At 34.0% G+C, this 72,089-nt stretch overlaps 1 protein-coding gene and 1 long non-coding RNA gene across 9 annotated transcripts; one reads left to right on the top strand and one right to left on the bottom strand.

The window, feature by feature from the left end:
* Nucleotides 1-27,337: 27,337 nt before the first annotated feature.
* Nucleotides 27,338-40,427, bottom strand: LOC117907697. 3 transcript variants are annotated; one of them, XR_004650035.1, is made up of 5 exons: nt 40,241-40,427; nt 38,741-38,812; nt 37,512-37,558; nt 28,072-28,185; nt 27,338-27,509 (listed from the first exon to the last, which is right to left on the bottom strand). It is a non-coding gene; the product is annotated as an uncharacterized LOC117907697 (long non-coding RNA). The 3 variants fall into 3 exon arrangements; XR_004650036.1 differs by lacking the exon at nt 37,512-37,558 and having other exon boundaries at nt 38,741-38,820; XR_004650034.1 differs by lacking the exon at nt 37,512-37,558.
* A 1,269-nt stretch (nt 40,428-41,696) lies between these two features.
* On the top strand, nt 41,697-43,012 carry LOC117907889 (V-type proton ATPase subunit G 1-like). 6 transcript variants are annotated; one of them, XM_034821568.1, is made up of 6 exons: nt 41,703-41,735; nt 41,802-41,930; nt 42,199-42,300; nt 42,387-42,487; nt 42,561-42,713; nt 42,919-43,012. In XM_034821568.1, exons 3-5 carry the CDS (start codon nt 42,213-42,215, stop codon nt 42,702-42,704), a joined length of 333 nt encoding a protein of 110 aa, XP_034677459.1. In that variant the 5' UTR covers nt 41,703-41,735; nt 41,802-41,930; nt 42,199-42,212; the 3' UTR covers nt 42,705-42,713; nt 42,919-43,012. The 6 variants fall into 6 exon arrangements, with proteins under 6 accessions (XP_034677454.1, XP_034677455.1, XP_034677459.1 ...); XM_034821567.1 differs by having other exon boundaries at nt 41,721-41,735; nt 41,922-41,930; XM_034821563.1 differs by having other exon boundaries at nt 41,697-41,735; nt 41,868-42,300.
* Nucleotides 43,013-72,089: the final 29,077 nt, after the last annotated feature.

Raw genomic sequence — 72,089 nt, 5'->3', positions numbered from 1 at the left:
CTTAGCAAACCACGTGGATGAATGCATCAAAGTTCGTAGTGAGATCAGAGGAGGAAAAAAGAAAAGGAAAAGAAAGGAAAAGAAAAGCCAACTCTCTCCTGATAGCTAAATTTTATCTTCCTAAATTCTGGAGAGAAAGGGACAGAGGGAGAGAGAGAGAGCAGGAAACGGAGGAAACCCCTTTCAACTCGGCGTATAAAGGGAGTGATCGAGAGGGGAGAGATCACCGATCAGTGTGTGTGTATGGATGTGCATTGGATCCTTCGCCGAGGATGGGTTTGAAAGGTTCCACCTTCACCGCCTGCTCTCACTCTGTCCGTCTGTCTCTTTCTTTCTCTAGACAAGGTGCAGAGAAAAACCAACCAAAGAAGACGAGAGAAGATCGCTCAAGCAACAGAAAAGATCACGGTGTTTTCATTTTCATGATTGTATATATGAGAGGAGAATTCATCTGGGGTCTTGTAACGTACCTTCTTTCTCTCTTCCAAGCTTCCTCATTGCTCTCTCTCTTTTTCTCTCCTTCCAGCATATGCTGATCAGAAGCTAAAAGAAAAGATCGAGGTGGCTGAATTGTTGATGAGAAAAATGTCACAGTTTCAAGATCAGCCCAGTACTGATCATCATCTTCAAGAACAAGAACAAGAACAAGAACAAGAAGCACAAGGCAATATCCATGATCCAGAGCTGATACAAGAAAAAGGAGGAGACAATCACGTCGACGACACAGTTACTTCTCAGGACCCGGGGAGGCCATCATTAGGAGAATTGAGTGCAGTGGAGGAAAACGAAGGCTTCAGATCCCCGACATCCATAAAACATAAAATCCCAGACATCACAGAATGCCCACCTGCACCAAGAAAGCCAACAGCAACACGAGCAATCCCAATGAAGCGGAGGATATCGAAGGTTCCCAGAAGACTCCAATTTGAAGAGTTTGAGGTGCTGATTCCTCCTAAAATTCTTGCTAGTTTGCTTTCAAGGCTCATGAAACCTTCCAGGGATGAAAGAAAGTGAATCTTCTTGATCATCTATACTATATCCAGAATGGTGAGGCTTCAAACCATGAAGCCGGTAATGGTGATGCTAGCTGGAGCCTGAAGCACTGCAGATTTGTTATAAGTTAATTTAGGTTTGGCCGCTGTTACATTCTTTGTTTCTTTTTTGGTTGAGATGTTTGTTTGTAGGGAAAATGGTCCAAGAGGCCTTGATGATGCTGTAAAGTTAAAGTTGCAAGCGATGAAAGAAGGATAATCAATCAAGTAGAGACCAAGAAAAAAGAGGCGGTTGTACAATTCCAACTTTGATGCACCTAGGTTCTTTTATATGAATCAAGGTGTTATGCCATATTCAAGAATGGAATTGATTCGATCCCAGATATTCAATAAACATCAATCTTCAAGTTTTATTCTCTCTTTTTTGTCTTTTACATTTTACATTTGGATTCCTTGATCAGTATATATGTTCTTCTCTTCTTAATTTCTAGCAGAAGATCTATGGTATTGTTATTATTCTTTGGAAGGTGGCTCTTGGCCTGGTGTGAAAGACAAAACCATCCATGTTAGAAAAGCAACTGGTTTTGTGGAATGAAGGGGCAGTATTAACTTTTCATCAGTGCCTTTAATTATTAGGGCAGAAGGCCTTCTTCATCTGTGAAGATGAGGGGCATTCCCAAATGTACTGTCCCCCATTTTTTCGTCCATAGAATTTCTCTTAGATTTGGATTAAATCTGAATCTTAGTTTTCCAAGAGAGGCAAACATGCCCCATGATGCATGAGCCCCTTTAAACGGCGAAATATATTAATAATAAATGAATATTTATGGCAACTGTTGGTTCTTTGTTGCCCATGAAAGGTCATACATATGTATGCCTCCCTCCTATGCCCAAGTCTCTAGGTTTTGCCTTAATGTATTGTTTTCCTTGCTAGTTCATTGGTGGTTGTTGTGGTTGTTAAAAATTTAAAACTCATTTTCCATGCATGGTGATGTTTCAGTCTACTCTTCCTTGGTACTCTCTGGGGTGCAGGTGTTACTAACCATGTTTTTGTTGAGACATGATTGCAGAGGTTGTATCAACGTGTGTTAAGGCTGATTTTGGTGAGTCTAAATGTCAACCTTGTATGAGAGTGGGTGAGATCACTATGGGATGTGATTGTTCTTTTGAGTTATAGATTTTGAATGTTCAAACGAATTTAATTTTTAAAATTAATTTATATTTTGAAAATATAACTTCTATAGAAATTAGAAATCATAGTTTTAAGATATGTAATGAAATTACAGTTTCAAAATATGGTTTCTAACCATTGTTTGTGATAGCATATTCTATTGGCTTGGATATTATATCTCGTTAAGAGAAGGTGATTGGGAATGTAGAAGAGAAGCTGTCTCAGAAAGTTCATGATATTCAGGAAGAAGTGAAAGATGCATACACCAAAACAAAAGAGAAGGTGTCTGAGAAAACCCATATGGTTCAAGAAGGGGTCAAAGATGCTGTTGAGAAAGCAAAACATGCTGCAAAACCCACTTGTGATCTGAGCAAGACAATTGTGGAAGATGTTGCAGGAAATATTTCAAAGATAGAAGCAGCCTCAAGAGAGCAAATGGGGCAGAGAGGCAGAGGAGAAAGACAAGGAGAAGAAAAGGATGGGGTGGACACTGTGAAAAGCACTTTGCATGGGTTCCAAAAAAAAGGGTTAACATGACTTCATTAATAGGATCTATGATGTTGTGAATTATATGCTGTCTACGGATGCTATAGGATCATTGATGTGTGGGATTCATATTTTAGGATTTGCCACAGCTTATGGGGTATGTGTGTGGGTTACATTTTTTTCATGTTTTGTTTTAGCTGGGGCTCTGCCAAATCAACAGTTTGCGATTGTGCAAAGCAAGATTTATCCTTTTTATTTCAAAACTATGGCTTCTTGTGTTGGGTTGGCCTTGTTGGGACATGCATTGAGTCAAGGAGAAAAGTGTTGTTAGGTAAACCTGACTTGTTTCAAGGGCATGCACTTTTGGCCACACTTCTTATCATTCTCATCAATTTACTGTATTTGGAGCCTCGAGCTACAAAGGTACCTGCTCTTATTCTCAATTCATCTTTTGCTTATTGTTTATGTTTCGTAGACATTTTGGGGGAGGGACCTTATTCCTAATTTTGCCTACTTTGGGAAATTCTTTGAGTGATGATGCATGAAAAATAACCTTATAATGGATTTCTCCATTTTCTTAATTTATATTTGTGAGACCACTAAAAGTAGTTTAGAATTAATTTTTTCTATGGGAAAGAAGAACTCAAGAACCATACCAAAATTTTATAGCGTTTAAAATGAAGACATTCATTTTTATATTGCATTTCTCCACTCATTTTCTTTTGGGAGAAACATGAGGCTATTCAAAACATGTTAGCAGCTAGTTTTAATCCTTGTTACAATGAAGGGAGAAGTATCAAATTGTAGTCTATAGCTCTAGCTTGATTCTAGGTTTATCATCCACTAAAATAAATAATCAATTTAGTGGTATAATTTGTCTTCATAGAGTGGCTATTTTAGTGAGTCTCTTTGTCCAACAACTTTCTTATATACGTTCTCTCCTGCACCCCCCCCCCTCTCTCTCTCTCTCTCTCTCTCTCTCTCTCTCTCTCTCTCTCTTTTCTAAATTTGCTCTCTCTCTCTCTCTCTCTCTTTTCTAAAATTTGCTCTCTCTCTCTCTCTCTCTCTCATTTCTAAAATTTGCAAATATTCAGCTCCTCATAGGAGGTTTGGCAAAGGCAAGTACAAAAATAATATATTTTTCATGATTAATTTGCAGGTGATGTTTGAAAGGATAAGGGTAGAAAATGAAGAAAGGAAAGGACAAGAGAGTTCTAGGGTTGAGCCTGGCAAGGAGGGTGAGCCCACCACAGGTGCATCTGACCCACAAGTTATGGGAAGACTAGACCAAGAGACGGTGAACAATCAAATCCTTGAACTGAATGAGATGCTGAAGAAGCTCAACGCATATTCATCCTTCTTAAATATTCTTACTCTCATGGTTCTCAAGTTGCACCTAGTGTACTTAGCCCATCGTCTTTACATGACATGTTGATTTTAATATAATCATGTGAAGGTCTGGTATGATATATTGTATTTTCTTTCTCTCTGTGATTAAGTTGTGAATTTTGAAGCTAGACATAATTTTAGTTTTGAAAGAGTTTTGTAATGGTAATGTCATGTTGTGTTTTCTTGGTTAATTTTGTTATATTAGAATGTTTGGGCTTTGTTTTTTTTCAATATTTTTAACCGATTTCCATTTCAGAAGATTTTCATTTTTAATATTATTAAATGTTCTCATTTTCATTGTCATATATATATATATATATATAGCTCATTTCAACACATCAATAATATTATTATTCAATTGATTAATTATTGTATTAATATTTCTTATTAATCTATTCGGTTAGTATGATGATTAATTAATTAGTGCTACAATGATTGTGAAGATATTGGATGGGACAAAAGATAGGATCGTGATTTTGGCATTGTTCTAGCGATCAAGGGTGCAAAAGTTGTGGAGATAATATTTTTATGGTAAAATCAACACATAAGAAAATTATTTTTCTTATATATTACATGGGAGATAACTAAAGAAAATCAAACCTAATCTTGTCATAGATTAAGATGGATTAAAGAGAGGAAGCAGGTGCAATTAAAACACAAAATTTCCAGATTTGCTCACTTCTTGACATGATTTGGGTTTTGTAGGGTTTAAGGGAACGTAATTCAATAGTAAAGTTTGTAAGTTGTGTGTGGCAAGGAAGACCCATAGTCAAAATTTCTTGACAACAAGAAGTAGAGGGGAGACCATTGTTGCCGAACATAAGATATCTGTAGTACGACAGTGAACAGCCTTCCGAAACCTTCTTGGCACAGTCATTCAAATAGTGGCTAGTTGGGGGTGATACCGGTAGAAATTCATGCTTCCAATCGTAAGAAGGTCCAATTGCGATCTCTGCAGGTCCCGCTGATACCATCAATGCCTTGAAAGCTAAGAAAAAGATACCATTATGGAGGAATTAATGTTGAAATTTTCCATATTGATCGAGGGAATTTCTCTAGTAGTGGTAAAGAAAAGAATAGAATTAGGCAGACTGTGAGATTAAATTCATACATATGTTTATGTGGTGGGAGAGGTGGCGAGTGGTGTTGGTGCATGGTTCAAATAGCGTTTGACCGTCTAGAGTTCAAGGGCTAGATGGAATGGTCAGTTGTATCTCTTTGTCTAGTCTATCCGAGATGGAGACACTTTTCTTTCTTGTACAAAAGGATGTCCAAACTGGTTTTTTGGGCAAGCTCTTTTGATGGTTAAGTCAGCAATTGACTTGAGCAAGTAAAGGATGAGAAGAAAAGCAGCACATCTTTCTTGAATTGTGTGTTGCTATTTATTTTTGCTCATATGTAACATCTTTTTTAGACTTCTTAATAACACCTTAATTGCGTTTGATTACACAGTATTATGACATTGACTACTGATGCATAATAGTTGTCTTGTCTTGATAAGCCACCAATAATGGAATATCTCCTCATAATGACTACATTTATTATGGAGAGTGTTTGGTGCACAATTTATGCTGAAGGTGAGTAAATGTTTGGAGGTTAGTCAAAAGCCATTCTTGTTGTTTCTGTTTCAAGATTGTCTGTCTCCATTCTGGTTTTAGGGATAGACGGATCATCCACTCGGCCTTAAGTCTTTCTAGCAAACGGCCGCAAGTGCATTTCCCCCATACAGTCGCAAGCTCGTTTCCCCCATACAGTTGCAAGTGCCCATGGATGATGGACAACCTTGTAAAGAGGGTCGCACAAGTAGATTTGGTTAAAAATTAAAAATTTTTGGTTTCGTTGTCATTGGGGTTTAAGGTTCATTTTTAATCATTTCCATTTTAGTACTAATTGATTATTAATTAAGTGAATTTTATGGGTTTAAATGTTTTATTTAATTTGTACACGAATTAAATTAAGTATTAAGTTCAATTATTTCAAATATGTTAATTGAAGAGTTATCACTTGTAGAAACAAACACCATGTATTAATCAAATGGAATCAATAAAAAAAACCAACTTTCTTTTACTATTGTTGCCTACAAGGCATCATGTGTGCCACTCTTTTAACTCATATGCATGTAATTATTATAATTCTTTGGTAACTATTTTTGAAAATGATTTTTTATTTTTTATGACAAAAAAAATAGAAAAATATGTTTTATAATTAAAAAATATAAAATAATTTTCTATTTTTAAAATAAAAATAATTTTTATACTTTTAGAAAACATGATATTTTTAGAAAATATATTTTAATTATTTTTGGTTATTTTGTTAATGTTATTTTAAACATAATTATACAAAGATGAATAATACTTAAAAATAAAACACTACAGACAAAAGTTATTTTTAAAACATATTTTAAAATATATATAACAAGTTATGAATATTTCTAAGTTTTTAAATAGATTTTTATTTTAAAAAACATCAAAAAATATTTAAGAAACACTGTTGTTAATTTTTTTTTAAAAAATTGCTTTTAAAAATACTTCTCAAACAAAATCTTTCTCTTTCGCACATTCATAGATTCCTCATGAAATGAATTGTTAACTTCACTTGTACATCATGCTTATACCTGATTGTAGTTCACTAAATATTACATTACAATCGTTGAGAAAAAAGGATAGATTAATTTGAAGCACTTGAGGGAATGATTGTAGGAGTGATGGCATAATGTAAGAGCAAGTTAAACTTGGAAACTAGAAGCATGTGGGCATTGTGGGATGACTAAGGAAATTATCGCAAAGGATGAATGTGAGGAAACAACATTCTTAGGCTAGAACAAGCTTATAAATGAATACAACCATGGCCTTTGTATCCACCCTTGAATTAGCTTATACCACTTCAGGTTGATCCTCATAAATGGATCAGTCTTTTTCTTATTTTCGATCTACAAGTTAGTGCCAAAGTGAGTTTTCATGGTACAATATGGTTCAAATGCTAAAGTAGATAAAAGAAAATGAATACCATTTCTCAAAGGATGAAAATGAAAACAAATGGTTAAATACAAGATGAGGGAAATAGTACAACCACTATTAGAAATAATTTCTCTCAATTCCAATAGAGCAGCAACTTCTCCTAATATTAATCATTCGGATGCATTGGAAAAGAATCATTTTCCTAATTGGTTCAAGGAGTTACCATATTTATTTCAATTAAGTGCACACTCATACTCATCACATCAAAATTTCTTACCCATGAAAATTAAGATCTTATTTAGCAATTATTTTTTAAAATAATTTGTTATTCTACAAAATAAAAAAAAAATAAGAAAACATATTTGACATTTAGAAAACACTAAACAATTCTTTTTCATTGAAAACAGAAAATAAAATGTTTTTAAAGAGCATATTTGTTTTCATTTGTTTTTTAAGGATTATTTTAAAACATAATTATACAAATATGAAGAATAACTAAAAATAAAGTACTGCATATAAAAATTGTTTTTAAAACATATTTAAAAGTATAGAAAACGAGTTAAAAATATTTCATATTCTAAATAAATTTTTATTTTATAAAATATTAGAAAATAATTTTTAAAAACTGTTCTCAAAAACACTTTTTAAAGATAGCTCATATGAAAAGATTTAATCCAACATGTTTTGCCAATTGTTTGAGTTTCAACACTTCCCAAACTTCAACAGATTTATATAGTTGAAGTTTCAATTACTATATACATACATACATATATATATATATATATATATATATATATATATGAAGTGGATGAATTATTATATTTGAATATGATTGTTTGAGCATGTTCATGTTTCTCACGCTTCTCGGAAAGACAACCAATTGAGCATTGTGGTAGCAATCCCTTGTAAGGTAGAGCATAGAGATATGCTCCAATTTGATGGGTGAAAGTGTGGTCATATTGGGATAATACTTACATATTTGTATTTTGTACATAATCTTGTTTATTTTGTTTATTTTATTGAATTTTTCAAACCTTAGAAAACTATATACAAATTTATTCTTTAAATATATTTTGCATAGAAAAGAAAATATAAAGAAAATGATCATATGACCTTTTTTTTGACAAATTTAGGTCATCAACTTCTAGAAAAATCAAAATTTTAATTAACTATTAGATGGACTAGTTGACTAGCACTTGATCAACCTCTAGGGTTAAATTTTTGACTCTGTGAAAAAACTCTAGGTGATTTTGGATCAATTTTCTTCTGTACTTTTATTCTCATCAGTTGCAAATATATATATACAGAGAAGAGATACATCAAGACTCCTAAACAAGGTAAAACTAAACAAGGAAGAAAATATGTACAAATTACAAACACAATATTTGCCTACCATGCCAATCAAGGCTTACCAAAAACTTGTCAATCAAGGCTGACCATAATCGCTAATACCCCCCCTCAAGTTGGTGCATGAGGATTCCGAACGCCCAACTTGGGAAGAAGAAAGTCAAACTGTCGTTTTCGCAAAGCTTTCGTAAAAATGTCTGCGAGTTGCATGGAAGTATGAACATACTTAGTGTGAATAGCACCATTTTGTATCTCATCACATATAAAGTGGCAATCAACTTCAATATGCTTTGTTCGTTTGTGAAAAACGAGATTAGCTGCTATGTGTAAAGCCGCCTAACTATCACAGTACAAATGCATAGGGTTAGAATGCATCACACCAAGGGTAGACAACAATCCTTTTAACCATTTCAATTCACAAGTTGTGGTTGCCATAGACCTATATTCCGTTTCAGCCGAAGAGCGAGACACTGTATGCTGCTTCTTGGTCTTCCAAGAGATTGGTGAATTACCCAAAAGAATAAAATAACCAGTAAAAGATCATCGTGTTAAAGGATAACTGGCCCAATCTAAGTCACAATAAGCATACAATTTCAGGTCGTAATCAGAATGCAAAAGGATACCTTGTCCCGGATTGCCTTTCAAATATCGAACAACTCTCAAAGCTGCTTCCCAATGTTCATCCTTCGGTTGCTGCATGAATTAAGCAAGCATATGCACACAATAAGACAGTTCTGGCCGAGTAATCGTCAGGTAGATGAGCCGACCCACCAGGAGTCTGTATTGTCTAGGATCACGTAAATCAGAATTTGCAGCAAGTGCTAATTTATGGTTTTGTTCAAGAGGAGTCCTAGCCGGCTTAGCTCCTAACAACCCAGCCTCAGAGATGATGTCCAGTGTATACTTGCGTTGACATAAGAAGATACCATCTGAGTTCCTCGCAACTTCAATCCCCAAAAAATATTTTAATTTTCCTAAATCCTTCATATGAAAACACCGACTCAAATAATCTTTGAACCGTTGCACAGTCTTTCCATCATTTCCAGATATAATTAGATCATCAACATAGACAAGAACATTGAGTTGAATGTGTTGAGCTTCATAAGTAAATAATGAGTAATCATAATACGACTGCTTAAATCCATAACTTGTCAGCACCGCTGCTAACTTGGCAAACCAGCACCTGGGTGCCTGTCACAAACCATATAATGACTTTCGAAGTCTACAGACTTTACCTGGTGTTGGAGATGCAAAACCAGGCGGCATCTGCATATATACCTTTTCATCTAACTCACCATGCAGGAAGGCATTATGTACATCTATTTGATGCAGTTCCCAACCCTTCGCAGTTGCAACGGCAAGAAACGTTTACACTGTGACCATCTTTGCTATCGGGACAAAAGTCTCATTGTAATCTATGCTTTTGACTTGTTTGTTTCCAAGCATCACTAAGCACACCTTGCATCTCTCGATGCTTCCATCAGAATTATATTTAATCTTGTAGACCCATTTGCTCCCGATTACTTTCTTCCCGGGAGGCAAGTCTTCTACTATTCATGTTTCATTGTCTTCAAGAGTCTGTATCTCCTTTCCCATTGCCTCTCTCCAACATTCATCTTTTATTGCCTCAGCATAAGTGCTTGGTTCACAACCTGTGGTAACAGCTGCTAGAAAGAACCGATGTTGTGCAAAAAATTTATCACAATTCACATAATGTACTAAAGGATAGGGTGTACCTGAGGATTTTGACTGGAACGATGAACTCGCTGAGGGGCTTACTCGAATGGTATGTGTTACATAGTCTTTCAACCGAACAGAAGATTGCTTAACCCTTTTTCCCTTGCCAAACTGTTCCTCAGACACCATAGGTCTTGACACGTCGGTGCCTCCCTTGTCTCCTACTTCAGTATTCCCATAAGTAGCCATCTCCATATTATGACCTATCTCAACATCAATCTTGTGCTCTACATCCGAGACAAAAGCCTGTTGCTCCTCCATGTCATTCTTCATATATGGGTCCTCATCATCTGTAGAGAAATCCACGACTCTATTCTCGGTCAAGGAAGAGTTAACAACATTATTGAAGTACGAAAATTCTACTTCAACAAAGATTACATCCCTTGAAACAAAATATTCGCCGCTTTCCAAGTCATATAACCGCCAACCTTTCTTTCCAAACGGATACCCAACAAAAATACATTTTCGGCTCCGACTAGCAAATTTGTCTTTATCCCAATTCTGGTCATGGGCATAGCACAAACACCCAAAAGTTCGAATGTGCTTATAGGAGGGGGCTTGTCTGTATAAGATCTCATATGGTATCTTACCATCTAATAAAACAGATGGTGTTCTGTTAATCAAATATCCAACTGTAAGAACACATTCACCCCAAAACTCAATAGGTAAATGTGCCTGAAATCACAGGGCTCTCACTACATTGAGAATATGACGATGCTTTCTTTCTACACGCCTATTCTGTTGTGGCGTCCCGACACACGAAGTTTGATGTAAAATTCCATGTTCAGCAAAATATTTTGTCAAACACATAAACTCAGTACCATTATCGCTTTAACAATTTTCACATTTTTTTCAAATTGTCGTCTCACCATTACGATGAAATTTTTAAGAACACAAGTAGCCTCATCTTTTCTATTCAACAAATATACCCACACTACACATGAACAGTCATCAACGATTGTCAAGAAATAAATACCTCCACAAGAAGCAGGAACCCTATAAGCGCCCCATAAATCACAATGAATCAGGTCAAAACATTATTTAGCTTTATTATCACTAGAAAAGAACACTTCTCTGGTTTGTTGAGCTCTAAAACAAATATCACAAAACTTATTCTTCACACCATCATTTTTGCTAACACTATCAACTTCATAAATTAAATCTACTACCCTAGAAGAGGGATGACCCATTCTTCTATGCCAGAGCTCATAAGACGCAATACTAGTTGTCTTGTAAGCACGAATAGGAGCCACTGCCTTGAGAAAATAAAGCCCCTCGCGTTGTTCACCCGCTTCAATCAACATCCTCGAATTGCAGTCCTGTATAACACAAATTTTATTAGTTAATTGAACAACAAGATTGGAGTCATCAAGAAGCTGCGACACAGAAATCAAATTGCATTTTAATTTAGGCACAAACAAAAAATGTCGTAGTTTCAATTTTTTTCCAAGAGTCACAATTCCTTCTTTCAAAGCTTTGGTCTCTGCTCCATTTGGCAACCCAATAGGACAAGGCATAATATCACGCAAGTCATTCAAACATTCATATGTGTCAATCATGTGATGCGAAGCTCCTATGTCAATAATCCAAGGCAAAATATTTTGCTTACCTGTCAACCGCTCATTAGCACCACCTTTGTGTGAGTTTAACATGGTAAGAAGTGTGGCCCATTGTTTGTCACTCAACCCACTAATTCCTGTTCTATCAGAATCAGTCACAACACTTCTCCCACCATTAGTTCCTGACGTTTGAACTACATTGGCTCTAACAGTTCCTCCACGTCCTCGTCCACCACTACGCCCACCTATGGTTGTGCGTGGCCTATCACCCCGCCATTTTGGATAACCAATTTATTGAAAGCAACTATTAGCTTCATGTCCCTCCTGCTTGCAATTTGAGCAAATCACGGTCTTGTCTTTTCCATCCCCCCTGGGTTTCGACCACCAGCCTGTACTGCAAAACTCATGGGGTTGCCTCTTTCTTCCTTTGTCCGAGTCATAGTCCGTTCTCGTTCTTGTTGTATGATCATAGCATAAACTCGATTTAGATTCGGCAAAGGTTCGGTGCTCAGGATATTGGAACGTACTGTCCCATATCCATCTTCATCTAATCCCATCAAGAATTGATGAACTCTTTCTTCTTCCTGCTTCTTCTCCAACTAAGTGGTAATGTTACATTTACACCCAGTACAAGTACATACTGGAATTGAGTCATAATTGTTCAGTTCGTCCCAAAGAGACTTGAGTCGACCATAATAGACAACTTTGTCTTGCCCTTTCTGCTTGCAATTCACAAGATCTGATTTCAATTGTTGTACACGTGGACCATTCCCAATAGAAAATCGCTGCTTGATTTCTTCCCAAAGTTCATTTACGTTTTCCATGTAAGATATGGTTGATCGAAGTGTGGGTTCAATGGTGTTAAACACCCATGAGACAAGCATTGAATTGATGGTCCACCAATCTTCAAGTTCTGGTGAATCGTTGTCCGGTTGTTTAATGGATCCATCCACGAATCCATATTTCTTTTTGGTTTGCAAAGCAGTACGCACAACACGCACCCATTCATCATAGTTCTCACCTTTCAGTTGAACTTGGGTAATTATATTACCTGGATTATCGTTGGAAGTCAATGCATAGGGGGTCAGCATTTTTCTGCCAGAGTTGGACCCTCCATCATCTCCTTTCTTCCCATCACCAGCCATGATGATGTATGTTTAGCTCACAATGGCTCTGATACCATGAAAAAACTCTAGGTGATTTTGGATCAATTTTCTTCGGTACTTTTATTCTCATCGGTTGCAAATATATATATATACAGAGAAGAGATACATCAAGACTCCTAAACAAGGTAAAACTAAACAAGGAAGAAAATATGTACAAATTACAAACACAATATTTGCCTACTGTGCCAATCAAGGCTTACCAAAAACTTGCCAATCAAGGCTTACCATAATCGCTAATACTCTGGGCTTTTGGAATCCAAGTCTTGACATCGTATATGTGATATATATATTATATTATTAGTCCATCTTCTTCATGGTGGATAAGAAAATAAAATTAAACCAATCCTGTTATATAGATGGGTAGGGTTATTCCGTTACATGGTAGACAACAAGAGAAAATTAAACCTAATGATCTTGTCATAGATTAAGGTGAATGAGAGGGAGGGGCTGCAACAGAATCACAGAATTTCCAAATTTGGTCCCTCCTTGACACAATTTGGGTTTTGTAGGGTTTCAAGGAACGGATTCTAACAGTGTAGTTTGTAAGTTGTGTGGCAAGGAAGACCCACGCTCAAAATTTCATGACAACAAGGAGTAGTAGGGAAACCATTGTCGCCGATCATAATATATCAGTAGTAGGATTTTGAACAACCTTGGGAAACCTCCTTGGCACAATTATTCAAAAAGTGGCTAGCTGGGGGTGATACTAGCGGAAATTCATTCTCCCAATCATAAGAAGGTCCATCTGCGACTAAGAAAAAGAATACCACCATGGAGGAATTGCTGAAATTTGCCATATTGCTTCAAGATACTTCTCTCTGGCTAGAAGGATATATGGGTGCTAAAGAAAAGAATAGAATTTGGCATATATATACATACATAGAGCAGGAGAGTTGCTGATCAGTAGGTTTGGTTAAGGTATAAGGTTATGTTTGGTTTGAAAAAATTTGGGAGAAAATGTGAAGGAAATAAAATAGGGAGGAAAGTATAAGAAAAAAACAAATGAAGAAAAATAAAAAATAAATTTAAAATTAATGAATCATTTTTACAAACTCATTTTATTTGTTAATTTTAACTCTTCAATGTAAAGATTAAATAATTTGAAATTATATAAAATTTTAATTAATCTTAATTATATTTTATTTTCTTTCATAGACAATCAAATATGAAAAAATCATTTTAATTTTTTATATTTTTTTTCTTATCTTAATACTTTTCGAGAAACAAACATAACCTAAAAATTTTGATTTCGTGTTTGTTGGGATTTTTCGTTGTTATTAATTTCAATTTTATAAAGAAATATAAAAAATAAATTTAAAATTATTAAATTATTTTTATTTATTATTTAAACTCATTTCACTCATTTTTCATTTTCTATACAAAGGTTAAATAATTTTAAAAAATTAATTGTGAGGACAAAAAACAACTCCTCAAAAGAATGACGGGCTTTATTATTTCTTACGTTGATAAAAACTGAAAATTGAAAATTTATTTCTAGAATTCATGTCCTTGCTGATTTTGGCTTGGCAAATCTTTCCCATAGAAAGTAAAAGTTGTGAATTTTTAAGAAAATCAAATGTTGATTTACTGATGTAGGGTACTAAAGTTGAGTGTAGGAACTAGTGCTCCTAAAGCTAAGGAAATGCACCTTCAGCCATTTTTCAAGCTTTCTTAAATTCTTTTACGACCTAAAATTTCCATTAAAGGGTTTAGAACCTTGAAATCCATTTTCCATTGAAGAACTTGAAACTATAACTTCAAAGTCAGATTATATACATCAAAACAAGAACCTTCAACTTAGTAGAAGCTCCGTTATACAAAAGTTCTAATACATAGTCAAGGTTTTTAACCCTCAACACATAGCAAAGGTTTTTAACCCTCGTGTTCTCTTATTTTGCAGTGATAACGCAAAAATACACAAAAATCTCCAAGTTAACCATTCTACCTGTCTTGATTCCATTCTTCAGTTACAACTGCTCCAACACCCTTTTAAAACTAACTTGGTCCTATGGTAAATTTTTAGCCACATTGACTAAGTTGCTTGTTTGCCTAGCTGCTGATCCTAATAACTTTTTGGAGAGAAACTCCACTACCCTTGGCCCACCTTTAATTAAGCCACTTTCCCCTAATTACATGGTTATTATCCTCAATTTATCCAAGAATTTTACTTACCATCTTCTTCAAATTTCTAAGAACATTAATTCTTCTTTAAGAAACTCAACAACTTAATCTCCATCAAATTTAACTAACCCCAAATCTCCACAGCTATCACCATATACCACAATTAGTGATAAGTCATTAATTATCATCTTTCCATTAACTGGCTAATCATTTCACTATTAGATTATTGATCGAGTCATTAATCCTCAAGCGATGGTCAAAATAACAAAGGTTTGGACTTATGCACTGTGTGAATATAACTTCTTTGTCATCTTGTTTTCACATTATTTAATGAAGTGGTTATTAACTTGTTTGCGAAAAACTTGATCTGGTGGTAAGTTTGTGAAGAATGCTGATGTGCTTGGAAATGCCAAGGGCATGGCAGTTGGGACGACACCTTATGCTCACTTATGTAACTAAGATGGGGAATTGGCTCGTGCATGGGATTGAGACTTGGCATGCATACTGGAGGTCTCAAACAGTTGGTCAATGTTGTGTAAGAATGAGAAGTGTTTGGTGGGCATGATGAAGTGGGTTAGGTTGATGGTGGTGAGTATGGTATGGGAGATAAGCTGAAGGTATGGTGATGAGCTTCGTGGGTATAAAGATTGGGGAAATGGGTGATGGAGCAAATGGGAAGTGTAGGAGATGCAGTAGTAGAGTAGTAGAGTAGTTTCAGGGTGGAAGGTGTATATCAGATACATATATATATGTGTGAAAAGAGATGGTCCCCGACTTAGCAAACCACGTGGTTGAATGCACCAAAGGTCGTAGTGAGATCAGAGGAGGAGAAAAGAAAGGAAAAGAAAAGCCAACTCTCTCCTGATAGCTAAATTTTATCTTCCTAAATTCTGGAGAGAAAGGGACAGAGGGAGAGAGAGAGAGCAGGAAACGGAGGAAACCCCTTTCAACTCGGCATATAAAGGGAGTGATTGAGAGGGGAGAGATCACCGATCAGTGTGTGTGTATGGATGTGCATTGGATCCTTCGCCGAGGGTGGGTTTGAAAGGTTCCACCTTCACCGCTTGCTCTCACTCTGTCCGTCTGTCTCTTTCTCTCTCTAGAAAAGGTGCAGAGAAAAACCAACCAAAGAAGACGAGAGAAGATCGCTCAAGCAACAGAAAAGATCACGGTGTTTTCATTTTCATGATTGTATATATGAGAGGAGAATCCATCTGGGGTCTTGTAACGTACCTTCTTTTTCTCTTCCAAGCTTCCTCATTGCTCTCTCTCTTTTTCTCTCCTTCCAGCATATGCTGATCAGAAGCTAAAAGAAAAGATCGAGGTGGCTGAATTATTGATGAGAAAAATGTCACAGTTTCAAGATCAGTCCAGTACTGATCATCGTCTTCAAGAACAAGAACAAGAACAAGAAGCACAAGGTAATATCCATGATCCAGAGCTGATACAAGAAAAAGGAGGAGACAATCAAGTCGACGACACAGTTACTTCTCAGGACCCGGGGAGGCCATCATTAGGAGAATTGAGTGCAGTGGAGGAAAACGAAGGCTTCAGAACCCCGACATCCATAAAACATAAAATCCCAGCCATCACAGAATGCCCACCTGCACCGAGAAATCCAACAGCAACACGAGCAATCCCAATGAAGCGGAGGATATTGAAGGTCCCCAGAAGACTCCAATTTGAAGAGTTTGAGGTGCTGATTCCTCCTAAAATTCTTGCTAGTTTGCTTTCAAGGCTCATGAAACCTTCCAGGGATGAAAGAAAGTGAATCTTCTTGATCATCTATACTATATCCAGAATGGTGAGGCTTCAAACCATGAAGCCGGTAATGGTGATGCTAGCTGGAGCCTGAAGCACTGCAGATTTGTTATAAGTTAATTTAGGTTTGGCCGCTGTTACATTCTTTGTTTCTTTTGTGGTTGAGATGTTTGTTTGTAGGGAAAATGGTCCAAGAGGCCTTGATGATGCTGTAAAGTTAAAGTTGCAAGCGATGAAAGAAGGATAATCAATCAAATACAGACCAAGAAAAAAGAGGCGGTTGTACAATTCCAACTTTGATGCACCTAGGTTCTTTTATATTAATCAAGGTGTTATGCCATCTTCAAGAATGGAATTGATTCGATCTCAGAGATTCAATAAACATCAATCTTCAAGTTTTATTCTCTCTTTTTTGTCTTTTACATTTTACATTTGGATTCCTTGATCAGTATATATGTTCTTCTCTTCTTAATTTCTAGCAGAAGATCTATGGTATTGTTATTATTCTTTGGAAGGTGGCTCTTGGCCTGGTGTGAAACACAAAACCATCTATGCTAGAAAAGCAACTGGTTTTGTGGAATGAAGGGGCAGTATTAACTTTTCATCAGTGCCTTTAATTATTAGGGCAGAAGGCCTTCTTCATCTGTGAAGATGGGGGGCATTCCCAAATGTACTGTCCCCAATTTTTTCGTCCATAGAATTTCTCTTAGATTTGGATTAAATCTGAATCTTAGTTTTCCAAGAGAGGCAAACATGCCCCATGATGCATGAGCCCCTTCAAACGGCGAAATATATTAATAATAAATGAATATATATGGCAACTGTTGGTTCTTTGTTGCCCATGAAAGGTCATACATATGTATGCCTCCCTCCTATGCCCAAGTCTCTAGGTTTTGCCTTAATGTATTGTTTTCCTTGCTAGTTCATTGGTGGTTGTTGTGGTTGTTAAAAATTTAAAACTCATTTTCCATGCATGGTGATGTTTCAGTCTACTCTTCCTTGGTACTCTCTGGGGTGCAGGTGTTACTAACCATGTTTATTGCAGAGGTTGTATCAACATGTGTTAGGCTGATTTTGATGAGTCTAAATGTCAACCTTGTATGAGAGTGGGTGAGATCACTATGGGATGTGATTGTTCTTTTGAATTTATAGATTTTGAATGTTCAAACAAATTTAATTTTTTAAATTAATTTATATTTTGAAAATATAACTTCTATAGAAATTAGAAATCATAGTTTTAAGATATGTAATGAAATTACAGTTTCAAAATATGGTTTCTAACCTTTGTTTGTGATAGCATATTCTATTGGATACCTTGGATATTATATCTCGTTAAGAGAAGGTGATTGGGAATGTAGAAGAGAAGCTGTCTCAGAAAGTTCATGATATTCAGGAAGAAGTGAAAGATGCATACACCAAAACAAAAGAGAAGGTGTCTGAGAAAACCCATATGGTTCAAGAAGGGGTCAAAGATGCTGCTGAGAAAGCAAAACATGCTGCAAAACCCACTTGTGATCTGAGCAAGACAATTGTGGAAGATGTTGCAGGAAATATTTCAAAGATAGAAGCAGCCTCAAGAGAGCAAATGGGGCAGAGAGGCAGAGGAGAAAGACAAGCAGAAGAAAAGGATGGGGTGGACACTGTGAAAAGCACTTTGCATGAGTTCTAAAAAAAGGGTCAACATGATTTCATTATTAGGGTCTATGATGTTGTGAATTATATGCTGTCTATGGATGCTATAGGATCATTGACGTATGTGATTCATATTTTAGGATTTGCCACAGCTTATGGGGTATGTGTGTGGGTTACATTTTTTTCAAGTTTTGTCTTAGCTGGGGCTTTGCCAAATCAACAGTTTGCGATTGTGCAAAGCAAGATTTATCCTTTTTATTTCAAAACTATGGCTTCTTGTGTTGGGTTGGCCTTGTTGGGACATGCATTGAGTCAAGGAGAAAAAGTGTTGTTAGGTAAACCTGATTGTTTCAAGGGCATGCACTTTTGGCCACACTTCATATCATTCTCATCAATTTACTGTATTTGGAGCCTCGAGCTACAAAGGTACCTGCTCTTATTCTCAATTCATCTTTTGCTTATTGTTTATGTTATGTAGACATTTTGGGGGAGAGACCTTATTCCTAATTTTGCCTACTTTGGGCAATTCTTTGAGTGATGATGCATGAAAAATAACCTTATAATGGATTTCTCCATTTTCTTAATTTATATTTGTGAGACCACTAAAAGTAGTTTAGAATTAATTTTTTCTATGGGAAAGAAGAACTCAAGAACCATAAAAATCAAACCTAATCTTGTCAAGATTGTCTGTACACTACAAGAAAAAAAAGATATGGTGACATTTATAATGAGTCACTATAAACATAGGGTGTCGCTACAACATAGCGTCACCTTATCCACTGACACTATAGAGGGTACCAATTGGTGACGTATTTGGAAGCGACACCAAAGCAGATAAATGGTGAGATATTCAGAAGCGACACCATATATTTTTAGTTATACTTAATTTGATATAGAGTTGCATAAGATATATAAGGTGTCATATTAAATGCATCACCTTTTATTTATGGTGTCACGTTAAATGCATCACCTTTGAGTTATGGTGTCACATCATTGTAAATGATTATGGAAGATATGGTTGTTTTTTATTAATTAGTCTGTTGATTTTTGTAATGCTTATTAACAAATAAGATCAACTTGTGTATATTTTGTCCATAAATATAATAATCATATCATATTTAACTTATATTTTCGTAATGCTTATGGATTAACCTATAATACATTACATCATCCAGTGATATTTGTATATCAAATGTTTACAAAATGATAGTACATCAAACCCACCGAAACTAAAAAGAAAAGTGAATACATATTAAAATATGATTTAGAAATGTTAAGCATTCCAACATTCATGTATACCTGCATTTCATATACATAAAACCGGCTAATCATAAAATGACATAAGAGTTGCATCCAAAAACCCAAAATTCTCAATACCAAATAAAGTAACATTGATGTCCTATAATGTATGGCATAAGAGTCACATCTAAAAACCCAAAATGTTGTTGTTTCTTTCTCCTTTCTTTTTATTCTTCATAATGTCTTCCCAAGAGTGTATACCTACATTTCATAGTTTAATGAGATTTAGAGTTTTATTGAAAATAAAAATTAATTGATGTTATAAAAAATAAACAAATCTAAGTACTAATGTTTTCTTTTTTCTTTTTCCCATTTTGATATAAAAATAGTTTGTAAAGAATAAGTAATGTTATACAATACCAATGGAAAATTCATATAACAACTAAGGGACTCACCATGCATGATCATGATTTATCAATATGATTCATGATTAGTTATAACACAAAAGAAGTTAATTCTCATCTAATTTCATCAAATTCTACTTATGTTTTTTTTTTTTTTTATATCATAAAACTGAAATCAAATGAGAATAACATTAATATCATAATAATTGGAAGTATGAAACTAAGTACAATTCATTAAATGAGTAAAACCTTTAATACAATAATTGTAGAATCAGCAATTATCTCTTTAATGAATCTCATAACAAAGCAATCACATTTGAACTCAAATAAAAACAATTCAAGAAAATAAAAAATAAAGCAAAAATAGAAAATAAAAAAATAAATCTAAAATTTTAGAAAATAGTAATCTTCCACTTAAAATATGCACTTTTTAAATTTATTTATTTTTATAATTCATTGTGCTTTTAAAAATCATTTTTAACATTTAATTCTTTTATATATTTTTTAATTTCTTGGAAGGATTTTTTAATTTCAATATTTTTTTAATGTTCATTTTGTGAAATAATAATGTCCATTAAATTTCATCTCAATTATATAAAATAAAATTTTAGTAACAAAATATAAAAATGTTTTCAACTACTAATATGAGAGGACATGGTATTATAACAAGCTTGAAGATTGTGTATATAAGACAAAAAACCTAATTCATTATTAAAAAATGTTAAGAGAAAAATTAGTATGAGAAAGAATTAAAGAAACTTTCATAAAAATTATTAATTTTTCAGTCATAACTCCAATTAATATTTATTTTTTCTAATTAAAATAATTAATAAAAAATCTGGATATGAAAAATATGTTCAAATAAAAATAATAAAAGATTAAAAGCATCAAAGGAAAAGATATTCAATATTTTAAATTTTACTTTTGATATTCTTTAAATCAATAAATTATCAAATATCTTTTTTAGAAAAAAGAAAAATGAAGAAAATGAAGAGTTTTATGGAAGGGATTGGAAAATTTTTTGTAATAAAAGGATTTTATAGAAATTTCCTAACCTTGAAAGGAAAATTTCATCATCAATATCAAATTACTCCAAAATTTTGTCAATGCATATAAAAACAATAAGAAAAGAAGACAAAAATAAAACAAATTTTTAGAATCCTTTTGAGGGAGATGACAATATTGAGAATAATTTTCTCAAAAATTATTTTCCAAATATTACCGACCAATATCTTCATCACAACATATTATAATATTCTTAGAAAATAAACAAATTAAAGGAAATTTCATAGAAAATCAAAAGAAAATTATAAAATATCTTTTTCAAAAAAAAAAGTTTTATGGAATGAAAATTTATGTAATAAAAGGATTTTATAGAAATTTTTTAACCTTGAAAGAGAAATTTCATCAACAATCTCAAATTACTCTAAATTTTGGTGAACGCATATAAAAACAATAAGAAAAAAAGGTAAAAATAAAAAACAAAAAACATATTTTAAGAATTAAAAAAAATATATGAATAGAACAAGATGAGATATTAACCATAATACCATGTAAAAGAATTAAAAAAAAAATCAAAATATGAGATTTGATCATTTTTATAATTATAAAAATTTTCATTCCTATTTAAATTTTAAAAAACAATTCATTTACATTAATAAATAGAAAATAAAATTAATTTCTTATTGTTAATTCCAACATTCTAAACCAACTCTAACATGATATGGAAACTATTTCATTTTTCCTTTTGTGGGAGATGACAATATTGAGAATAATTTTCTAAAAAATTATTTTTCAAATATCACCGATACATATCCTCATCACAATATACTATAATATTCTTAGAAAACAAACAGAAAATCTCATCAAAAGAAATTTCTTGTAAGATCAAAAGAAAATTTCATACTTATTTTCATTCGTTTTGGGGTTTATGGATTTAACAATGAAACAAAAGATATGGTGGAATGTTAAACCTAATTTTTACTTTCCTGCAACTCAATAAAAAAAAATACTATTTACACAATCTACATTACAAATATACCAAATCAATGAATGTAAATCAGTTGTGCTAATAAAGATTTTGGCATTAATAAAAAAAAAAAATGATAGATCTAAGAGATTTTGGGTTACCTAAGAGTCTACGAAGTAGAGAAAAGCAGTTGTGTGTGAACTATGGGTGTGAGAAGAGAGGTAGAAGAAAGTTATGGTTATGGGTTATGGAATGAGATTTTTTTGGATTGTGGGAATGTGGAAACAATGAGTTTTTTTTTATATTCTATCATTATTCTCAAAGTGGGCCCATTTAGTTATAATATTTTAAAATTTTTATTTTATATGGTGTCACTTTTTTAAAACTGACACTAAACTTAAAATTAATATCATCTATCCTAATTAAAAAATTTTATATGATGTGTCACCTTTATGAATTTTAAGTCATATGGTGTCATTATTTTAAAAGTGACACCATAAATAGTGACACCATAAATTATTTTTGTTGTAGTAAGCTTTTAAAAAAATGACAAACCTTCGACTCCTCAGGTCTATTGGGATGGACTTTCATCATATGATTCTAACACAGTGCACCTTCCCGAAGAATTCGAATTTCCGTCCTATGAATTAAGATATCTTCATTGGGATGGATGGAGTCTGGAATCGTTGCCGTCAAATTTTAATGGTAAGAAACTGGTTGAACTCAGTTTGAAGCATAGCAGCTTAAACCACCTTTGGAAAGGGAACAAGGTATGATCACTACTTATTCTCAATAAATTTTGAAGTTCTTCCAAGAAAATTTATTCAACAATTTTTATTTTATTTTATGTTACAGTGTCTTGAAAATTTAAAGGTCATGGATCTCAGTCACTCTCCATACCTGGTTGAATGTCCGGACGTGTCTGGTGCACCATCTCTGGAGACACTAAATCTGGATGGTTGTACAAGCTTGCATGAGGTGCACCCATCAATTCCTAGGCTGAAAAATCTTAAGATCTTGAATTTGGGAAACTGCAGGATGCTTTACTATTTTCCCAGAATCATTGGATTGGAAAAACTTGAAGTTCTTAACCTCTCAGGGTGCTCAAGACTTGAGAAGTTTCCAGACATCGAAGCCAATATGGAGTCTTTATTGGAGCTTTATTTGGAAGGCACTGCTATCATTGAGCTTCCCTCATCGGTTGGGTATCTCCGAGGGCTTGTTTTATTAAATATGAAAAGCTACAAAAACCTTAAGATCCTTCCTGGCAGAATTTGTGATTTGAAATCCCTCAAAACTCTCATCCTTTCTGGCTGTTCAAAACTAGGGAGACTTCCAGAGATCACGGAAGTTATGGAACATTTAGAAGAGCTTCTTTTAGATGGAACATCTATAAGAGAGCTGCCCCGTTCAATTTTTCATCTCAAAGGTCTTGTGTTACTGAATCTGAGAAAATGCAAAGACCTCAGGAGTCTTCCAAATAGCATTTGTGATTTGAAATCTCTTGAAACCCTTATTGTTTCTGGTTGTTCAAAACTCAACAGATTGCCAGAGGACCTGGGAATGTTGCAATGCTTAAGGAGGCTTCAAGCTGATGGAACTGCCATAACAAAACCACCTATCTCACTTGTTCAATTGACAAACCTTACAGAGTTATCATTTAGTGGATGCCAAGGATCAACATCTAACTTCTGGATCTCGGCCCTTATATACAGGTTACTGCATAGAGAAAATTCAGATGGGATTGGTTTGCAGTTGCCTTCTTTGTCAGGTCTACACACTTCATAGAAAATTTAGATCTAAGTGACTGCAATTTAATGGAAGGAACAATCGATAACAAGCTTTGCCACTTGGACCGTCTGGAAGTATTAAATCTCAACAGAAACTATATGGTTAGCATACCTGCAGACATCAGTAGACTTTCTAATCTGAAAGATCTTTTGGTGAGGCAGTGTGAGCAACTTCAAAAAATTCCGAAGCTTCCACCAAGCATAAAATTATTAGATGCCTGTGATTGCACATCCCTGATGTCTTTACCGACTCCATCTCGGATAATAAGCCCACGACACTGGTTGGTTTCCACTTGGCTTTGTCCTGTGGAATTCATGCTATGGAATTGCTCCGGACTATATCAGGATCATGTGGCAATGGCATTAGAGAGACTTCATCAGCTCTCTCTCTCTCTCTCTCTCTCTCTCTCTCTCAATGGTATTATTATATTAACATCATAAAATGCATGGTGCAGAAACATTTTCCAGAAATAGGATACAGTATTGTGATTCCTGGAAGAGGGATTCCAAAGTGGCGCTGGCATGAGAATATGGGAGCTTCAGTTTCAGCAACCCTGCCCCCACATTGGCTTGACAATAACTTCTTGGGGGTTGCTCTATGTGCTGTGTTTGCACTTGAGGAGGGCGAAACTATTCAGCGGCCTGGTGAGATTCGCTGTAATTTTGAATGCAGGGAAGGGCCTTATTTCAGTCATTCCATCACTTGGACACACAGTGGAGACAGAGTTGTTGAGACGGATCACGTGTGTATGATGTATCAACCTCGCACTCAATTTGTGAAATCAAAGTCTACCCATGCCAGTGTGTTCAAGCACATCAAGGCTTCTTTTAGTCTATCAGGGGCATCCCATGAGGTGAAAAAATGTGCGATCCGTCTTATATACGCCCCAAATACAAGTGGTAACAAAAGAAAATTCCTCGCAGCCCCAAATACCGACATTGATTTTAGGGATACTCATATATTAAAAAAAGAACAAAAAAAAAAAAGAGGAGTGAAAGAAGATCAATAGTTTTGGTCCCTTTAATTGCCCATTATCTTTAACTTCTTATGATAGGTCTCTCTAAATTATAACAAATTGAAAAGAGAAAATTGAGAGAGAGAGGTCCCTTGAGAACTTTGATTCAAAGAGTTGGAAGAAAATTTTAGGATTTAATGTGTTCTACAATTGAAATGTGTGGATTAATTCTTTTAAGAGAACTTTGATTCAAAGAATTAGAAAAAAAATTTAGTATTTACTGTGTTCTACAATTTAAAGGTGTGAATTAATTCTTTTAAGAATTTGAGTGATTTCTTCAAGATAGGAGTTAATAATGCAATGAGTTATTTTATAATTCCCTATTTGTTATCATATGTTTTTTTTAAGGTATCAAAATATTTGAATTCCCTAAAATAATTTTGAAGTGATATTTTCTTATATATACTGATTTGTTCATTGGTTCATAAAATAAATGGGGAATATCATATTTGTTTGATTGTTATGCAAATGAATTTTATCTTTTTCAATTATTAAAATAATTATGAAAACTTTGGATGTCAATGGCTTGGGTCAATAAGGGTTAAGTTATTGACCTTCATTACCCTTGGTTGGGATAGTGATGTAGAGCAATCCTAGTCAATACGGGTGTTATTAGTCTTTGGTATACCATTAATTAGAAACCATTCCATCCATCAGGAAGAGGAATAATCTGTGGTTAGTCACTTAGATCAAGTCCCATTATTTGGGCATTGTGATATTATGAGGGACTAGAATAAAATGTTTGTTTATAAAACTTTTTTGAATATGAATTAATTATGCAAAGTATACTTATTGGTTCTATCTTCAAATTGAAATTGTTGAATTTTCTAAAGAAATTGAATTTTATTATTGAATTAAATGAGTTTACCTATAAATTAATTTATGTAAAAGAATTTATATCTTATGAACTATTTTTCCTTATTGAGTTGTTGAGTTTATCCTTATCTATTATTTTAGGGTGTTTCTATTAAAAACTGCTTTAAATTTGATTTTATTTAAGATTCTTAACCTAAGATTGAATTCAGTTATGATTTCTAGAATTTTTATCCAAGTGTTTAAGATTATTTTTTTTTAAATTTTGGATTCAATTCGTTAATTAATCACACTCATATGTTGGGTTCTATGGGTTTATATGTAAAATGACAGAGGCCTCCATAGCCTTCGGGTTCGGGTGTCATATTATTAGTTATGTTGTTGAAGTTGAGACCCATTCTAAAAAGTTTGTCATGCTTTGGGAAGTCCCTTCTAACAAAAAATGAATGAATAATAATTTTTTTTAAAAAGTAATATTTTTCAAAAAGAATAAAATAATGATAACTTGTGTAAAAGATGAGTACTAAATAATAAAAACATAAAATATATTTCTTTGTTAAAAAAAATTATATTACTTTACTAGATATTATAAAATATGGATATGCTATGAGTAATAATATAACAGTTAATAATATTTTATTTGGAGAAGACGAAAAGAAGTGTAATTTGTTTTTTTGTAAATTTTTTTTTTTTTTTGCTTATATGCACGTATATATACCAACTTATTACTGCTAGGGCATTTTGGATGCATTTAGTTAAGGAATTTTTTCATTGGAATTAATTTTGTAAATTTAAATTATTTTTTAAATTAGTGGATTCGTTCACAAATCTAAAACATTAAGTTTCAATTGATTTTGAGTTCATTCTAATGATTAAATTTTTTTTCTAATTTTAATTAAACCAAAATTATTTTAAAAAATTATTAGACTCAATGCAACAAATCGATTCATTTTATTTAGATTACTCTATTTGTTAACTAAGAAAATATGGACAAATTCATTGAAAATTAGGTACAAATAAATACACAGGGTTCAATCAAACACATACACTAATAGTTTAAACTTAATTAAAGAAATAAGTGTACACTATGCATTGTTCATGCATGCACTAGATCATGCTCAAATAAATATTACTTTGATAATGAAACACTCATTATAACTTTTTGAAGGGGTTAACGAGTCTTTCACAATTTTATAACGGGAGGTAGATTTTAAATCAAACGAGACTTAATTTATTAAATATTCAATAAGTTGAATAATTTTTAAAAATGATTAAAAACTGAAAATTTAATCCCATTAATACTAAAATTTCCTAAACTAAACTTAGTTTAGAATGATTATATAAGTTTCTTTTTTATATATTATACTTCCCTAATTTTCTCATTAAGCAAATAAACTATAAATTAAGGTATAACACTTTGAATTTTTTATGAGTCTCTTGATTTAAAATAGTGATATTTATTTGCCCTTTACGTCTGTTTAAACAAACTCCAAATCAATCAAGACTCAATGCATTACGCGTATTAAAAGGTATAGTAACTTCTAAAAGTTATTTAGAGATGGTAGAATTTTTTTCATTTTCCAAATTATCGCATAAGCAATTAATAAATGTATACTTCTAATGTAAAAACTAAGGTAATTTACATATATTTTTTTAAAAAAAAGGACTCTGCTTGTTTTAATAATATATTTTAGACAAAATATTATTATGCATTATCATTTTTTTTCTAATTATTTATAATGAAAGTTATAATTTATGAATTTATGAAATATTCATATCCATGTCTTATAGCATGTACTAAAATATTGCAAGGTATAGCAACAGGAGCAGAATCTCGAGGGAGAGATGAGAGTAATGTTGATGAAGGCACAAAAAGTGGCTTTGGTGGTGTCCGATCGTTCTCTCCTACCCATCCTGGTCCAAACTTCACTCTAGGGGGCAATGCTCTAAAACTAGGTATCTGTGGAGATTGAAAAAGGAAAATCAGTAACCCTTAAATTTATTTATTGATCGATGAAGAACACATCTATGAAATCTACACTGATTTTACCCCTCAGTAATCATATTCCAACTGATCAAACAATTGATCCTCACAAATCAAATAGAAATTCCTGAATTACTTGGGCATAACTGAATACATCCCTTGGGAAGTGAGGGATTGACTGTAACAAGGAGCCTTGCTTGGACCAAATCTATAATTATGAGGATCATCAAGCAAGTATTATACCACATAACCACATTGCCAGAGATTATGTTCTTCTTCCAACAGTTAGCCAAGGCACTAGCAGCATGACCATTTCCATGTTCTTATTTGAAATGTGGTTAAGTATATATATATAAACAAGAACTCAGAAAGAATTCATGTGGTATCAGTACTCTAAATTTCTTTTCCTTTTATTTTCCCATTCTAGTTCCTAGGAAGCAAAGAAAGTTGCCTAATGAGCTTACATTGCAATATTAGATATAAGCAAGAGGAACCAAAACGAACATTATCATAACAGGATTAATAAAAATGTATTTACCTTATATTTTGCTAAATCATTGATTCGATCTTGAGAATTCTTTTTCTCCTTGACTATGCATATTAATTTCTAGGTAAGTACACATTCTTCTCTATCATGGACCTTTTCATATCACTGCAATCCAAGCAAAAATGAAAGAAATTCGTTTGAGATTATATTTAAAATATGGGTTATACTTGAGAATAATCCGAACAATAATGGAGCTACATAGATACACATTATTAACAGGCAGTATGAAACACATAATGGAGCTTGATTGAATTAACCAAGGTCCTTATCCAAAAAACTACTTAATTAAGCAAAACGTCATGCAAACTCCATCTAAGGTTAAATATTTTAAATAATCCTTTACCATTGATTAAGATCCTTAATTCATAGACTAAAATCCAAATTAAAAAAACAAAAACCTCCAATAATTAGACTGCATTTGTAAAACATTTATGCCTCTTCATCAATGAAGATCATCCCATTATATGATAAATTTTCTAGGATTTGACTCAGATATAGAAACAGATAAAGCAAATTCACCCTAGATTAATCATTTCAAATCATTTATGATTCAAAATTAACAAGAACTAGAATCTCGATATACTTAAATTTTAATTTCTCATATTAAAAATCAAAATGAACTTTTAATTCAAAATATTAATGTTTAAAACTTCCATATTGTAATTAAATTCTAATGATTTAATTATTCAAAATACCATTTTTTTAACCTTTAAAATGTGTTTGATAATTCTATCAAAATATATCATTCATGAGTCTAACAAAGAATCAACATTTACATACTATTCACCCCAAATAATTAAATCTCCTAACATAATAGCAAATCTAGGAAGTAGATCTCAAAAAATCAAGTTAATAATTTAAGAACAAATTAATATACAACACTCTTCATCTAAGCTAAATAATCTGAAATAATTCAAGAAATATGCTGATTAATTAATCCAAAAATCCTAAATCTAGTTGAAAATTTTGCTAACCATAAATCATTATAATTGCTAAGTATATGAATGAATATACTTAGGTTTCAAAACACTTACCTTTTATTAACTCAACTTGGTGGCATGATTAAGAAATCGAATTTTCTCCTTTTACTCATGAAGTTTATGAGTCAACTTTGAAGATGCAAAAAAAAAGAAAAAGAAAAAAGAAAAAGAAAAAGATCTCACTTTATAAAATTGAGCGGGAGATTGATGATTTGTATGAAAAGTGATACCACCAAGAGTTTCAAAAAGCTCACATAGAAGGTGCTTGATATGGATTTGCTACTTAAGTCAGCAAGTTGGAGGAAAAGTAAAACATGAAGAAGAGAAAATTTTTGTTTACCTTGTAATTCGAATGGAGCACTCGATTTATAATGGATAAGTTCATTTGAAGATTGGGATGATGCCTAGGGTTGGAATTATGATAAGATTATGATAACCCTTATCCCATGTTATCCTTATCACTCTTAGGATTTTATAGTCGGTAAGCCTTATCTAAAAGGAAATTTGGAAATATTGTGATCCTTTAAAGGGAAAAGGGCCTCGGTGGGACTTAATTGGAGTGACTAGACCAAAATAACAACATAAATATGCAAATTTGGGCAATTTGGCCTTAATGATTGCCATGGATCATCCTCGCCCTAGCAGCTCAGGCCTAGACTGAGATAAGCAAGCTTGAGTTAGTTCACATGAGCATAGCCTAACTTAGTTAGGCATATCTAAGCTAATTGGTATGGCCCCCACTCAACCTTGTTAAGGAAGCCTTGAAAAGGCTTAGAATGGCATGATGACACGGGCTTGGGTGAATATATAGGCCACTTGGACCTTTCTTAACTTAGGCCTACCTAAGCATATCTGAGTAGGTAATGGGGTAGAGTTGAATTTTGTAGACAAGATGCATAGGCTCAAGCTCATATTATTTGTGGTACTTTTTATTGAGTAAATTATATTTTAAATAAATTAATTATATTCTATGGGTTAAGCTACTTTAAGTTTCACGAAGTTTCACCATAACATATCAATAATTAATTCTTGGGTTTTATTGGGCTATTTGATTAATTGAAACCCATCTTATGGCTAATTAATTAAATAGGCCAATAAGCTAGATTAAGTGACCTTAGCTCATATTTTGGGCCCTAGCCACTTGTCCATTTCTAGCCTATATAAAAGCTTTTAGAGTTTAGGGTTAGGCTAACTCTTAATCTCACACCTAAAAGAATTGTAGTCTCCATCTTCCTCAATCTAAGTGTTAATATCCAAATAGGAGTCATTGGGTAGAAGACATACAAGAGGTCTTCAAGAGCTTCACGAAATTGGAGAGAAATAGTGCGCAGGAACATCCAAATTCAATGGTATGGTTTATGAAACTTAAAGATCCTATTTTTGAATTGTTATGACTTTCACTGTGCTAGGTTTGAGATGCCAACAATGCCAATTTGGAATCTATGTGATGCGAATAAAACTTCCTAGCAGCCTTAAGTTTGATATGAGTCGTTTTTTAGGGGCAAAGGCTGCATTGGACATGTAGTTCTTCCAATCACAAAGAGGAATTGAATGCTATCAAAGATAGGGTTGAGTTTGTTACTAGAAATTCTACTAATCTATATTTTTTCTTCTAGTGTTTTCCAATCGTCTCTCATTTCGTTACTTTTTTTATGTTTCTGTTTTTTAGATTATTCTCATTCATAGTAATTAAGAAAGATAATAACATTTATCTTTTATGTATTTCTTAGCTAAAAATGAAGAAAGAAACATAGAAAAAAATTTCATACAATTTTGAAGAGAAAAATGAATATTAAAATGTACCTTTTGGGTATTTGACCTCAAAACAAAAACTAGCATATGCTTGAAAGCCATTCTCATCACTTTCTCATAGCATTTATTAGTTTTTCTAAAAACAATTAATATTGAACTAAGAAATGGAAAAACTGAAATGCATTTTCATCATCTATAGTAACATTTCACAAAAGTTGTGCTATTAAAACCATTTAGTCATTAATGTCTACTATAAAATTTGAAAGCTTTACTCTTACCATCTTCTTGCCATACGAGGCATTTTCAATTTTTATGATCATATCCTCACCATTGAATAAGTTAAATTCAACTACAAGGCCCATTTATCACTAGTTGTTGATTTGAACCCTCCTTATCTGTTGCGATGAGCGTTCTTCACACCATCTTTCCTATTGATCCATTGGAAATATGGCTTCAGCTTCCATTCTTCTCAAGGCCAAAGATGCTTCCGCATCTTATCAATCGTCTAATGCTTTCCTTTCTTATCCACTACAAAGTTGAAAAAAAAAAAAAACATGTAGATACTTATATAGTTTCTGAATGATACAAAATCAGTTGTTATTTAGGGAAAATTTAAAGTTGAGATCATATTTAACTTACAACAAACTAATGAATGTTACATAACTATAATTTATGTTTGTTATTTTGATTAGAGATTTTTAGGAACCTAAGATTTGGGTATAATATATATTATCAAATTAACATAGGAAATTAAAAATTAAAATTATACCTAACAGTTAAAAAGGCTTTGATTTGTACTCAATGTTTGTATTAAAAGTTGATTAAAGACATGGTTTTGAGTATATAAATACAAATCAATGATTTTACCTTGAATTTGAGCTAGGGATAGCAACAACATGGGTTCAAACGAGTCGCCTCCCACATCCTAAACCCATTCCATTTACACAAAGTAATTTCTATCGCCACCCTAAAAAAAAATAAACATAACAGGATGAGGTAGATATGAGAATTTCCCATACTTGCCCTATCCCATTTGATTTTTAAATTTTTTTAAAAAATTACATTAAAATTAATATAATTTATAAATAAGTAAATATTATAATTTTTGTAACTTATTTTATTAATAAGTAATTTTTTTATTTTATATGTATTAAAATAAGAAAATAAAAAATAATTAAATTATTTTTAAAATTAGTTATATATAATCAGAACAAGGCAATAGTCAAACCTGCCCTAAACCCATCCCTAGTTTAAAGAAAAATCTCAAACTCACCCCTAACCCTTTTATCTTAATTCCAAACCCATCCCATTAAAGGCAGGGTAGGGTGAGGTCTATACTAAAAAAAACCTACCCTATTGTCATCACTAATTTGTGCTAAGACCCATTTAGTGGACAAATCAATGTTTTTAGCTTCAATTTGTGCTAAGGCACAATTTAATGGACTAATTCTTTATTTCAAAGAAAATGCATAAATAAAGAGTAAAAAGAATATTTAAAAGTCAATGGAGAAAGATAGCTAAGAAAATGTTGAAGGAAATATGACTTAGCATGATTACTAAGAGTGTAGTTCAGTATTAATGAAGGAAAAATTATAGTATGAAAGGATCATGGCATAGTCTTGCAATTTTTGAAGATTAAAAGTGTACTTTAAGTGCAAGAGGACATCTTAGTTTGATATTAGAAAAGCTACGACGAATTAGTAAATCAAAATTTCCATGTGATTATGAAGACAAAACCCCACATTGAATTTTGATGTGTTACAAGCATAGAATCAAAATGTGGGTATGAAAATCTAGACAAATAGTATCTATTGATGCGACCATTTGCATACATCAAAATTTTGATGTGGTGGAGAATGAAGTAGGAGCTCACATTGAAATTTCAATGATCAAATTAATGAGAGGGTTAATATATTGAAATTTTGATTTCCAATGTAACATTATATTGAAATTTTGATTTGTGGTTCATGTCAAATAGATTTCCACTATAAATGATCCTTTTTTATTCAAGGTGAACTTTAGGTGAGGCAAAAGGCTTGTAATAGTGACTTTTACACTTGTTTTAACGATAAGGCGTGATGAGATGTTGCCACATAGCTTATAACTTTATTGAGAATCTTCTAAACATTTTTGTAATTAATATTTTGAATTTAGTTTAGAGCTTTTTGTATTTTTCTTTTCCATCCACTCTATTTTCCTGCATTTTTTTTTTGGCTATAGAACATAGGAACCAAGGTTGAATTTCTTATGATTAGTGGCTAAATCTTTATATATCTAGAGAATGAATGCATTTAAGGGAGAATTTCAATGATGAGTATATCTCTTGTTATGAATTCTATCTCTATTCTCCAAATTCTTGGATATCAATTAGTAGTGCGACAAAATTCTCTTTGGATCTATCAAGACCTGATATCTTTGATGCTTATATTGGCTCACTGAATGCTCATTTTTTTTTAATTTGATTTATTAATCATAGACTTTGATTAAGGATGTGCAAAATCTTATATTACGTCTTGAGATGAATTCGGAATTAGAAGTTGCAAAGACCTAAATTTGAAAGAGATATATAGATCATCTTGAAGAATGCCAAGATTCTATTCTTAGTAGAAATTTGATCTTAGATGTGTGGCCTTTTATGAACAATTTCACCATCTTGTCATTTACTTTACACTTCTTACTCCATTTTTCTTTAGAATTTTATCTCAAAAAGCATATTACTTCTAATTTGTAATAAGTTAGCCTAAATATGTAAATGAAATAGTTTAACTTCAATTCTATTGACTTGTTCACATGAGTCCCCATGGATCAATAATTAAAAAGATGTACTATATAACTTCTCATTTTAAATTGTTTTGGTTGGGACAAAAGACTTGTGCAATATAGTTTTGTAAATTTGGGATTGTTGGACATTAAACAACTATCATGACTAGACTTATATCTACAAATTTTACCATAAATATATTCATTAGAATGTTAATGGAATTTAACGCTATTGTAATAATCACTAATATTATTAAATATTTACCCTAAATATATTCTTATATGCAAATATGTAGGACCTCTTGAATACTCGCTGGTTGCCATCTATTTTTTCTTACTATTTATGACCCAAGGTTCTATTTTATCATCAATCTAATCATCAATTACATTTTTTCCTTTTTTTATCCATGAATAGATATCTTTACTTACATGACTTAGACATCTCATATTTCTTGAGAAAGTGATTTAATTGATAGGATTTGGTATGATACTTATGAGATCGATAATATTGATGACATTGATGTTCAAAAATTTCTTCTTAGAACATATTAGTTTGACTCCACATTTGCATATATTTCGTAATGTTGTGTAACTAAAATAAGTGTCTCATAAAAATAAAAATAAATAAATAAAATTTTTCATATATGTATACTATGTATTTCTTAGTCAAATTTTTTTCCCACATAATTAAATCTATGGAAACAACTATTTTTTGGGAAAAATGCAGCCAACTAAGGAAAAATGAAAAGCAAGTCTTCAAATGAAGTTATAGTTGGCAAAAAGATTAAATTATTTGTCCTAAGAATGAACAAAAGCAACAAAATCTATACTTAGTATATAAGGAGTCAAGAATATTTTAGTTTAAGTGAATAAACAAATCTAAATATAATAGCTACCTAAAAAATTTATGGTGACCTTAAAATTTTTAGTGCCTAATATATTAAATAAATATAGTAAAATAAATATCAAAAGCCTCGTCAACATTGTTGGTGATAATATGTGGATGGGCCATAAATTTGAGAAATGCATAAATGTAAGTATTTAACAAGTTGGATCTTAGTATGCTATTGCTAGCACAACCATGGCATCATAATAGGCTATGCTTCCATTATTTGCATCAACTATATCCTATGGTCTGTTTTGAAAGTTGGTGTTTGATAAGAAACCAAATGTAGGATGATCCTTAGATCCCTAGTAGTAGAGCCCTTGAGGCCTAGCTCAAGTTTGGGAGATTCTAGGTTCGAGTCCCAATAGGGATAAAAATTTACTTATAAAAAGAAAAAAAGGATCCCCATAAGTGGCTTCATATGGTCTAGCGCTCAAGTTATAAAAGGATTTTGGTTTTATTTTAGCAATAAAGCGGCATGTAAATCAATCAAAAGTGGAGTCAAATGAGGAAAGAAAACTGGGTAAGAATGCAATGGACATCCAAATCTAGCACGAGTGGATTTTTATCGAAAATTTCCTATAGCCTCATTGTGAATCTAAGACAAATACCTCTCATGTGTTGTGGATTAAACTATACTATTAGGCTTGATTTGTGTTTTTTCACATCACAAATCTAGTGCAGGTAGATTTTTGTCATTGTGATGAACTCACACCACCATCTAATTTCTAAGACGAATACACCCCTAATGCATTATGGATCAAACAAAACTATTGTACTTGTTTGGTATTTTTTTTCTCATCATAAATCCATTCTTATGAGTCCTACAAAGAGTTTAGGTATGAGATAAGACATTTCAGCGATAACAAAAAAATTGAATCTATTGTATTTATCCATAGACTAAATTGGTTGTGGACTACTATATGAATATAGAAATAAAGCTATTAAACTTTGACAAGTTATTTTCTCTTAGAAAACAAGTCAAAACTATCAAATTTGAGGGTAAGTCTGTCTAATGTAAGACATGAACTGATGAGTTTCGCTTCTATTCTCTATATAAGAGAATAGTGGAAGACAATTTGAAGATTTTGGAAATCTCTCTACCTCCTCTCTTTTTCATAAACCCTAGCATCCTAAGTGCTTTTTTATGCACTCATGGAATTGCAAAAGCCCTTCAAGAAAACCTTAATTCTCCTATATTGAATAATTGAGGAGAACTAATTAACATCCCCTAGTGCACTAAGATCTTGAAGAGTGCACATTGTTTTAAAAACTTTTAGAGTTGAAACTAGGGGTATAAAAAGGTGTGATTTGATTAAGTTTTGGAAAAGAATTTATCAAAACCAACATGGTTGTTTTTATTTGAATAAACAAAACCAACCTTTTAGTGATGAAAAATTGAGTCAAACCAACATTGTTTAATGTTGGTTTGGTTTAGTTAAATGATTTGTTGGATTCAAATTAATTTAGATTTTAAATCCAATTGGTATAGCTTTTATCAATTTGGAGATAATGAAACAAAAAATCAAATCAATTAAGTCAATTTTTAAAATTCCCAAATCGAACTGATCTTAATGGTTTTTTTAAAACCAAACCAATTTGCTTGAATTTATTGGAAATTTTAACAATCCTAAGAACATAAGGCTTCTACTTAGGGTCCAGTTTTCCATACTATAGTTTAGTCAATTCCTTCCTTCTACCTTATTTTGATTTTGTGCTTGAACTATATTTAGGGGAGTATTCAAATAACTGTGAGTTGTGTGGAAACCCCGACTATGAGTTTTATGTGAATACTCTTATCATGTGAATGCTTTTATAATTATTTACCATAGAAGTGATCTCTTCCCTACGTTCTATATAACTAATGACTTGGGGAAACATGAGATATAGTCAACTAATTTAATTTTTGTCAAGATGCAGAGTTAGAAATGATGTTTAGAGATCAACATGATGCTGTTAATTCATAATTTTGATTTATGAAATATGAGCATGCCATGACTATCCTAATGGTTCCAATCATACATGTACTCATGTTTCCTTTATCGTTGTAATTTTTCTTTTCTCAAGCAAAACCTAGCATTTAGGAAGCTTCAAGTTGAGGATCAGCAGTTCCATAACAAGCCCCTAAAACTATTGTGTCTTTGCCTCTAGACATGGAGTCCGTTTGTCTTTTCTTCTACTAGACATAATTTAAAACTTGGGTTGTATTAGAGCCATAAGGCTTAATCTCTTAGTCTTTTTGTTTTCATTAGTTTGGAACTTTTTTGTTGTTTTCTAAACTTTCTTTCCATTATTTTTCATATTTTATTAAACATTTGATGTTGAGCTAGTGGCTTCATAATTGGTCTCAATCACATGCGATCCCATTATCTTTGTAGCCCATCCTCAAGGTTAGGGTTGCCACACTTGAACCTTGTTAAAAATAAATCCTTTTGGTAACCCAATTCCATTTACGATTAATCAACAAGTTATATTAGTATGCTATGTTAATTAACAAGTTAACACTCACTTGCCATTTGGTATGTTGTGTGGGATATTTAGACTATGGTAGTGTTTGTTTTTTGACTGAATAGAAAAAGCCAAAATATTTGACTTTTTCTATTCAGCTAAAAGTAACTTGTTGACATCATCCAACATAGCTAAAATGAACTTGTTATCAATAGGTTCAGTTTAGTTATATTGGATGATGTCAACATGTTACTTTTAGCTGAATAGAAAAAGCCAAATATTTTGACTTTTTCTATTCAGCCAAAAAACAAACACCACCTATCTTTGGGAAATATTAGACCTAGCTAATGCAAATGAAATACATGGTCAAGTTAATGATGCTATAAAGAAATTGTTCCCCAACCCCCTCCCCACCCCCAAAATAATAATAATAATAATAATAATAATAATTGTAAGTAGATCAATAGGTTAGTTGGATTAGTCCAAGTAAAAATGTCCTACTCTTACAAGCTAGTAAATATAAGACATAAAAACTTAGTAAAAAAAAAAAATTGGCCTTTCTATAATTTTAGTATTGCTAATAAAATTAAATGTAAAATACATACCTTCTTCCGACTCCGCTCATGCTATTGTACTTTCCAAAAAAACAAACCTAAACAATAAAAAAAAATATATGTTTTATCTTATTTAGGATAACAATGATTTGTAGCATCACCATATTGAAGGAATTACTTAATTTCTTAGGATGTTTGACATAATTGCTTTGTTGTCATACCTCTTCTTGACGAACAAATGATTATGTCTTTTATCTTGTTATACTAGTATCATTATACTCCTTTTACATCATACTTCTATAGCATGAAGTAAATTGACTTATTCAACTACTTGTTCCTGACACTAAAAGGGAAAATATACCACCTTATCAAATGCAGAGTAATGAATTATGAAATATAAAATTTTTTTTATGCATTGAAGAAGAAATGACAAGAGACTCAACTTGGTAAGGTCCTTCTTCCAAGTGACAATTCAAATAAGTCATCTAGCCCAGAAACACTAACATATTTTTTTTTTATAGGCAAACACACAACAAAAATATATTAGAAAAGGGCGCCTTGAGGCTGACCCAAGCATACAGGATGTATACAAGAGGTGCCAATAAGCACAAAAAGAAATAGAGATACAATACCAGCCCTCAACTAGCGCCTAGCCAATCAAAAAAATTGATCAAAGGAAGAGGACCCTCATTTACAACCGATTTAGTCCATAGTCAAAGATTACAAACAAAAGAATTCTTCAACCTATGAATTGATAACTCTTCATTATCAAAAGCTATCCTGTTTCTTTCCTTCCAAACCGCCCAAAAAATGCACAAAGGGCTGCGTTCCACACCTTCCTACGCTTCTTGCCCAACTTAAAGCCACACCAACCACTAAGAGTATCTCTAACCGAAGAAGGGAGGACCCAAGTAACACCAAACAGAGCAAACAATAACTCCCATAACCCTCTTGCCTTAGAGCACTGAATAAGAATATGATCAATTGACTCTTCTTCCATACCGCAAAGGAAGCATCTGTTAGCTAGAGACCGGCCCCTCTTTTTAAGTTGATCCAAGGTTAGCACCTTACCTCAGAAACACTAACATTATCTTCTAGCAAAGTACATATTTCCTCTAGTGCATTACAACCCCAAAGATAGATGTCGACTAGATATTAGAGTTAGAAATTCAAGTTGCAATCCACACATTTTTAGAGGATCTTAGCAAGTTCATGAAATAAAAAATGATAAATGTCTCATCATTTCTAGAAGTAGAATTTGAAAGGAAAAGAACCCATACCTCTAGATGAAGGTGACATGTTCTTATCCGTAGCATTTCCAAACAAGATGCTATTCATGAGAGAATTATCACCTAAAACACTAACACAAAGAAGAGTCAAATTTGGAAATGAAAATTTTATCAACAACCATAATTTCAATTTCATTGTCATATTGTAGGGACTTTTGAATATATATGAAAATCATAACATCAAATCTTGTATTAAACAATGTTTAAAAAAGGTTGAGAAATGACACATCCATCTCCCTGACCAACTTAAAGGTTAAAGGACTTAGTCATATATATCCAAATGGAAGATATAGCAAATAATTGTCCCAAGCACATTAGATAGGCATGTTACTTGGAAACCTTAGGATTTTTCTTCAGAAAATCTACTAAAATTTATAAGGCCCAAAACATATTGAGAACTTTCAAACTCTATTTTAAGGGAAAAAAATTGGATTTAGGAAATAAAGGTAAAAATAGTCAATTTGAGCTTTTGATTAATCAAAGCTTAGTCTTGACTGGTGAATTTGTTGTTATATCTTCAAAACCCAAATACTCAATTAATCAAAGATAAAACTTCTTGCTTGATTGATATGCATTTCTTCATAATCAATATGGAAGTTTTAGAATACCATTTAAAAAAGTCTTATTTCCAAATTAAGAGTTCATTTTAAGGCTGCTTTCTATTAGTCCGAACTTCCTTAAAAACTAAAAAGAAGAAATAGTAAACACTTTCCAAGGAATATTTTGGGAAGATCAAGTACATCTATGTTTAAATCTCTTACCCTTATTTCTTAAACTGAGTCATCACATTAAAGAATGCCTCCCAAGAGGCTAGGCTTCACTAAGGAATATGGGGGCAAGTCTTGGGTTTCCCTTTTTTCGGCTCTGCCCTTGTAGGATAACACTTTCCCACCACCAGACCAAACCCAAGGCGACTTAGGGTCTGGACTTCATCCCCATCTATTAAAAAAACTAGAATCTTGCTGCTACATTGTCCCACCTCAAATATGATCTAGGTTATGCCAAGATGCATGGACCTAGGCCATTCCCTTTTTTATTCACCACAGGTACATCACACAAAAAGAAATTATAAGAAAAAATGAAAAGCAATTTTAGAGATATATCAAGCCCTATGTTCTAAAGCAATGACATTTGCAAATTGCATGTGGAAGAAAATCAAAGAAAATTAAGCACATTAAAAACAAATCCACTAAAAAAACAAAGAAGAAAGAAATGAAATCCCGTTAAAACCAAATTTACCAAAAATAAAAGAACTCAAATCTTGTGAAAGGTTATGAACTTCAAGCTACCAAGATCAATGAAATCTAGATGAGGAAATATATCAAAGAAAGCAATCATGCAAAAATGGAAATGAATTGACGCATGAAAAACAGAAATTTCCATTACATAATGGATAAAAAAGGCAACATCAACAAAATCATGATATCGAAACCTCTAAAGCCGAAAGAAAAATATATTTGGAAAAAAAAAAGGAAAAGATTATGAGAATACCAGGTCTGGCTGTTCTTTGAATGTCATCGAAGCAGTGAATCCTCCTAAAGATGAAGGGTGTAGAGGGAGAAACGAGGAGTTTTTCGAGAAAGGGAGAAAGTGAATCGCGACTCAAGAGATCAAATCAATGGCGGCAGAGGCTGGCTACGGAGGGAAAACACATTTGGGAAATTAAGGGTTAGTGATTTAGGAGGCAAATGGGTGTGGTTATGGAAAGAACTGAGTGTAGAACACGTCTTTGGAGGTTAGATCCACGTAAGAGATGCGCCCACATGTCCAATCCACTGTCAGATTTAAAATTTCAAGCTCCTACTATGCTGATATTATTTTGGTGGGTTGATATCTCTCTAATTTGGTAGGTATGTGCACAAAAAAAATAAATAAAGACAAATACCTCCTTAAACGCATACATTTAATTATCTTCTTTTATGGGAATGAGAATATGGAATGTGAAGCGAGCACAATCTCTAGTCTAAGAAAATAGTCCATGAATTTTCCTCATGTAACAAATAAAATTTCTCTTCAAAAGTTATGAAGTTAAATTAAGAGTTCATTTATTTGGAGGATGTTGTAAGTGCAATCTCCATTTTATTACCCTTTTTTTTTATGAGAGCTTGAAGAAGTTTGATCTCAAATAAAGATTTTTGATGATGTGATTTTACGGGCACTTAGCTTGGACATTTGTTTTGAATCTTGAATTGACTTAAGTTTTGGTTTGAATCAAGCTTTGATTTGACCTAAGTTTGATTGCAACTTGGGCCTTAATATGACTTAAACCTTGATTTATACAACATTGATTGAGAGATTTTTTGTTTTTTTTTTGGTAGATTTGAAGATGAAGCTTGAAAGTTAGAAAATTTTAAAGATTTTTATATTTCAAAGGAACTTTGAAGAAATTGAAGATAATTTGAAGAAACTTTCGAGATAATTGAAAGATGATTTGAAGTCGTTTTTAAAGATATGAAGATGTTCTTAATCTACTTTCAAGAGTTTCTCTTCAACTCTAACTTAGGTCTTATAAATTGTCTTCTAAAACATGCTATAAATTAATAAGGATGCAAAAAGATGCAAAGGATAAGATATAATATGATTTAGATGTCCTCCTTAAGGGTGATCACAATCATAATAATAGTCCAAACGTTTTGTTATAACTATGATGGCCACACTTGCTTATATGATAAGTAGTGATGGGACATAACAATTGATATGTTTAATACTTATTAATTTACATCCTATCAGCTAAATAAATAAATTGTAATAAAAGGAATATAGGAGGTGGCTAGTCCCAAAAAAAAAAATGAAGTAAAATAAATAATTAAATGTAACAATTTTTTAATCCAATTAGTGCTAGCCACCAAGGAAGCAGGTGAACAGGTGGCAAATGATCCATTTTTATCTCAATACAACCAGAGCCAAATAATACCCTCCTCTACCTCAGTATTTTTGCCTTGAAAAACTAACTGCAACCTTCTCCCTTTGAAGAAATTAAACACAGGTATGGGGTTCATTTCCTTGGTTTTTTGTTTTTTTGTTTTTTTTAATTCAATTTCCTCCCTTTAAAATTTTTTATTATTCACAATCCAATTTGAAGAATTGGGTCTTTTATTTGGCATATGGAATTTGGAAGACCCACTTAAATACATCGATTTGAGTCGCAACATTTTGTTTTTTCATCTCTCAGATCCACCAGGTCGGGGAACGCATTTGAGATAAGTATTTTAGAATCATTTGGAAAGCATTGGAATAGAATGATCCATTTACATCAAATTGCAGGGTCATTCTGCAATTGAGACATTGAATGATCTTCTTCGGCAGAATTTTATGAAATGATGCTACTTCTGTTTTCTTTTTCTTTCTAATTAAAATTTCTCAAAAATATATCCTGAATTATACAGAAGTAATTAAGTGATATATTTCTCTATATATGGGATTGAAAAGTACTTATTCTTGTATTTTAGGTAGCACATTTTCCATGGATTCCATGAAAGGACAAGGAGGCATCCAGATGCTGCTGACTGCAGAGCAGGAGGCCCGACAGATTATTTCCAATGCTAAAAACTGTAAAACCCCAATCCTTACATATCTCTTTCCAAAGTTACAGTACTCGTAATCCGAAATGATGCTATGATTGAACAATGTGTTTCAGTAAAGTTGACGAGGTTGAAACAAGCTAAAGAAGAAGCTGAGAGGGAAGTGAAACTCTACCACTCCAATATGGAAGCTGCCTACCAGAAGAAAATTTCTGAGGTATCAGCACAAATATTGTCATTGCCAAAGGTTTTAGAATGATAAGGTCTCACTTCACTTTTGATTTATATAGACGAGTGGGAGCAGTGGGTCAAATGTAAAACGGCTTGATGAAGAAACTGCAATGAGGATTCAAAGCTTGAAAGAGTCTGCTTCTAGGGTTTCATCAGATGTTGTTGCCATGCTCATCAAGCATGTCACAGCGGTGGAAGCTTGATATGTGGTGGTCAGTACAACTACTTCATCAGTTACATCGATTAAAGCTCGACCTACTTTAGGTCTAGGGCTTCTACTTTTATGGTCTTTTCTAAATTTGTAGAAACCCCGAGTTCCATTTGGATCAGGGAAGTAGCCGATAAATGTTATTAACTTCACGATCCTGATTTAAATAACCACTTTTCTCTATGTTTTTCTTTCTTATTTATTTTTAGGTTCTCAGTTGCAGAGTATGAGGCATATGAAAAATGAAAATTGCAATAAAGGAAGAATGAGAGATGAGAGTTATGGAATAGGCTGTCAGCCTTCTCCAGACAGATTTTTTAAATTAATTCATGTAGTCGCCTTGATGAGTTGATTACTTAATATAAATTCCATGGAGAGCGAAGTAGTGGATGAGTTGTTGCAATTTGAATGATTTGTAAGACTGTCATATGATTTCTTTGAGGGATCGATTAGAAAATCTCATAAGACTGGACGTTACAAATTTTGAAAATTTATGTGGACAGATTAAATAGAGGCTAAAAGAACTTGATTTTCTTTATTTAATTTGTTATATTTTCTCTCTAGATAAATACAGATCATATCAAGTGATTCTTTGGTTAATTTCTTTGATACCCTTGAGAACATAAGGTGTAATTTTTTTTTTTTTTACAAAATTAATGACATGAATTGATTCCCCTACATTTCTTTAGGGAAGCTTTTTACTCACTATATATGTTTGAAGAAGTAAATCAGACATCTAATGCCTCATAAATAATGCTGCTGCGGTATCTAAGAATTGGATAGATGATGTTGTTTATCCTATGTTAGCTTCACTTAATCCTTAGAATGGAGGAATGAGACCAAACTGATTAATATTGGAAGAATATAAGGCCTGTTTATTACTTGTTCAATTATATATATGTATTTATTTTCAATAAAATAAATCAATATTTATGCTTTTATAAGATATTAATATCCATACTTTTATAATTAATATTCATAAAAAAATATAAGTTATGATTTTAATTATAATATTACTATTCATATTTTATTAAAATTACTTATTTTTAATTTATTTATAGTCTCAAAATTATTTTTATTTTAATAAGACTTGAATTAAATCTAAGTTATGTTATATAAATTACATTTATAATTTTTTTTAAAAATTAAAATAAAAAATTATTTTTAAAAATAGCTTATTAAAAAAAGTTTTGGGTTTTTAAAAATTTTTGAAAAGTATTTTTAAAAATAACTTGCACTAATGAATCAAAATACCTTCTATTAGAAAGGAATAAAAATTTCATTTATAAGTGAGATTTCATTTCCTTTGAAATCATTCTTAACTTCATTCTCCTTATACTTAAGTTATCCAAATATAGGAATGAATGAGAAAATGAATGAGATGTTCATTCTTACTCTTCATTCTCGTATACCAAACATGACCTAATAGAAATTATTTATCCTCGCTTTAGAGTTCAAAAGTATAGATTAAACTCGAACAAATTATTTGCATTGTTATTTTAGTGTTTAATTTGTGCAAGAATTCAATTCTATATATATACATATACCATAACATCAATATATATGTTCTAAAGTTGATACCAATTAACCTTACCATATTGGGCATTTAATGATAATTTTTATTATTTTTCTATGAATTTATTCTTTAACCACATGAAGATGTTAAATATAAAGAGAACTAGGAAGAATTGTTTGTAAAATTGTGCTTACTCAGTTGATTCATGTGCACACAAATTTATAAAATAATGTCATTGGGCATACAAGAAATGTGAAAAAAAAAAAAAAAATCATCTTGACTCATAGAAGTATGGAAATGACAAGAAATTATACGCTCAAGTTCCTAAAGATTTGCATGAGAATTAAGGGACCATCAATAATGGAATGAATTGAGCTTGATGTCATTGTGAATCTTTTGCCCACATTGAAGATACCAATCTTGAATCTAAGAAGAAAAAAAGGTGTTTACTCAGGGTTTTGGTTATGATGTTTACAAGTTGATTGTTAGTGTAAACATAAGCTAGACATAATGAGCCACTAGTTAATTTATCACCTGCAAAGTGCCAGTCAAGTGAAACACGTTTCATGCATCATTGAGGCAATGGATTGACACATACGTAAGTTGCACTTAGATTGTTTAGAGACAAGATTTAGTGGTTTCAAGGGACTAAAACCAAGCTAACACAAAATATTAGATATCTAGGTTACTTTTGCAATTGTAAAGTCAACAACCCTATACTCTTACTTCATTAGATTACCTCACAATGGTGACTTTTTTTATCATTAGGAAATGAGATTGTCATCAAGAAAAATAACATATGTAGTGATATAGGTGTTAGGATGGAGCCCTTAAAAGTAGTGACATGATATAACATTTTGATTTCATGATATCAGTTTTCCCTTTGTCTATTATGCTTGCAGTGTGATAGAATTGAGCATTATGACATGATCACTTGTATTGTAAATGACTTGAGTATATTAGGAGTTGTATAGAAGATTTAAGTTATAGGTTTCTTACAAATTAATGAGTTAGTTCATAATTGATTTATGGACTTGGGCAATCTATTAAAAGACACAGTGCGCTATCTCCCAATTGGTGGATGACTTGTCTTAATCATTAGGATGAGTTTCCAATGGTGAGTATACTATTGTATATGATTACCATTGAACATAACTTTCAGGGAGTCATGACTAATGGCTATTTGGTTGTCATGACTACTCAAACCTACTATGTTGCATGACTTATCAACTTTAAGAGAATATTGCACTAGTTATGAGGTCATCAATTACTTAACCTATGGGTGAGATCCTGAGTTATCATACATTCCATATGGATTGGTAACCAGTGGTTAAGGCAAATGACAACAAAAATTCTTGGTAGAAGCACCATGATATCCCATAGGCTTGAGATAGTATGTCTCTTTGAGTGATCCTTGAAAAAAATGGGTACATTCTTAAGAAAAATACTTACTTTTTTCTAAGGTGGACTGTGACTCTATTATGCCTTAGTTAAGTCTAAGTATTCACCAATATATGCCTCAAAATGAAATTGAGGTTACCTTCTTAGCCATTTCTAGATCCTACGTACTTCCTTAAGAAAAATACGTACATTCTGAAGAAAAATATGAACATTTGTTAATATATATATATACGCACACACATATACATTTTTAAAGTTTGACTGTAACTCTATTCAACCTTATTTAGATTTAAATATTTTCATAAGGAAATCTATCTTCCCTTGACTTGTTGGTCATTTCTAAACTCCACATACTTTCTTAAGAAAAATATGTACATTCCTAAGAAAAATGTGTGCATTTTTTGAAGGCAAACTATGATCCTATTATGCCTAAGTTTTTGGTTTAAATATTTACTAATGTGAACCTTAGAATGATTTTGAGGCATTCCCCTCCCCCATTAGCCATTGGTAAACCTTATGTCCATCCTTAACAAAACTACTTCCATAAGTGAATATTTACACCTAAATAAGGTTGAGTAGGGTAACATCCTACCTTAAAAAATTTTACTCATTTTTTTCATGAATGTATCTATTTTTTATAAGGATGTAGGTAGGGTTTATAAATGGCCAACAAGGTAGAGGAAAGGCCTTAAATTTATTTTAAGGCTTCCATTTGTGAATATTTAGATCAAATAAGGCTTAAAATAGGCCACGGTTAGCCTTAAAAGAATGTACGTATATTTTTCTTAAGGATGTATGCAAGGTGTAGAAATGGCTAAGGGGTAGGGGAAAGCCTCAAATTCATTTTGAGGCTTACATTAGTCAATATTTAGACCCAAATTAAGTACAAGAGGGTCATGATCCTCCTTTACAAAAAATATACATATTTTTCTTAAGAATGTATACATTTTTCTTAAGAGTGTATGTAGGGTTTTGAAATGGCCAAGGAGGAAGGGGGTGGACTCAAATTCATTCTGGGGTTTACACTAGTGAATATTTACACCCAACTTAGGCATAGTAGGGTCATAGTCCGACTTACAAAAAACCTATGTATTTTTCTTAAAAATGTATCTAGGGTTCTACCATGCTAAATGGGGTTTGGCAAGCCCTTAATTGCATCTTGGGCATACATAAGTCAAATTTTAGACTCAAATTAGTCCGAATGAGGTTATGATTTGTGAAATCAAGGTTTGGTTAATCTCGGTTGCGATGATAACAAAACAAGGTTTAGAACTAATGATTATATTTCAAGTGTGACTAGGCAAGATGATTTCCAAAGTAACACGCACAAAGAACAAAATCATGTCAAAGGGAAATCAATAAGAAGAAGAAGATCTCAAAGAGAAGTGTTTTTCAAGACCTAAGCTTCTTAGGATCTCTTTATAAGATTGTTGGTGCACTAGGTTTTTCATACATTACATTCTTTACTTATGCACCAAAATCATTAAGAGTTATTTTGTTTTAAATCTTTTAAAATTAGATGATTTCATATTTTTAACTAAAACCTTGTGTCAAATGTTTTTCAAACTCATTTAAAAGGTTTTAAATTAAACAAGATGGTTATTGAGCAAAAAAATGGCTCAATCGATTAAGGGATCAACTCAACTAATTGAGGAATCTACTCAACCTATTGAACCAATTAAGGAACTGATTGACCTTTTCAACTCAATCAGTTGAAAGGTGCAAAAACCTTCTCTCTTCTGGAACTCTTGTTCGACAGGTTGAAATTGAACTTCATCCGTTCGACTACCGATCAAAGGGCGGTCGAGGTTCAACGGTCACCTTCAATGTATTAAATGCTAACGGCTGGTGAACCGATCAAACTGAACTCGATCGGACAAACCCCCAACGGCTAGTTTGACCTCTTTTCTCTATAAAAAGGCTCAAATCTTTTCCCTATTTAAGAGTTGATTACTTAATATAAATTCCATGGAGAGCGAAGTAGTAGATGAGTTGTTGCAATTTGAATGATTTGTAACAACTGTCATATGATTTCTTTGAGGGATCGATTAGAAAATCTCATAAGACTGGACGTTACAAATTTTGAAAATTTATGTGGACAGATTAAATAGAGGCTAAAAGAACTTGATTTTCTTTATTTAATTAGTTATATTTTCTCTCTAGATAAATACAGATCATATCAAGTGATTCTTTGGTTAATTTCTTTGATACCCTTGAGAACATAAGGTGTACCTTTTTTTTTTTTTTTTTTTTTTTACAAAATTAATGACATGAATTGATTCCCCTACATTTCTTTAGGGAAGCTTTTTACTCACTATATATGTTTGAAGAAGTAAAACAGACATATAATGCCTCATAAATAATGTTGCTTATCTTCTTGGTAATACAGCTGCTGCTGCTGCGGTATCTAAGAATTGAATAGATAATGTTGTTTATCCTATTCTAGCTTCACTTAATCCTTAGAATGGAGGAATGAGACCAAACTGATTAATGTTGGAAGAATATAAGGCCTGTTTATTACTTGTTCCATTATATATATTTATTTTAAATAAAATAAATCAATATTTATGTTTTTATAAGATATTAATATTCATATTTTATAATTAATATTCATAAAAAAATATATACTAATTCTAAGTAATAAATTTATTTGTTAAACATTCATATTTTTTAAAGTATTATAGAGACATAAATTAACTACAAAGATATTTACTATAAAAGATGAGTTGTGAATGTAGGATCATAGTCATAAAATATACGTTCGCTAAACATGAATAAATAAGGCAAAAGAAATTTGAGATTAAAAATAAGTTAACAATTTTAACATAATATTTAAAGTTATTTTTTATTTAAAATTGTGATATTAAATTATTTTACCAAACATGCTTAAACTACTTAATAACTTAAGTCATTAAATTATATTAAACTGCATAACACCTTCTTAATCTCTAATTTAGAGTCATTGTTGGGTTAATAAGTTACGGTACTTTACACCTCAATCACAGGCCATTTTGATTCTAACCATGACCCATTCAGATTCTGATTCGCATTTGAAAGTTTCAGAACTGAGATAATGGAGGTTTGCCTCTTCATTATATGACAGTTGGTAGTAAGGCTTATCAACTGGTCGCATTGCTGCTCTTATACATCGATTCTTGTCATATCTTTCTTTCTATTCTTGAGGTTTGAGACAGGTAATATTAATTTCTTGGGTTTTTTCTTGGAGTTTTGACAGTGAATTATGTTCTTATGTCATTGATCTGAAATAATTTTAAACAATCTTTCTGTTTCATCTTTGCATTTTAAGAGCTTTGATCTGGATTGCACCGAAAATCAAATGTTTTGTGTGAAAAAAAAATTATTATTAAATCATCAAAATCTACAACCAAGTGGTAGTGTTTGTTTTTTTTGGCTTTTTGCTGAAAACAATTTAGTTTTAGAATTTGGGTTGTTTGTTTTTCTATTTTTTCATGACTTATTATAAACTTTTTACTAAATAGAAAAAACCAAAATATGTAACTTTTTCTAAATAGAAAGAATAACATATTGGTTTTTTTTACTTTTTAATACTTAATAAAAATAAAATATTACAAAAACAAACAACCTAATATTTAATACTATGAAGCATTAATGTTCTATTTAGAATTAAGTAAAAAAACAAACACCACCTTAAGTCTTTTCCCAAAGAAAAATCACTTTGTTTTGATACGTAGATACTGAGAAATTAAATTTTAGTGGAATAGCCAGTTCTGTTGGAAACGTATGCAATGTAATCTTCTTCTTTCCTGCAGTGGAGAGGAAAACCGTTTTGATCAACTGATTTGTTAGGATACCACAATTATCCCCTGTTTTGATCAACTGATTTGTTAGGATAGTACAGTTATCCCCAGTTCTATTGGAAACGTATGCAATATCCCCTGTTTTCAGCATGTTCTTGGGATTTGGTGTTAGCCTAGGAAGTTTGTCCAATGTTGTTGGCTTGGGATTTGTGTTACTCAAAAACCACAGAAAAAGGATTAATTTGATCCCACCAACCTTGGTAGGACCATGGAGGAAAATATCGGGATATTTCGACGATATATCGCCAAAATATCTGTGTGTCGATGCATATGGAAACGAAATTTTCCACATAAATAACGGTGGTCAACACCGGCGTGAACCGAGGCAAATCTCAGTGTTGACCAAGTCAAAGCTCAAAAATGGGCTATTTACATGCTGCCCGGGGAGTTTTGGTTGGGGGAGCATCCTTGTTAATATTCCTACACCATATATACATATATTAAAAGTTTTCATATACACAAAATATTAAAACAATACTTTAAATAACAAATTAATTATAATTATTTTATAATTAAATAATTTTTTTCATTTAATTGAGTAACAAAAAGTTTTTAATATCATTAATATATTAATTAAATATTAAAAAATTATATATTTATCATCATTTATTTTATATCATTTAATACATATCATTAATATATTAATTAAATATTAAAAAATTATATATTTATCATCATTTGTTTTATATCATTTAATACAATTAAATTAAATATTCATAATTTTAATATTAAATATATTTTAAAATTAAACATATTATAATCAAATATCACAATATTATTATAGAATAATATTTGATGTGATTTAATAATCAATGTACACTTATTATTTAATACACTTATATAATTTCTTCAACAAAACAACTTTAAAATGTCTTTTATACTTTTAATTTCATTTCTAACAGCTTTATTTTATATTTTCAAAAGTTTTGATCAATTTTAAATCAATCGATATTTTGTATCAAAATATCCGCCGATATATCCAATATATCCGTAAAATTGAACTATCGATATATCTGTGATTACCGATATTTTCGTCATTAGGTAGGACATTATTGCAGGAAGGAACATCTTATAATAGAAGTATAATATCTCCAAATGTGGGTTTACAATGAGGCTTTGAGAGTGAAATACAAAAATACTTTTCACTTGTTTATTTGCAGAACATGCAATTGAATGTGGACAAACCTCAAAAACTGATGCCAATGCCATACTTTGATGGCATTAGCATGAAGATTGATTCTCCTACCTCAAACCCCTCTTTTTGTTACCCAAGCAGATGACCACAAAAATTACTTTTCAGGACCCTATGATCTTGATGGCTATAGCTAATACCATTTCAAACCATGGTTGTGCTAGGTAGTCTCAGCATGGTTGTTATTCAGGAAACCTTTGATACAATTTGAGGCCATCCATAGATTATGATCATTTAGTACTTTAGTTTGTGCCCATAGTAAAAGGCAAAATGAATGAATCAGTTCCCAACATGCTCTGATTTAGTATTTCGTGCCTGTTAATGCGACTTTCATTTAACCTTTAGTGGTAGTTCTTTTTGAGTTATTATTAGAATTTGAATCAATGGTAGCAATTTCTTTTTTTAGTCATTTTGCATTTGTCTAAAGTCCCCACTATCAATTTCCAACTTGAAGACATATTAAGGCAGATGGATTGGTTGTGCTTTCCACATGTTCTTCTTGCTTAATCCATTGAAGACTTCTTGTATATTCCTTGCAATTTACAGAAGACTTTCCAAGTGTCCTCCAAACTATAAAATATTTATCATGAAGCCACAACTTTACCTTAAGAATTATTTAACTCTTTTACCATCTTCCTGATGTTGCCAAGTTCACAACCATTATTTTCTTATAAATGCCTTCATTAATTTGATATAAGTGTTTTGGCTCTTTAAAAGTGCACACAAACTCTAGCAGATGGGAATCAATTATAGCATAAATCTTTTCTTTTTTTTCAGCACAGGATATTAACATTCATGTTACAGTAGTTCCTATTAGCTTTTCACTGACTACTTTACACAATTTCAAATGTTAAAACAACTCTAATGGAAAATTTTCGAATTATCCATCTGGGATACGATTAGATTTATGACCTTCACCAGGAAGGTTATTCATGAAAATATGTCCTATTTCCCCCTTTAGCCAATATTCTAGGCACCTAAATTTTGGGTCCAAACTCATGTGTTCTGATTGAAATAAGATTAGCTAAAAGTAAACACAAACCAACTATGATACATAGTACTAATACATAAATGTTTTTTGTTACTTTCTTATACATGGTACTAATACATAATTTTTTTTTTTTTTTTGTTACTTTCTCCATTAGAAAACAACTTCTCTAAGCTATATCTTCAGAGAATGATTCATGTTTTAGATTTTTATGTGCCTTTGAATTTGAAATGTTTATCTTATCTTAATTGGATTTCTTTCTTCTTAATTTGATATAATATATCTGAAGCTAGAGAATTTATGACCCATTGTGATTTCTGAAACCCCATTTTCAGATTTTTAGATGATTTTCAATTATTTCATTACATGTCATGAGGCACTTTAAATTGGAATCATAATTTAGTTAGGAAATCCTTTGATATATTGGATGGTGTTAAGGAGATTTTTCTCAAACAAGGTTAATTAAACAAACCTAAGAATCACAAAAACACAACAAAAAATACAACACACTTAAAACACAGATATTACCTGGTTCAGTGAAGACCACTTACATCCATATGAAATGAATCTACAAAGGCTTCATAATTGATCAATGAGATATATGACCCTCATATTTTCTTTCAAGACTCTCTCATACTTTCCTATTAGAAAAGCATAGGAGCACTTCCTGGTTATATTCACACAAGCATTTCTTGTGTTTAGAATCTTTCTCATAACGATCTATCTATCAAGGCGATCTAGATTCCCTTTACAATAAGTAAAATAGTACTCATTTATCTTGAATAAAAGTTGTTAGAAGTGAACAACTAATCATAATAAACATTAACTCAATAAACAACCTAATCTATATTGGTAGCAAAACTAGTGTATGTGCCCAAAGTACTGAAAAGACCACACAAAGAGACTTGTCCACTTGGTGTGCATTACCTTACGTCACCCAAAGTTTTCAAAATGGAACATGTCACTTTGTACACACCTTTGAGCTCTTACCTTACTCTATGCTAATGTACACAAATGAACAAAGTGTCTTTTGAATGTGATTTCACTCGTTCATATAGTTTAAGTGAGAAATTTCAAACTCACTCCTCAACAATCCTCCACATTGGTTGTAGAATTCAAATCACTTGCAACACTAGCCTTTTCCTATTTCCTAAGTCAGCAACCTTTTACATAAACTAAGTCCAAGCAATACTTGAACTAATTAAACATTGTGGCCTTTGTGATTATATCTATTGGATTCCCAAGAGTTAAGATTTTCTTTATGTGTAATACTCACCCATTGTTTATGTCTAAGATAAAATGAAGTCTTACCTTAATGTGATTTTTCCTCTCATGTTATATTTGAGTTGGACTAATAAATTACACTTTGACTATCATAAAACACTGTTACAAACCCTTGCTTCATGCTTAGCTTACTAACCAACCCTTGTATATGTCCACATAACTGCTTCCTTGATAGATTTAGCTATTGCCATATATTCCACCTCTATGATTGAAAGAGAAACTATGCACTATAATGAGGCTGTCTAGCAAACTATGAATCTCCCTAGATAAAAAATATAACTTGTCAATAATCTCCTACCATCCAAGTCTCTTGCATAATTAGAATCCACATAGCCATTAACCTATTGAGTTGTATTCTACCCTCCTTAGTACATCAATCCAACATCCTTAATACATTTAAGATGCCCTAGTTTCTATTTCACAACATTGCAATCCATTTTCTAGATTTTTCATACCTACTGATCACACTCATAGCATTACATAAATTAGGTCTATCACATCAAGGAGTACATGATACTTCCAACTACACGAGCATAGTGTCACAGGATGTTTCAAATGACCCTCCCCATGGGCTTATATAGAGCCTAGGAAGCTTCTAGAGACTCCTGGAGCCATCTACACTAAGACATTGGTGGGAATAGTGTGGAAGGTTCTAGAGATGTCTAGAAAAGTCCACACATCTCTACATTATGGTGGAAGGTATGAGAGGAGTCTAGAGAATTCTAGAGATTTCTTGTATATTCTTATATATAGGGTTGTACATAAATTAGTGTAGGGAGTTCTAGAATATTCTTAACTTGTAAGGAACCCTCCAAGGTTCTAGAGAGTTCCATTGATGCCTATAAATAGGTGAGACCCTCATTTGGGCAGGGCACCACCCAAATCACTTCCTGATCAAGCAAGTAAGCTTCCAAGTACTTGTAAAAGCTTCCTTGAGTTAATAAGAGCTTCCATTCTCTAAAAAGTTGCCTACTAAGCTTCTTAAGCTTCTTTGATAGTCATCAATCAATGTAAGGTATATCTAATCACTCAAAAATCAATCGTTGTTAGCCCAAAAGATTTAAATGAACATAATCGAGAGTTTCCTTTGTCCTTTGATTTGCTATATTGAATTTAATTCTACAAATCTCACCATAAATGCAATCTTCCGAAAATTCCAACTTACTCTATTATCTCCCCAAAGAAGATTTTGTTTACTTAATTTAGACCACTCCTTTCACTGATATATAAGTCTATGTGTCAAAAACTTTACTTTGTCTAAAATATATATTCCTTGAAGTTGTAGTATCCTCATAATTCAAAACATCCACCTGTAGCATATACAAATTATTCTTTTGAAATCTTACATCACTACTAGTGATCCTTTAATTACCTTCAAGTCTCCATCTTCTCCTTTACACTTTTGTCCAACATTCTTAGTGAAATTAGATTACTCTTCAATTCAAGTATATGTCTCACACCTACAATATGCTTTCAACCCAATCTGCTATCTTGATTTTTGTAACTCCTACTCCAATCACGTGACATGCCTTATTGTTTCCCAGCAATACTTAGTCCCCATCAATCATTTAATAGAAGAAAATCAAGATTGATTTGGAAACATGTGAGAAGTGTGACCAAAATCAATAATTCATTTAATTATTTTCAATAGATTTTGAAATGGATAATACCTTAATGCTTTCATACCCCTTTGATGTAGTGCCAATATCTTCAGGGTCCTTGAAGTTATCTTTTGGTTAATCTTTTTTTACATGGCATTCTTTATGATTGAGAAAACATTATGTACTTATATTTCAACCTTGACCTTGGTCTATATATATCTTAAAAAAGTTTCTTACAAGATCACCATCTCACTGTGTGCCCCGCACCCCTGAGTTATCTTCTTTATTCTTATAACATTTCTTCTTCAACTCCTTAGAATTTAGGGCATCCTATACTTCTTGCATAAATAAATACCCTTTACCATAGATCATGGTGTCTACAAAGTGCTTATATAACTCAGACAATGAATTTAAGAGGATTATTGCTTGGTCTTTATCTTCAATCTTTACTTTACTATTTTCAAGATCTAATTTGATATTATTGAAGTTGTCAATACAGTCTTCAACCTGTTATGCCATTTTCTACTTTTAGTATAGTCTTGTGGACCCGCATTTTTCACGTGCGTCCCCACTCGATCGGCGAGACTCGCTTTTTATTTGTGAAAAATAATTTTTGGAAAAGTTGGAGTCGCCACTTATTTTATTTTTATTTTAAAGGGAAAATAAAACAAGAAAGAAAAACCCTAAAATATGACTCCATAATTTTTGGAAAAAAAAGGCATGTCTTTGAAAAACCTGAGTCTTGGTCCGGGGATCAGGTTACTTATTAGGAAGGTACCTCTAGGAGGTAGCACCCCTCTAAGCCCTAAAAAGGTCTCTACTGACTAAGTTGAGGGAAACGTGGCAATTAATCGGTTAATTATGGATACCTAAGTAGGCTAGGTGGTTCCAAAAAAATAGCATGCCAAATAAGATCAAATCATAATAAAGAAAGGTTAGGATGCGTACCTGGACCGCTTCTCAAGCGCTATCATAAAACATCGATAGTTAATTTAAACAATATATCATCCAGCATGTATTTTATTAGAAATAATCAAACAATGAAACATATATAGCAGAACACTCAAGCATTATTAGACATAAGCATTATTTCACAATGACAAGCATATTCACATAATTCAGAAAGTAGGTGATAGAGGACATACCTGGATAGCATAGATAATTTGTAACGTGCTTCCTCAAGTTGTAAGGGGTTAGATAACAAATAATAAAATATAGAAATCCTAGCATGCTCGTTATCTAATTAGCATAGCAAAAGTGATCAAAGTATACAGAATCATCAATTATCACATACATCTTGTACATAATTCCTAAAAAATAGATAGACGTGATTTCAACAAGTGTCAAATGTGGCAACAAAAATAAATTTTGAAAAGATTTTCTTATGTAGGGGTTTCACCAATTCCCCAATCGATATACACGAATTTAGCTTAGAATTATCCCATTTATTTGGGACCACAAGCTTTGATTCGTGTTTTATTCAAAACTGTAATTTTATTTGAAAGATGTGAACCGATCAAAACATGGTTGCACATTATTTTAAAAAATGAAAATGAGATTTTGATTCTAAGAACTCTAAATGAATTTTTGAAATGGATTGTTAAGGGGATCTTTTGACTCTAAGAAACTCTAAATGAATTTTTGAGATGGATTTTTAAGGAAAATGAGATTTTGAGAATAGTGTTATATTTTAAAAATAAAAGAAATTAATTTGAAAGCAATAAAGTGTATGAATCAAAATACCAAGCAAAACAAAAGAGAACAAAATCACAAAGTAGAATTTTTGACAACCAAGAAAATTGAAAGTGAGAATAGAGGCTAATCTTCATGAGTTTCCAAAAGCCTCAGAAAGAAAATCAAATTAAATGAAGGATCACTAAAGCAACGGGCAAGGCGTTCTAAATTAAACAAACTAACGGAGTATCAATTCATGAACTAACGGCTAGGATTTTAAAAGCATATAAGTTAAGATGAGGGTGATCAGGATCTAACATTAATGATTTTGAAACAAAAAACTAAAAATGGATCAATTCAAGTAAGGAACTAAAATTATAGAAGTACCTAAACTAATTAAAACGAGTTTGACTAAATTAAACTAAAAACGTGAACTTTCAAACATAGAATTAATTTTACTAATGAACTACAATTATAAAAGTGCTTAAGCTAATTAAAATGAGCCAAACTAAATCAAAGCAAACTAAAGATATGTACTTTCAAGTATAGAATTAATTTTATTGATGAACCAAAAATTATAAAAGTGTCTAAACTAAATAGATGAATTAAATTAAGTCAAAGTACACTAAAAACATGAACTTTTAAATAAAGAATCAATTTTATCAATAAATAAATAAAACTATAAAAACACATAAACTAATTAAAGGAACCAAATTAAATCAAAGAATACTAAAAATATGAACTTCCAAACATGAAATCAATTTTATTAATAAACTAAGACTATAAAAAAAAACACCTAAAATAATGAATATAAATTATTAAATCAAAGCAAACTAAAAAAAAAAACTGAAACTTTCAAACATGGGATCAATTTTATTAATGAACTAAACTAAAAAATATATCTAAACTAACTATAATGAATCAAATTAAATTAAAGTAACCTAAAAACGCAAACTTTCAAACATGGAATCAATTTTATCAATGAACTAAAACTATAAATGTATTTGAACTAAATAGATGAATTAAACTAAATCAAAAGTAAACTAAAGACATGAACTTTTAATATAGAATCAATTTTATTAACGAACTAAAATTATAAAAGTATCTAAACTAATTAAAATGAATCACACTAAATCAAATAATACTAAAATATGAACTTCCAAACATGGGATACTAAAAATATGAACTTCCAAACATGAAATCAATTTTATTAATAACTAAAACTATAAAAACACCTAAAATAATGAATATAAATTATTAAATCAAAGCAAACTAAAAAAAACTGAAACTTTCAAACATGGGATCAATTTATCAATAAATAAATAAATGAAATACAAGTAATTAAAAGAGTAGCAAATACATGAATAAATGAATAAATAAAACTCAAATGTTTTCAATCTGATGCAATCAATCAAAATTAAATAGGGATCAAATCATTCTTTTTTTTTTCTAATATAATGAATCAAAATTAAAACACACAAACTCATTCAAGCCAAACTAACAAATAAATTAATACTAAATTAAATTGGAATTAAAAAAAAGGAAAAAAAGATATCTAATAAAAAAAATGAAAACTCTTTAAAAAACTAACCTGTGTTATGGAAAAAATCCGTCTTTGATGTGTTAAAGTAGCCCCTCCTCGAAAATCCTCTGTTCCTCTCTATTTCAAAAAGAATATCACGACCCTTTGCTAAAAAAATTCTCTCTTGCGTGTTCTCTAAAAAAAAATCCCTTTTAATTTCTCCCGATTCTCCAATGCGTGCTTCCACCCACCATTCTTTTCCTTTTCTCACCTATATATATCACCCTCAAGACCTAATTTGTTTCCAAAAAGGAAATTCTCCTATTTTCTCTCTTCTTTTCTCCTTATCCTTTTTTAAATCTTCCAATTCAAAAGCAATCTTCCCAATTTCAAATTCCTCTCCAAAACCTTCCAAAGAGAGTCCCATCTTCCTTAAACTCCAATAGTAAGTTTCCTTGCAAAACATGAAATTTTTGAAGTTAAATAATTGAATGAACGGATAAGCAAGTAAATAAATTGGGAAACGGTAAAAATAAATAAATAAATAAATAAATAAAAATAATAAATAAGTTAAGGAAAATAATATAAAGAGGAGATAACCAATAAAAGTGAATGATAATCATAAAACTAAAACTAAAAATAAAAAAATAAAAATAAAAATAAATAAATAAAATAAATAAAATAAAAATAAACCAATAAACAAAAGCCGAGCCAAAAGCCATGTAACCATGCAAATCATACAAGTCACGCTAAAAATGTCCAAATGGGCCAAGTGTGCCTAAACGGGCCTATGATGAGACTAAGTGGGCCTAGGGTGGTGCCTAATGGGCCAAGTGTATCTAAAAGCTATCCTAAAAAGAAACAAGAAAAGCTAAGTCTAATTAGGGCTGCCAAGGGTCACAATAAGGGATCAAATAATCCCTCAACCAAAATCTCCGAGGTGACTCAGAAAAAGGTAAGTGGTATGAGTAGCCATGGGCCACCAAGGAACTATTGTGGAGCATTGAAAACGAATTTTAAAGACATGTGCTAAAGGGACAAAATTGAGGGTTTACAAATATGCCCCTCTTCGGTATAGATCACGAGTGTAGAGAATGTGAGTAGAAACGCGAGTAATGAGCGAAATGAAGTGAACTATACTGAAGAATTAAAGAAGGACCAGAGATTTTGTCCTAGCACATGAAGAGGTAAGGTCAAAAGATGGGGTCTCAATGACATGGATGGAACAACTCTATGTGGGGGGAAATGACAATAAAGAGAGAAGGCATGTGACGAGTAGCACAAAGATGGAAAGAGGTGAAAAGGATGATTCAAAGTCATGGATGATATGAATGACTCTGGATCATGGACAAGGTGAACGACTTTGGATCTAAAATAGGACAAAAGACTCTGGGTCATGAGCTCAGGGCTCTAATTGGAAAGAATGACTTTGGGTCAGGATGGAAAATGACTCTGGGTCGAGAGCTTTGGGCTCTAACTAGGAAAGAATGACTCTGGGTCAAGATGGAAAATGACTCTGGGTCGAGAGCTCTAGGCTTTAAATAAGAAAGAATGACTCTGGGTCAAAATGGAAAATGACTCTAGGTTGAGAGCTCCGGGCTTTAAATAGGAAAGAATGACTCTGGGTCAGAATGGAAAATGACTCTGGGTCGAGAGCTCCGGGCTCTAATAGGAAAGAAGATCTGGGTCAAATGGAAAATGACTCTGGGTCGAGAGCTCCGGGCTCTAAATAGATAGCGATTAGATACTTTCCGACTTAAGGTGTCGGGTCGAGGCCACTCACAAGTGGCTAGAATGATGAAAACGAAACATCGCAGGGATGTGAGTGATGCAAATGACTCTGGGTCGTGAGCTCAGGGCTCGGGGTGCTATGAATGACTCTGGGTCGAGATGGAAAATGCTATGGGTCGATGATAGCTCAGGGCTATGAGCTCCGGGCTCTATGACTGATCGGCTAGAAGGAGAATGCGATACGCAAACTTAGGTCAAACCACTCATGGGCGACCAAATGATGAAAGCTCGGCTAAGAGCTGGAAAGACTCTGGGTCTATAGGAAATGAAGCTCAGGCTAGCGGCTCAGGGCCTAAGGGAAAAGGATAGCTCAGGGCTAAAGACTCAGGGTCTAGAAGGAATGGATAGCTCATGGCTACGAGGCTCAGGGCTAGAAGGGAATAATAGAGAAGACCAACTCGAAAGTGGACATGAATAAATTGGTCAAAGCCATATACTCAAAATGTCAAGGTCGGACTACTGAAACCAGAAGGGAAATTGCCCAGTATCCAGGGTGCTCACACTGCTGAAACAACCAGTAAACCAATCATCTGCTAGAATCAATGGTCAGAAACTGATGCATCGTGACAAACCTCTAAAAAGTCTAAACTAAGGAACCCTCATGTCTGAAAAGCTGCTCTGTCGATGATCTCAAAGGTAAATCTCAAAGAGTGTATATCATGGCTCATCTAAAAGTAAACTCAAGTGCATAAAATGCTGCTCATCTGGATAATCAATCTGCAAGGTAACAATGACGAAACAAATCTGTCTCATGAACATCTGGCTAAAGGATCCACCCACGCTCCTCGGTGAACCTGATGCGATCCATCTCTATCTCACAATCCATGTAGGAGGCCCTGATCAGTCGATTGTCGGAAACTCTGGCTAGTGCTCAATCTAAAACCAACTGGTCACTGTCTCAATCTCAGGATACTCAGAAACTAGGGAAATATGCCCCAGTATGAGACCTGACGTCAAAGTCAAAGCTAAACAACCGACACAATATCCATCCTCATATCACTGCCAAATAAATCTCGTAATGGAGAGGGGAATATGCCCCAGTATGGATATTGATTCGAAGTCGTGAGGCAAACAAACTAACAATGATCATCCATCTATGACCGGTCTCATCAAGGAGAGGGGAATATGCCCCAGTGTGGATAATCTAATGCACAATAAAGAGTCTGTCAAAATCAACCAAACATCTCTATACCATGAATAAAGATAGTCATGCCGTCCAATAACAGATAGGAACTCGAAAAAATGGGGATATGCCCCAGTGTGAATATCTAATGCACAACCAAAGGATGAATCCAACACCATCAATCAACTATCCTCAGCTCAACAATAATCCGCTAAGAAGTCAGAATGATGTATCGACCAATGCCTCAAAGGAGACACTCTAAATCTAATCTCAAATGAATAGCCAAATGATGAGGAATGTGGTAATCTCAAAGTAGAAACATGTCTCCGATGAATCCCTGACTGAATCTGATAGAATCTGGTAACCTCAAAATGGGGAAATATGCCCCAGTATGCCTGATCTATACACTGCACTGAAAACTGTTCCAACTCAGTAATAATCCACTAGTCTATCTCAGAAGTACTCCGCAAATGGAACCACTAGGGGCTCAACGATGCTCCACTAGAACTGATATAGTCTCAACATACCTCACTAGGATCTCTGATCGGTGAAAATACCAGACCAAAGAAAGTGCTCTACTAAGGGCTCATCTCAACAAATGAAAGGGGAATATGCCCCAGTATGGATATCTAATGCACAACCAAAGGATGAATCCAATATCCTCAATGAACTGTCTCCAAACCCAAAAATCCATCAAACATCAATTACCAAGCAAGAGAGAGACCAAATGCTTCCAAAAGTATCTTCCATAAAAGAGAACATGGTAATGACCATACTTCAACCAATCTACCAAAAACCTGTCCAAGTGAAGACTGTCAAAGATAACGTCTGATCTCGTGGCCTCAGGGTGGTCTTAAGACACGGGACGTAACGTAGGCCAAGGTGATAGGATGAAAGAAATGAAGGGAAACTAGGCTCAAATACCCAATGATCAAACCCATACCCTTGTGTATAAAATGTAATGCATAGAAAAATCTCATGAGCCATGGACCTAAGGGTAACCAAAGGAAATGCCAATGGCGAAATGAGAGAAAAATGAGTAGTCAAACCATCAATGAAATATGTGAATGATGTGAAAAAAGGTATCAAATCAGTAATGGGTATCAACATATAGGGAATGGATAAAAGGTGGAACAAAGATCTGGAAAGAGATAATGGGATACAAAAGGAAGCAATGAGAAAGTGGAATGAGTGATGATCAACCCATGTTAGTACAATAAAGGAAAGTCATATCACCAATGATGGAATGGTGGGTAAGACAATGATTCGGAGACCCTAGTAAAAGGTCGCTCATCTCTCATACCTAATACATATCAACCATGGTCCAAGAAGCATAGGATACCATAGAACTCTCACATGAACCCTCGATACTCCAAATGCATAACAAGAGCGGCTCAAGGAGTGAAAACTCATAAAACTCACAAAAACCCACAATGACAAATATACCCAATAAATGAACCTCAAAAGGTGGCACAAATGCCCAATGGAACAAGATACCATACATGAGCATATTATTGCGCTTTTCTTTTCTTTTCTTTTTTTATTTTTTTATTTTTTTTTTTTGATTGATTTTTTTTTTTTTTTTTTTTTTTTTTTTTTTCATGCTCTGATCATCAATAAATCAAACTCCAATGGGAAAAATATAAGGATGAACAAGCTCTCTCAAATCACTAGTGAATACATGAACCCCATCCCATGAGATAACCTCTCAAACCAAAATCTCCGAATCAATGTCAAATAATGGAATGAATAGAGTGATATGACTGCCCTCTTTGCACTAAGAGGTGAAGAATCATCAACCCAAGGAAGATAATAGATAAGATGAAGCAAATAATGATAGCGACAAGAAAGAGAATGAATATATGGTGATAATAAAATAGAACAAGTAGGGTGATAAGAGGATGGTAACAAAATGAGAAGATAGACCTATAAGTCTAAAGCTCATGAGACTTTCCTAGCAAAGCATGCATATACATCAAAGGCCCCAACCCGGGTATAGAAATGGTAATCAAAGCTATAAGAAAGAAATAAGGCTATAATATACCACGCGAAGCTCAATGGGCTAGCAATGTCTAATATATAGAGGTGATAAAGTATGAGGCTAACCGAAATGATGGCCACCCATCCTGCGACCACGGTCTCAAACATAATACTTCTTTAGCTGATCCACGTTGGTAGGCTCTGAAAACTGGTTTCCATCTAAGTCAGTCAACCATGCAGCCCTTCTGGAGTCAACTCTCGGATAACATAAGGCCCACTCCAATTAGGTCTAAACTTTCCTCTAGGGTCTCCAATCAAACCTCTGAGAATCCCAAAACCAAGTCCCCTTTTTGCAATGGTCTAGGCTTAACCCGTTTCTTGAAGGCACGAGCCATCTTTCTCTGATAGGCCTGAACATGATCTGCCGCTCTCAATCTTCTCTCATCTAAAAGGTTAAGCTGATCAAATCGAGCCTGAGCCCACTCTGTCTCAGAATCTGCTGCTCAAGGCTACTCTCAATGACCCATCTCTGTCTCGACTGGCAAAACAGCCTCCATACCATACACTAGAGAGTAAGGCGTAGCTCCGTAGAAGTACGAAAGATGTACGATATGCCCACAACGCAAAAGGAAGCTTCTTTGACCAATCTCGAGAAGTCTCAACCATTTTCCTCAAATCCTCTAATATTCTTGTTTGCAGCCTCTACTGCCCCGTTGGTCTGTGGCTATATGCTGAAGATCTATGATGTCGGATGGCATACTTCTGCAACAAAGTATCTACCTCAGCTTGGAAGTGCACCCCTCTGTCGGAAATCAACTCATGAGGAACCCCATAGCGGCAAATAATGTGTGATCTGATAAAACTGGCAACCCTAGCAGATGTCAACCTCGCATATGACGCGGCTTCCACCCACTTGGTGAAATAATCTATGGCAACTAGGATGAACTCATGACCACTGGAAGATTTTGGTGAAACCTTCCCAATAATATCAATACCCCATACTGAAAATGGCCATGGCGAGGTCAAAGCGTGTAACTCTGATGGCGGTGCATGAATGAGATCACCATGAATCTGACACTCTGGGCATTTCTGGACAAACTGGCAACAATCCGTCTCTATAGTCAACCAGAAATAGCCCGTCCTCATAATCTTACGGGCTAGCATGTGTCCTCCCATGTGCGGACCACAAACTCCTGAATGAACCTCTCTCATCACTCAATCTGCAGAGGCTCGATCTAAACACAACAGAAGCATACCATCAGCTGATCGTCTGTATAAGGTATCTCCACAAATGACAAATCTAGTGGCCAAATTCCTCAGTGCTCTCCTATCCTTGGCAGTGACTACCTCAGGGTATGTGCCAGACCTAAGAAACTGATAAATGTCATGATACCAAGGTAGATCATCCTGGACCTCTGTTTCTCTAATCAAACAACAATAGGCAGGTGCAGACCTCAACTCAATCAGCAACGGACAAATAACTACATCAATCGGAATGTCCACAGAAGAAGCTAAGGTAGCTAAGGCGTCGGCAAACCGGTTCTGCGCTCTAGGCAGATGAACATATCTCAAGTCATCAAATCTCGCAACCAACAACTCTAAATAAGCATGATATGGCCTAAGCTTCACATCCCTAGTCTTCCAATCCCCCTGAATCTGCCTGAGTACCAGATTGGAGTCACCAAATACCTCCATCTGTCTAATGTCAAGCTCCAATGCAGTCTCTAAACCAAGGATACAAGCCTCATACTCAACTATGTTATTTGTGGCAGGATGTCGATCAGAGAATGCCAAACGAACGGACCTCGGAATATGATCACCCTGAGGGGATACCAATAGAACACCTATCCCATACCCTGACTGATTGGCTGCACCATCAAAGTACATGCACCATCCTGATAAGCTGGTCATAGCAACAAACTCCTCATCTGGAAAATCATCATCAACTGCTCTATCCTCAGATGTCGGTAGTGAGGCTAAGTGATCGGCGACAATACTTCCCTTAATAGACTTCCGAGAAACATACTAGATATCAAACTCTGTCAAAAGTACGAGCCATCTCATCAGTCTACCAGTCAATGCAGGTCTATCAAATAAGTATCTCAATGGATCTAGGCGGGATATCAAATGCACTGAGTACTCTATCATGTAATGCCTCAATCTCCTAGTAGCCCAAACTAGTGCTAAGCATAGGCGCTCAATCATAACATATTTCACTTCATACTCCAGCATCCTCTTACTCAAGTAGTAAATAGCCCGCTCTTTCCCTGAGTCATCAATCTGAGCTAACATACATCAAGGCCATGTCTGAAACAGAGAAATATAGAAGAAGTGGACATCCTGGCATAGGAGACACTAAAACAGGAGGAGAAAGCAAATACCCCTTGACCTTCTCAAATGCAAGCTGACAATCATCATTCCAAACTGTCAGCTGGCTCTTCCTCAAAAGACGAAAAATGGCTCACATATGTCTGTCAATCTGGCTATGAAACGGCTAATGTATTGTAATCTGCCTAGAAAACCTCTAATCTCTTTCTCAGTCTTTGGTGCAGGCATGTCAAGTATGGCTTTGATTTTATCTGGGTCGACCTCTATGCCCCGCTCACTGACCATATGTCCCAATAACTTCCCAGAAGTCACTCCAAAGGTGCACTTCTTGGGATTCAACCTCAATCTAACTTCCGGATCCTCTCAAAGAATCTTTCTAGAGCCTCTAGGTGATCTGCTCTGCCTTGGGATTTCACAATCATATCATCCACATAAACTTCAACGTCCCTATGCATCATGTCATGAAACAAAGTAGTAGCGGCCCTCTGATAAGTGGCTCCTGCGTTCTTCAACCCGAATGGCATAACCTTGTAACAGTAAGTACCCCACTCAGTAATAAAGGTTGTCTTCTCCATATCCTCTGGAGCCATCAAAATCTGATTATACCCTGAAAACCCATCCATGAAAGACAACATCGAATGGCCTGCAGTGCTATCAACTAACAAATCAATGTGTGGGAGAGGGAAGTCGTCTTTAGGACTGGCTTTATTAAGATCTCTGAAGTCCACACAAACTCTAACTTTGCGGTCCTTTTTGGGTATTGGGACGACATTAGCCAACCACTTTGGATACTCAACCACTGATATGAATCCAACACTGAGTTGCTTCTGAATCTCCTCTTTCACCTGCAGACTCCAACGTGGATGTAATTGTCTCAATTTCTGCTTAACTGGTCTGGCATGTGGTAGGATAGGCAGGTGGTGCTGAACTATAGAGGGATCAAGACCAGGCATGTCCTCATAAGACCATGCAAAAACATCCAAGTATGACCTGAGTAGATGAATAAGTCTATCTCTCTCATCTGTAGATAGGGGTGAACCAATCTTCAGCTCTCTAGGCTGATCCTCTGTGCCAAAATCAACTGTCTCAACATCCCCTGTAGCAGGTGAAACTCTCTCATCCACGGGATCAAAGTCGTGATCAGAAAAGTCCCTATCCGAATCGGGCCGTGCAACTTCATCATTTATATCAAATGTCTGTGAAGTGGGTGAGTGGGGTGCAGATATAGAGGTACTATCACAAGAGACAGGCGAATACTCAAAAATGCTCAAATCCATAAATGAAGCAATAGAAACATCGTCAGAGCGGGAGACAAATCCCGATAAAACATCAAAAGAAAGAGGTGGGTCCACAAGGTCGGACGCTCCCTCAACTGGGCTAACAATGCCCTCAAACAAGCTACTATCATCCTCTGTAAGCTCTGAAACAGGAAGAGTCTGAGTCCCCTCAAAAACCTCAATGGTAGACACCCCAAACATATCAAATGCTGAAACAGGCTGAAGCTGAACAATGCTGGTAATCTGGCTCATGGTCATCATGTCCATCTCATCTCGGTACTCATCATGGGAAACAACTCCATCAATCATCTCAGTAGAATCAACCATCACCCCATCACCAGTGATCTCCTCTGGAAAGCATAGAGACAACATGCTAACTCGATCTGGAGACGTGGGAGTAATCGGCAAAGGAAAAGAAGAGTCGGGAGCCCCATCACTCAACTGTAGCTGGTGAAATAGCTGCTGAAGATCGGTCTCTCTATCTGTATGAACCACACTATCAATCTCCTCTAGACGAGGTCGAGTCTCTGATCCTCTGACAAAGTAGTCAGCCAGACTCATCCTATAGGGTCGAATAGGGTAATCAAATGGTGTGTGGGATAAACGGGCTCTCACCCTCTCCTTGCGCAGTCACGCCATGTGAAGGTAATCGGCCTCAGTAGGGATGAATCCAAGTCCAAATGTCGTATCATGGTCAATGGCAGCTATGAACTCGCTCGGTCCCTGCTGACGTCGTCCTAACCCCATGCCAGGTAGAAAGGTCATACCCCTCATCATGTCAAGGACCACTGTGCTACTGTGCTGATCAAATGACATAGCCACAAAGTCTCTACAAAAATCCTCAATCTCGAGAGTTTGTATCTCATCAAAAGTAAACCCGGTCAGAAGTAGGTCGTCCTCACTGTGACTGATCTGAAGTACTGGCTCAGAAGCGGCAAATATATCCCTGGTAGAGTGCACTGTGATGACCTGCCCATCATGAATAAACTTCACCTTCTGATGAAGGGAAGAAGGAATAGCTCCAGCTACATGAATCCATGGTCGACCTAGTAGCAGGTTAAAGGATGTAGGAATCCTCAAAACCTGGAACAAAGTGGAAAATGTGGCTGGACCAATCTGCAAATCAATCATCAAGGTACCCATAACCTCCCTCTTGGTGCTATCATACGCCCTGACTGTCTGAGTAGAATGACCAAAATCTGAAGGCGCGAAACCAAGGGCTATAGCAGTGGCTAAAGGGCAAACATTCAGGGCTGAGCCGTTGTCCAGTAGGACAGACGGGACTCTACGGCCTGAACATCCAACTGTGATGTATAGAGGGCGCACGTGGTCTAAACCATCAGGTGGCAAGTCATCATCGGAAAATACAATGCAAGTGGCCCTGCCAGCCGTCATCATATGAATCAATCCCTCTGGAGTGGTGGTAGTCTCTACTCTGATCTGACTCAAGGCTCGAATCAAAGCATCTCTATGAGTACTAGATGATGCTAATAAACTCCAAATGGAAATGCGAGCCTGAGTGCTCTGTAGCTGTCTCAAAACCTCATCATCCTCTCTCCTAACCTCCTCATGAGAAGCTGCACCCTCAAATGGTCTGACTGCTGGTGGTGGTGGCTGAGCTATCCTCCCACTACGAGTCACAATCTGTATCTCCCTCCCCTCCGAGTCATCATCCTCTGGCCATAAAGTGAACGGGACAAAAGTATCCTGACATCCAATGATCAAGAGTGTGAGATGAGTCAACTGGAATGGTGCCTCGTCTGGGATCAAACTGAACGGTGTAGGGACCTGAGAACTCAATGAAACCCCATCAATCTCATAACTGTCATGCAAAACAATCGGCTCGGGTAATCCATCATCCCAACTCAACATGTGTATACTGTCATCCTCCATAAGGTCTATGTGATGAATATCTCCTGAAGATGGATGCACTGCGTGTGTAGAATGAGCAGGAAGAGGGTTAGTGGTCACACTTGGCTGCCCCAAGTTGACCAAGCCCTGATCTATCAAATCCTGAATAGCATGTCTTAAAGCAGTGCAATGGTCCGTGTCATGCCCTGGTCCCTGATGGTAGGAACAATGTAAGTCCATCCTAAAGCGAGGTGGTATGGGCTGGGGTAAAGGCCTGGATGCTAATGGAGTCAATAATCCACCCTCTGCGAGCTTCTGAAAAGCTCGACTCAAAGGCATACCCAACTGAGCAAACTGACGTGGTGGCCTCTGCACATAAGTAGTGGTCTGCGGAGCTCAAGGCCGTGTATATGGGGCAGGAGGCCTCTCTGCAACGTGTGCAGCGAAAACAGGTTGTGAGACTGGATGTAGATAGGTAGGAATCATAGGTCTAGAAGGAGCAGGCGACCTATAATGCGCATGAGGTGAAGGTGGATAGTAGTACCCAGGAGTCTGCCCAACTGTCTGATAGCGTCTAGAAGGTCTCATCCCTGCTGAACTGATAGCACCAACATCTCCTGATCTCAGTCCTCCTGAAGGCCTCTTCCCCTTAGAATCAGTAGGGGAAGACTCAGACCATAATCCTCTAGCAATGCCCTCCTCTATACCGTACAAAGCCTGTACCAAAGATCCAAAATCTGTATGGGGAAATCCCATCAAGTGTCTAGCAAATCTAGGCTGCAAGCTCCTCATGATCATGCTAATCTGATCTCTCTCTGAAGGACGGTCTATAATCTGTGAAATCTTCTCCCTCCAGCGGGAGATAAATGAAGTGACTGACTCCTCCGACCTCTGTCTCAAAGCCTCCAATTCTCTCCTCGAAACATCAATGACAGTGTTGAATGCAAACTGTCTCAAAAACTCCTGGGCTAAGTCATCCCAAGTCCTACGGCGTGATACCTCCAATGAAGCGAACCAACGCTGTGCAGCACCACTCAATGACATAGGGAAGAGCATAACCATCTGGGCATCATCCAGTCCATGGGCCCTCATAACAGTACTATAGAGTCTCAAATGGATGCGAGGGCATCCTATGCCTGTGTATCTCTCAATCTCAGGCATCTTGAACTTGGCCGGTAGACTGGCCACTGGTGCTCCATCAAAATCCTCCCAAGTAATAGCTCCCTCTGAAGTCCTCATCTGTCTCAACTTCTGCTCAAGTTTATCCATACGAGCATGTGGGTCCTCTGAGATCGGAGTAGGCACTATGGCAGGAGGTGGTGCAACCTCGATCTGACTATGTAGAGTGAAAGGTATAGCCTGTGGTACTGATTGATTGGGCAGAGGTGGTGGCGATACTGTGGTATCAAACTGGATATCCTCCTGAACTGGGACCTGCTGGGTCTGCTGTCCATTTATCCTCTGACCAAGGTTAGCTATAGCCTCCTGGATAGAAGCCATGGCTGCGGCAAACTGGTCAACGGTAACTACCTGTGAGTCCATATCCCTCTGATCTGATCTCTGATCTGACTGGTCTAATACTCTACTCAATCTACCTCCAACTCTAATCCACAGCGGTGAATCCAGATCGGTCAAGGTAAACCCTCCTATAAATATGGAAACACTGGATAAGGTGCGGTATGAATGTGACTCTGTAGGAATCAAGTATGTAGATGTAAAGCCCAAATATACTCAATCTGATACCCATCTCTAATCACACCAAAAGGAGACTACGGAAGGGATAACCAATCCCAATCGTGACCAAGGCAGCTCTGAAGGTCCACAGATGCACCCACGTGTAGGAATGAAGTCTTAATTGGATCGAGGCTAGCCTACAAGGTTGAGGTGGCTCTATAGGATAAAATGGGTGGGTCAAAGGATCCCTAGCAGAAGAGATCGTACCCTCCAGCGATACGCAACCCTCTGCACGCCTCCAAGGAGACGGGGTGCTTCCATGCAAGGTGGTCATCACCTCCACACATGCACTTCCTCGCGTTCCCAGGGGGTTTCTTAATGATGAAGGCTCTCCCATCTCTCAACACTCAAGGATAATCTAAAGTGCACAAAGAAGGATGTGGGTGCATCCGAAAAACCTAAGATCTAAAGTGAGATAGCGAACGAAGACAAGCAATCATACGAACATGCAAGAGAAAGGGTTGTCATGCAACAAGCAGTCATACCAAGCAGATGAATATCATAAAATCAAAGTCCTATCTAGCATATGTGAGAGTGAATCATGCTGAAGTGAGCAAGCAATCAAGTGATCATTCAAGGCAAACACAACAAACAGTCATGCGAAGTAGATACATATCAAACAAACGAAGTCCTATCAAACATATGTGAGAGTGAATCATGCTAAAGTGAGCAAGACAATCAAGTGATCATCCAAGGCAATCAAACATGTTAAGATAGCAAACCAAATAAGCAAGCAAATCGAATCACCCTGCCTAAAAAATGGGTACCCTCTAATCGACCAATTAAACGCCACATTTTCCTCAACTAGTGTTCAAGCTTGATCCTCAAAATCCCCAGTGGAGTCGCCAATTTGTGGACCCGCATTTTTCACGTGCGTCCCCACTCGATCGGCGAGACTCACTTTTTATTTGTGAAAAATAATTTTTGGAAAAGTTGGAGTCGCCACTTATTTTATTTTTATTTTAAAGGGAAAATAAAACAAGAAAGAAAAACCCTAAAATATGACTCCATAATTTTTGGAAAAAAAGGCATGTCTTTGAAAAACCCGAGTCTTGGTCCGGGGATCAGGTTACTTATTAGGAAGGTACCTCTAGGAGGTAGCACCCCTCTAAGCCCTAAAAAGGTCTCTACTGACTAAGTTGAGGGAAACGTGGCAATTAATCGGTTAATTATGGATACCTAAGTAGGCTAGGTGGTTCCAAAAAAATAGCATGCCAAATAAGATCAAATCATAATAAAGAAAGGTTAGGATGCGTACCTGGACCGCTTCTCAAGCGCTATCATAAAACATCGATAGTTAATTTAAACAATATATCATCCAGTATGTATTTTATTAGAAATAATCAAACAATGAAACATATATAGCAGAACACTCAAGCATTATTAGACATAAGCATTATTTCACAATGACAAGCATATTCACATAATTCAGAAAGTAGGTGATAGAGGACATACCTGGATAGCATAGATAATTTGTAACGTGCTTCCTCAAGTTGTAAGGGGTTAGATAACAAATAATAAAATATAGAAATCCTAGCATGCTCATTATCTAATTAGCATAGCAAAAGTGATCAAAGTATACAGAATCATCAATTATCACATACATCTTGTACATAATTCCTAAAAAATAGATAGACATGATTTCAACAAGTGTCAAATGTGGCAACAAAAATAAATTTTGAAAAGATTTTCTTATGTAGGGGTTTCACCAATTCCCCAATCGATATACACGAATTTAGCTTAGAATTATCCCATTTATTTGGGACCACAAGCTTTGATTCGTGTTTTATTCAAAACTGTAATTTTATTTGAAAGATGTGAACCGATCAAAACATGGTTGCACATTATTTTAAAAAATGAAAATGAGATTTTGATTCTAAGAACTCTAAATGAATTTTTGAAATGGATTGTTAAGGGGATCTTTTGACTCTAAGAAACTCTAAATGAATTTTTGAGATGGATTTTTAAGGAAAATGAGATTTTGAGAATAGTGTTATATTTTAAAAATAAAAGAAATTAATTTGAAAGCAATAAAGTGTATGAATCAAAATACCAAGCAAAACAAAAGAGAACAAAATCACAAAGTAGAATTTTTGACAACCAAGAAAATTGAAAGTGAGAATAGAGGCTAATCTTCATGAGTTTCCAAAAGCCTCAGAAAGAAAATCAAATTAAATGAAGGATCACTAAAGCAACGGGCAAGGCGTTCTAAATTAAACAAACTAACGGAGTATCAATTCATGAACTAACGGCTAGGATTTTAAAAGCATATAAGTTAA

This window comes from Vitis riparia, chromosome 18 (genome assembly GCF_004353265.1).
Source record: "Vitis riparia cultivar Riparia Gloire de Montpellier isolate 1030 chromosome 18, EGFV_Vit.rip_1.0, whole genome shotgun sequence".
In the NCBI taxonomy this organism is placed as follows: Eukaryota; Viridiplantae; Streptophyta; class Magnoliopsida; order Vitales; family Vitaceae; genus Vitis; species Vitis riparia.
The sequence above is the reverse complement of the archived record's forward strand: the minus strand, read 5'-3'. Positions and strand labels throughout refer to the sequence as shown.

Coding starts and splice junctions, on each gene's coding strand:
- LOC117907889 (XM_034821563.1), top strand. CDS start 42,165: ATGGGATTGAAAAGTACTTATTCTTGTATTTTAGGTAGCACATTTTCC. Junction 42,301..42,386: donor TATTTCCAATGCTAAAAACT/GTAAAACCCCAA, acceptor AATGTGTTTCAG/TAAAGTTGACGAGGTTGAAA. Junction 42,488..42,560: donor ACCAGAAGAAAATTTCTGAG/GTATCAGCACAA, acceptor TGATTTATATAG/ACGAGTGGGAGCAGTGGGTC.